We start from the raw sequence: 72,089 nt of genomic DNA on the forward strand, positions 1-72,089 counted from the left end.
ATGGTCTCCCAAGGATGACGGAAACCTCAAAATCGACCTCACAATCAAGTATCACAAAATCCACCTGAAAGATAAAAGACTCCACTTTCACTAGTACATCATGGAGCACACCAATGGGCTTCTTTATAAATCTATCAGCCATGAGCAATCACATAGCAGTCGGTTTTGGATCTCCTGAACCCAACTCCTTGTAAATAGTCAATGGCATCAGATTAATGCTATCACCTAGATCACATAGAACCTTAGCAAAATGTAGCAACCCGATGGTACACAGAATAGTGAAGGCACCATGATCCTTTTTCTACTGCACAAGGGACCTTGTAGCAATAGCACTACAATGTTGAAACCTATCATCATTTTCGAAACTCAACTTCGTCACCAAATCTTTCATAAACTTAGCATACCTAGGCATTTGCTCCAAAGCTTCTATCAACAGAACATTGATGGAAAGCTGCTTCAATATACTAATATACCTGCGATATTTGCCTTCTTCAGTCTTCTTCACTAACCTCTGTGGGAATGGAGGTGGAGGTCTAGTCATAGGAACAACTTTCTAGGTTATCTCCACTTCCTTCTCTATAGCATTCTCGGACTCTCCAGTAACCTCAATCTCATCATCATCTTTACTAACCTCAACTTCAACCTCAGACGGCATAGGTGGATCAATGGTCTGTTTACCCTCTCTAGTAATGACTTCCATACAATGCCCATCATTTTTTGGATTTTGGATAATGTTGTTAGGAAGTGCGCCAGGCTGACATGGTTTGACTGTAGTGGACAACTGATTCATCTGCTTCTCAAGTTGTTTGATCGACACTGCATGGGCATCAACTTTTTGACCGATTCCAGACGAGTCGTTTCGCATCTCCTTCATATTCTCATCAGTCGAATCAAACATCTTCATCATCTTCTGTATCATATCCTCAATATGTGACATACTACCCCCAGTTTCCCTATTACTAGATTTCCTATTTTTAGGAGAAACAAATGGCCCAACCCTATCGTTTCTGTTGCCATAGTTGTTCCAGTTGTACTTGTTGTCGCGATTGTAGTTCCCATCCCGGACATGATGACCATCTCGATTGTAGTTTCCATAGTTCCGACCTTGGTTTCCTTGACCTTGGCGCCAATTATCCGAATTGGAACCTTGGGTGTTGTCTTGGAAACCCCCCATCTGATTATTCACTGCATAAGTATCCTCTTCATAGTAACACTCCTCAATCGGTGATGGGTTCCTAGTTAGATAATTCACAGCATTTACCATTTCAGCACCTCCTCTTACATTCTTCAATACCAACCCCAATTCGGTCCTCATCTGAGCCATCTCCTCACAAATGTTATCGACAAATTAGTGAGGTGTAGCTTGAACTGCAAACGTGCTTCTCCCATTATCTGACTTTCTAGTGCTCCAAGCTTTGTTATTCCGAGAGATTTTCTCTAATTTCTCAGCGATATGCTCAAAGGTGTACTCACCATATGAACCTTCAGCGATAGTATCAAGCACAACCTTACTATTGTCATCCTAACCTCTGTAGAAATATTCCTTCAGCGACTCATCATCAATGCGGTGATTCGGAACACCTTTTAAGAATGCAGTGAACCTATCTTCTACGAACTACTCACAGACTCTCCAGGTAGTGCCACAAAGTTGTTGAGTTTATCTTTGTGGTTCAGCTTCTTTGACACTGGGAAGTACTTTGCCAAGAACACTTTCTGCAATTGATCCCATGTGTGAATCAAGTTATATGGGAGCTCAGTAAACCACACAACAACATCACCGGTCAATGATAGAGGGAATACTCTCAACCCAATGACATCCATGTCCAATTTCGGTCGACCCACACAACTCTTGCAAACACTTCTCAACTTGGCCATGTGTCTATGTGGATCCTCTGATGCCAAACCAGAGAACAAACCCCTTGATGTAAGCATCTGCATCAGACTGCTAATCACCATGAATGTATGCCCCAGAGGTAGAACAATAGGTCCTTCAGATTCAATGGTATTGAAGTCGACTTTATAATTATCACGCAACCTTGGTTCTGGTAGTGGATTCTACACCCTCAATGCATCTCCAAATAGATTTTCACCCTGGAACCTGGACAGTCTCATTATCAACCCTAGGATGCTGTAACTCAACTCCATCACCTAAATTTCCTCCGATAGGGTTGACTGGGACCCCTTGGTTATTCATCCTTCGAAAAGTTCTGTTCAATTCGGGATCGTAAGGAGTCAGTATTTCACCTCAACTCCGTGTACTTAGCATACACTAGAGTAGGAACATGAGAGTAACAAAAACAATAAAAAAATTAAATTAGGAAATAATTGACTAAAGTTAAATAATGTAGTTAAACTTAATCCAAAAGCCTTATTCCCCAGCAGCGGTAGAAAAATTTGATACACTCAAATTACACCTCCCTAAAGAAGTATAAGCGGTCGTTATCAAGTAAAGAACCCAACTTGTAGGTTGGGGTCGATCCCACTAGGAATATGGTTTAGACTTAACTTTAACTTACAATTATATTCGTTTAGTCAACGTATTTATGAGACAAGTAAGTAAAGGGGGGGGGGGGTTGTGTAACAAATAACTAATTGTTGTTTAGAGAGCAAGTGAGCAAGATTTGAACTTTAGTTGTTATCAATAAGAGAAAGTAACTAGGGTGTATGTGTTACCCATAAGCTCATAACGCGGTAATCCTAGTAATAACAACCCTTTCCTAGTGTATTACATGCAAAGTGATAAGTTATATATCCCTAAATCTTTGGTCCGAAAAATAGAGAATTTCACCCCGCACCTTGGTCCGACTACATGTGTATAATTTACTAACTCTTACCTTTACCTCATATTGGACATCACATCAATGTATGACTTATTTTTCACCCTCGCACCAATTGACATTAGACTATTAGATAGTATCACACTAAATCTATCTTGATAATTCTTTTCTTATTAACTACCTCATTGGTCCTACAAGTAGCAACAAGGTGAGTTCTAACGTTTGCAACCGTTAAAAAAACTTCTAAATGAAAGAATTATGAATGCATGCAATAACACTATTCAAGGATTACTTAGTTACTATTTATACTTTGTTAATCGCTCATAGTTCCCACAACTCTAGTTGTGGATTTAGTTACCCATAGTAGCAAGAACACAATTCATGTTTGTAGAAGAAGAATTCATGCACTTATGTAATGAGAAGAAGTAATCAAAAAACCCAACTTGGATTTCAAAGTTAAAATCTTCAAAACGAGCTTCGGAAATCAAGAATTGCTAGAATTGCAAGTTAATCTCCAAAGCCAAAAACTAGAACTAGAATAGTAGTGTCAACCCTCTCCCCCCCAAATGAGGTTTACATGCCCTATATGTAGAAAATCATGTCCCGAATAAAAAGTAAACAAAATAATGAAATAAAGTTTCTGGACGCGATTTCGATCTATGACACTGACCTATGGAGAGTGGACTAACCTACGGTCTATAGGTCCCTTTAGTGGTTTGGAACTTAGGCAATTTTCTACAACTCAAAATCTCCACCTCTCAGTAACAATCGACGGATCAGTAGGATGGACCGTGGTTCAATCCACGGTCCGTGGATCCTTCTCCGTAGTTCCATACTTAGACTTTCGAAATCAGGTACTGGAACCCCCTTCTCTGAATCATTTGATGGAGCTGCATGACGACCTGTAGGTCGATCTATGGTTCGTCATTCGTAGTCGTGGTTCCACACTTAGTCAAGAATTCCCTGATTTTCCTTCAAGCATTGACTTTCCATCTACGCTCACCACCTACGGAACGTGACTGGACCTACGGTCCGTAGGTCACGTCCGTAGATCTCTTTTTCTACACAATTCTTCATTTGTGTCTCTCTACTTCCTCGTCCGAACTTATTTCCTACAAACATGATAAAAACACATTAAAACCAATACAAAATGGCTCTAGACACACACAACTCTTAAGTGAAATGTATTAAAAATACCGTAAACTCACGGTATATCAACTAGCCCATACATCATGTCCAAAACTGTAAATAAGAAAAAAGCTAAGAACAATAAAAGTCCTTCCTCGAAACATGAGGACACACCAAGCTCAAAAATCTCGCAATCAACCACTAGCCACAGAACTAAGGACCCTGACTGTCGGACCCTACATTTAGGGAAATGTAGGCAAGAGTATGCGTCAGTACAAAACAATGTACCAAGTATGATAGATATGTATAAAATAGGAAATTTCATGACATGCAATTGACCAAGCTAAAACATGATATAAGAAGAGTTAGAAAACATAAGTCATAAAACATGTTCAATACAAGCTAACATCTTTGAAACCTTTGAACACATGTGAGATACTTCTTGAAGTAACCTTAGTTCATTATTATTGTGCGAAGTAGCCTTAACCGGCATAGAGACCATGTGAGGTATAACATGATCCCCCGATGTCTCCCACACCGAAAAGGGTTGTACTACTTGCCAAGGTAGAACCATGAACTTCTAGCTTAAGTAGATCCACTATCTAATGTCTATCTAGATAATCATCCTATAGGGGCACATAGTTAAGGGATAATCAGACTGCTTCTACAAACCCGGCCTCTACTAACAGGAGAGCTTTCATCTCAATATTCTCTCGGGTCTAAAATAAATCCCACAGAATAGTCATTTCTTACTTGTTTTTATTATCGATGGAAAGGCACGCCATCTTGTCAATCCAAGCTAGGTCATAAGTCATTCATGGAAAGGTATCATTCAATAACCAATCCAAGCTAGGTTTCATTAGGATAGCTCTTTATCTTTGATTCATTTAGGTGAGAAGACCTTTCAACCTTAGAACCCTTTACTATGTGAGAAAACCTTTCACATTCATGCTTTCATGTGTATATGAGAAAATTCTTTCAACAACAACATCATCAATGATACTTCACTCTCAAAGCATCCTTAAATAATTTCATAGATTTCGTAAGAACATGCATAATTTCATAATTCACCTTTCAATGTTCAAAACCTACTTTCAACCATCAACATTTAGAAAATATGGGTTAGACATGAGTTTCATCATAAATTCATGCTTATTCATAAAACTCTTGTTTCATAAAGCAAGACCCACATTATATGCTCATAACTTGGAAAAACATGGAGATTTCACGGGTTCATACGGGAAACATCATAAAATCATATCATTTCATCAATTAATGCTTAAGAGATCATAATTCAATTATTTAAATCTATAATCAAGAGAACCCATGGCAATTGAAGAATATCCTAACTCAATTAGGGATTTCTAACTTTGAAAATAGGAGAATTTGGGAACTCCATGAATGGAAGGGATATATGGATGAAAACTATCATACCTCAAAGCCAATTGTTTATCTGGAATGGAGGAATGGAGACTTGACTTGAAACCCTAGGTTGAATCCTTCTTCTACAAGCTTTCTAGAGAGAGAAATATTTTGGAGAGGAGACTTGTTCTTCTTTTAGGAATTTGAGAGAATGATTTCAATTGGGGAAATTTGGGGGTTAAAATACTTATATAGGGGTCTTAGTGAAGTGTAAAACGACATAGTATTAGGCTAGACTAATTAGGAAAAAGACTCAACTGCCCCTAAAAATAACTACCAACCTACTAACTATGCCTTGGACCGGCTGATCGTGGTCTGACTGACGGCCCGTCGTGTTGGTCCATCGTCCAGTGTTAGAAAGTGGGTTTAGGGGTCATGATCCACAAACCCCCAACCAGGGACCATGGAACCAAAGGCGGTCCGCTGGTCCAGCTATGGTTCATGGTCCCTTGACCCTCCTTTGGGTGGCCAATCGACGGTCCGTGGCTCAGTCCATGTGTTGTGGCTGGCCTTCATCAGATGGCACCAAAAGCTTCTACAAACTACCTACTTTTCCCTTCTCAAATACGAGGTGTTACATTATCTCCCCCTTGGGATCATGCATCCTCGAATGAGATTCAAGCTAGTACGAAAACAGTAACGAGGAAATTCGACTCCTAGCTAAAACATACCCAAGACAACATAAGAGGGGTGGAAACTAAATCTAACATCCCATCATGCATGCAATAAGCATATCCGGGGAAGAAACATAAAATCCAAGCTCAACACATCACAAAAGATCACATCATGAAGTCTACATGCGACTCGTACTCAATGCACATAAACATCTAGATATCAATCAAATAAACTCATTTTCTCAAGACTTAAACTTTTTCATGAACATGCCTAATTGAAGAAATAGTGGGATTATCTAAGACACATGACTCCAAAACAAAGAGTGAACCTTAAGGAACTCATTACCTCAAGCTAGAGTAAGGGTAGAAGGAGAGAAGAGGATATCGGGGCATCATATCAGTCTCGGCCTCCCAAGTAGCAACCTCAACTAACTGATTCCTCCACCACACTTTCACGGAAGCAATTTCTTTATTTCTCAACTTCTTGACTTGCTGGTCTAAAATCTCAACCGAAACTTCTTCATAAGAAAAATTCTCCTTAACTCCCAAACCTTCTAAGGGAACTATGGATGTTGGATCACCAACACATTTCTTCAACATAGAGACATGGGAAATTGGATGCACTGATGCCAACTCATTAGGCAATTCTAGTTCATAAGCAACCTTATCGACAAGCCTCAAAATCTAATATGGGCCTACACATCGGGGACTAAGCTTCCCTTTCTTACCAAACCTCATTACACCCTTCATCGTTGAAATTTTCAAGTAAACCCAATCATGAACATCAAACTGAAGATCCTTTCTTCTTATATCGGTGTAAGAATTTTACCGACTTTGAGCCATTTTCAACCTTTCTCTAATAAGTCGAACCTTCTATATAGCCTCATGTACCAACTAGAGACCTATTAGGGCCACTTCACCCACCTCAAACCATCCTATAGGAGATCTACACCTCCTACCATACAATGCCTCGAATGGATCCATATCAATACTCGAGTGATAGCTATTGTTATAAGCAAACTCAACCAATAGCAAATGATCATCTCAATTACCCTTAAAATTAATCACACAAGCTCTCAACATGTCTTCCAAAGTTTGGATAGTACGCTCTGCTTGTCCATCAGTTTGGGGATGATCGTACTAAGCTTAACACGAGTAACAAGACCCTTTTGGAAACACTTCCAAAATTGAGAAGTGAATTGGGTACCATGATCGAAAATAATGGACAAAGGCACTCCATGCAACTTTACCATTTCTCTCAATTAGAACTTAGCATAATCCTCCGCCGAATAGGAAACCTTGACAGGAATAAAATGAGCTGATTTCGTCATCCAATCTACTATAACCCAAATCGAGTCATGTTGTCGCCGGGTTCGAGGCAAACCAACAATAAAGTCTATGTTCAAATCTTCCCACTTCCAAGTAGGAATGCCAATGTCTTGGGAGAAACCTCCATGTTTTTGATGCTCAAATTTCACTTGTTGACAATTAGGACACTTAGTCACAAATTCCGCAATATCATTCTTCATTCCATTCCACTAATAGACCTCTTGTAAATCACGGTACATCTTGGTGGCTCCCGGGTGAATAGAGTACCAAGAACTATGGGCTTCTAACAAGATTTGTTCCCTCAAGTAATCAACATTAGGAACAACAAAAACCTTGATATCTAAGTACACTATCTCCCCTTAGGAGAAAGCCTCAACGAATTTCTTAAGCACCACTTCCTTTAAGTCAACAAAAATTGGATCAAGACCTTGCTTGGCTTTCACATCCGCCACAAAAGATGATTTCGAGCCGTTGTGAACATAACACCACCCTTGGTGGAGTCCACTAATTGAACACCCAATTGGGCCAATCTATGAAAATCTCGAATCAACTCATTTTTATCTTCTTCAATATGAGTAAGACTACCCATAGATAACCGACTAAGAGCATCCGCCACCATATTAGCTTTATCGGGGTGATAGAGAACACTCATACCATAATCTTTTAGTAACTCAAGCCACCTTCTTTGGTGAAGATTTAGATCCTTCTGATTAAACACATATTGCAAACTCTTGTGGTGTGTAAACACATCTACATGCACACCATACAAATAGTGCCTCCAAATCTTTAAGGCAAAAACAACAGCTACTAGTTCAAGGTCATGGGTAGGGTAATTCATTTGATGAATCTTAAGTTTCCTTTAATCATAGACAATGACTTTCCCATTTTGCATAAGTACACATCCTAACCCAATCTTAGAGGCATCACAAAAAACCACAAAACCAGTAGTCCCGTTCGGTAAAGTAAACATCAGTGCAGAAGTAAGTCTATCCTTCAATTCTTGGAAGCTTTTCTCACCAGCTTCTGACCATAGGAACTTAGCCTTCTTTTGAGTCAAAGTCGTCAAAGGAGAGGCAATCTAAGAGAACCTCTCAACAAACCTTCTGTAATAACTAGCTAAACCCAAGAAACATCTAATATCCGAAAGGGGATAGAGGTCTAGGCCAACTCTTGACCGCATTTGTCTTCTTAGGATCTAGCTCAATGCCCGTACTTGAAACAATGTAGCCAAGAAAAACTACGGACCTTAGCCAAAACTCACATTTACTAAACTTTGCAAAGAGTTGTTAGTCCTTAAGAATTTGAAACATGATCCTCAGATGATTAATATGCTCATTCTCACTTCTCGAATAGATCAATATATCATCAATGAACACAATCACAAACATGTCAAGGTATTGTCTAAACACTATATTCATCAAATCCATAAACACCACTGGAGCATTAGTCAACCCAAACAACATTACCAAAAATTCAGAATGACTATACCGATTTCGAAAAGTCATATTCGAAATATCATCTCCTTTCACCCTCAATTGGTGATAACCCAATCAAAGGTCAATCTTAGAGAAGTAACTATCTCCTTGAAGTTGGTCAAACAAATCATCTATCCTTGGAAGAGGATACTTATTATTAATGGTCACCTTGTTCAACTGATGATAGTCAATACACATACGAAGAGAAGCATCTTTATTTATAACAAACAAAACTGGAGCACCCTATAGAGATATACTCGGTCGAATGAAACCCTTATCCAACAAATCTTTCAATTGTTCTTTCAACTCCTTTAGTTCTGTCGGAGCCATTCCATAAGGATGAATATAAACAGGTTGCGTATCTGGGAGAAGGTCAATACTGAAGTCTATTTCCCTTTTTGGAGGAATACCGAGTAAATCATCAGGGAATACTTTTGGAAACTTATTAACAACGGGGATCGACTCAAGAGTAGGGGTTTTGGAATCCACATCCCTCACCCTAACTAAATGGTAACTGCAACCCTTAGAAATCATCTTTCTAGCTTTAAGTCAAGAGACAAACTGACCCTTAGGCATAGAATTTTTCCTTTTCCACTCTAAGACAGGCTCATTCGGGAACTGAAACTTGACTACACGAGTTCTACAATCAATAGAAGCATAACATGAGTGCAACTAATTCATCCCAAGGATAACATCAAAATCTAGAATATCAAGCTCTACCAAGTCAACAGGAGTAACTCTATGGTACAAGGAGATGGGATACTTTCTATAGACCCTCTTAGCCACAATAGAATCACCAGCAGTACTAGAAACAAAATAAGGATCTAACAAGACTTCTGGAAGAACATCAAACCTCATTGCCACATATGGCGTCACAAAAGTCAAGGTAGCACCGGGATCAAGTAAAGCATAAACATCAAGTTGGAAGACTTTCAACATACCGGTAACCACATCAGGAGAACCCTCTTGTTCACCATGAGTCTGGAGTGCATAAATCCATTTTGCTTGGGTGCATTGGAACCTGAATCACTAGGATGATTTTGCTTTCCCTCTTTTCCTTTAGTGGTAAGCATCGGGCAATCCCTCATCTTACGACCACTTTTACCACAATCGAAGAAACCATCTGTGCTGGCTAGGCACTTACCCTCGTACTTCTTCCCACACCTAGCACAAATAGACATAGGCAATGAAGATCCACTACCATTTCCTCCTTGAGGCCTAGGGTTAGACACCTTATCTTTGTTGAACTTAGGAGGATAATTGGAGGAACCTTGATCGGAAAACCTTTGTCGAAATCTATAACGACCATGTCCATCGGACCTTGCATGAGAGAAATTACCATCACTGATTTTAGACCTTTTTGTCTCCCTAGACTTTTTCTTAAGTTTCTCATCTTCCGTCTGTTGAGAATGAACCATGAGATGAGAGATATACATGTCATTAATAAGCATGGCGGTATGACATTCTTTAACCACCATTTCGGACACACCCAAAATGAACTTACTCATCCTTGCCCTAGGATCGACAACCATTGTAGGGGCATAATTAGAAAATTGAGTGAACTTCAAAGCATATTCCTTCACACTCATACTTCCTTGACGAAGGTTGATGAACTCAAGCACCTTTGTTTCCCTCATCTCAAGGGGAAAGAACCTATCAAAAAAAGTGGCCCTAAACTTCTCCCAATCAAGAGGACCCGCATCTTCCAGCCTCTCTTCTTTCCATTGATTGTACTATATTTGAGACACACCCTTCAGTTTATTAGAGGCCAACTCTGCCTTTTCCACCGGTGTCACTCCCATGATCATCAACACCGTGTAAACCTCATTAATGAACACTTGAGGATCTTCCCCAACATTAGAACTATGAAACTCCGGAGGATTCATTCTAGTGAAGTCCCTTTCTCTAGATTTCGTCGTTCCCACATTTGGGTTCACGATAACAGCAACCTCCTTATTGGCTTGGGCCTTCATGGCTTGAGACAATACCTCGAAAGCAGCCCTAAACTCCATATAAGTCACTTGCTTGGCCAAAGGATCGATCGGAGCTTGAGGAGCTTGGGAAGAAGCTTCTTGTTCCGCATTCTCCCTCACATTCCTTGTAGCATAAGATCTTCGAGTAGCCATATCCTGTAGAGAATCAAATAAGGATTAGGAGAGAGACCTTATAGAGTTAAATTATATCACACGACTTTAGAGTAATGAAAGAATTGGAGTTTCCTAAATATCTTGTAGCCTCTCATTCATAAATGTGGTGTGCTTCACACTCATGAACAAGGCTCTACTCGACGTAGCTTATGAGACATCCTAGGGCCATTCTAAACCTTGTGATCTGATTATCAAGTTTTTTATTACCCAGGAGTATACCCTAGATGTACCATGGCGTATAGGACCCCGAAAGGCCCCATATAATCCACTTAGCATTCATAACATAAGAAATAGAATAAAAGAAGTAAAGACAACATTTCAAGTCCAAAAGTTTTATAAAAGTACAACGGAAGTCTATAAAACTTGTCTCATTAGCCATCTAGACAATAGAATGAAATTGGACAACCCTATACATCATGTCCAAAACTAAAAAAAAACCAAGAACAATAAAAGTTTGTCCTCGAAGCATGAGGACTCGCCGAGCTCAGAAATCTCGCAATCAACCACTAGCGATGGAACTGAGGACCCTGACTATCGGACCCTACATCTGGAAAAACGTAGATAAGAGTATGTGTTAGTACAAAACAATGTACCAAGTATGATAGTCATGCATAAAACATTTAAATCGTGCTAAAATAGGACATTTCATAACATGCAGTTGACCAATCTAAAACATGATATCAGAAGAGTTAGAAAACATTAGTCATAAAACATAGTCAATGCAAGCTAACATCTTTAAAACCTTTGAACACATGTGAGATACTTCTTGAAGTAACCTTAGTTCATTATAAATGTGGAAAGTAGCTTTAACCAACATAGATACCATGTGATTTATAACATGATCCCCCGGTGTCTCCCACACCGAAAAAGGTTGTCCTACTTGCCAAGGTAGAACCATGAACTTCTAGCTTAAGTGGATCCACTATCTAATGTCTATCTAGACAATCATCCTATGGGGGAACATAGGTAAGGGATAAGGAGATTATTTCTAGAAACCCGACCTCTACTAATGGCAGAGCTTCCATCTCAATATCCTCTCGGTGCTGAGCATAAATCCTATGGAATAGTCATTTATTACTTGTTCTTATTATCCAAGGAAGGGCACATCATCTTGCCAATCCAATCTAGGTCATAAATCATCCATGGAAAGGTATCATTCTATAACCAATCCAAACTAGGTTTCATTAGGGTAGCTCTTTATCTTTGATTCATTTAGGTGAGAATACCTGTCAACCTTAGAGCCCTTTACTATGTGAGAAAACCTTTCACATTCATGCTTTCATGTTTATATGAGAAAATTATTTCTACAACACAACAACAATATCATCATTGATACATCACTCTCAAAGCATCCTAAAACAATTTCATAGATTTCGTAAGAACATGCATAATTCCATAATTCACCTTTCAATGTTCAAAACCCATTTTCAATCATCAACATCTAGAAAACATGGCTTAGACATGGGTTTCATCATAAATTCATGTAATTCTATCAATGCATGCTTGATTTCATAAACTCTTCTTTCATGATGCAAGACCCACATTATATGCTCATAACTTGGAAAAACATGGGGATTTCATGGGTTCATAGGGGAAATATCATAAAATTATAGTATTTCATCAATTCATGCATAAGATATCATAATTTAATCATTTAAATCAATAATAAATAGAACCCATGGCAATTGAATAAAACCCTAACTCAATTGGGGATTTCTAACTTTAAAAATAGGAGAATTTGGGAACTCCATGAATAGAAGAGATCCATGGATGAAAACTATCATACCTCAAAGCCAATTTCTTATCTGCAATGGAGGAATGGATATTTGACTTGAAACCCTAGGTTGAATCCTTCTTCTTCAAGCTTTCTAGAGAGAGAAATATTTTGGAGAGTAGACTTGTTCTTCTTTTAAAAATTTGAGAGAAGGATTTCAATTGGGGAAATTTAGGGGTTAAAATACTTATATAGGGGTCTTAGTGAAGGGTAAAACGACATAGTATTAGCGTAGAGTAATTAGGAAAAGACCCAACTACCCCTAAAAATAACTACCAACCTACTAACGACGCATTGGATCAACGGACCGTGGTTTGACCGACGCCCCATCCTGTTGGTCTGTCGTTCAGTGTTTGAAAGTGGGTTTAGGGGTCCTGATCCACGGAAACCACGGACCATGGACCCAACGATGGTCCGTTTGTCTGGCCGTGGTTCGTGGTCCCCTGACCCTCTTTTAGGTGGCCAATCCACGGACCAGACCCACGGTATGTGGCTTAGTCCACGTATTGTGGCTGATCTCCGTTAGATGGTACCAAAAGCTTCTAAAAAAAGGCTATTTTTCCCTTCTCGAATCTGGGTGTTACAGTGATGCATGGGTACATACCTGGAGTGTAATTAGTGTTGTCAAATGAATGTGTCGAACTAAATTTGAATGGGACGAAATGAGTTAAATTAATATGATCCGCTCAATAACTATATGCTCTGACAAGAGTTAGGCTGAAATAAATTAACAAATGGGTTATAACACAACCTGCCTAATTCTTATGAAATTTTATATTTTTTTCCTTTGTTTTTTTATAGTTATTAATGTATCTAAACAATTTTTTTCTTTATTATGAATATGTGTTATAAACCTTTCTAGAAATATTTTAACAAAATATTTGGAGAGAGTTTGAACTACATATCAGCCTAAGTTTTAGATGAATTGAATTGAACGAGTCAAAATAGATTTGCTTGTTTTTGTTAGGAAGGAAAATATTCTTCTAAAAATGTTTATTTGGAAAACAAATGAGTTTTTTCACTTCTAGTGTTTGGTAAGTAAGTAAAAAATATATCATACCAAATATTTATGTGTAATCTAGCAAGACATTATCGTAACTCATAGTGGGAGGGGGTCGGGAGTTGGGCCTCAAGGGTGGCGGGGGGTAGGGGGAAATGGGTGGGTAGGGAGGAGACAATGAACTTAGAATGTCACGTATGGAACTTGTTTTCCTTACTTTCATCAAGGAAGTCATTTCCCTCATAATCAAGGAACTTGTTTTCCAAGAGAAAATATTTTTCAAAATTTTTATCCAACCAAACATGAACAATTGATGTTCTAAAAATACATTTTCCTCCATACCTAACTTAAGCGAGTTGGACAGATCATATTTTCATGGGCTATTCTAACATCCCAATTTGTAACCAAATTCAAAGTTTGTTCAAAAGAAGAAGAAACAAAACTTGGAATTTATTGTCTGATTGATCAACACATGATTCAATTTTTTGACTAGAAATTCCCTTACCACCACGTGAGAAATGTGAAGTTTCAAAGTTTGGAGGATGAATCAAGCCATATGCAAATTATATATAGAGTTTTAGTAGCTATTTGGATAATATTTGAGTAGAAGATAGAAAAAACAAATGTATTGAAATTACTATTGAAATAAAAAATTATCTATAGGTTTGCATGTTCATCCTCGCTTCGAGAATAGATAAGGATGTCATCTATGAAAACAATAAAGAAGTTTTCCAAATACTTATAAACACTTTGTTCATTAGGTCCAAAAAAGATGAAAGGGCATTTGTTAGTCCAAAAGACATAACAACAAATTCCTATTGACCATACTGAATCTTGAAGGTTGTCATCAGAATGTCATGCTCTCTGATTATGAGTTGATGATAACCTGATTTGAGTTCTATCTTTGAGAAGAAGTTGCATCCTGAAGCTGGTCGAACAAGTCATCATTCCTGGGAATGGAATACTTATTATTTATTGTGACTTTGTTCAGCTGATGGTTATCAATGCACATTCCAAGAGAACCATCTTTCTTAAGCACAACAAGAAAAGGAGCACCCCATGGAGAGATCTTGGGTCTAATGAAGCCTTTATCTTGGAGGTCCCTTAACTGATACTTTAACTCCTTAAGCTCAGTTGGAGCCATTCTGTAAGGAGGAATAAAGATTGGTTGGATATTTGAAATAAGGTATATTCTAAAATCAATTTCTCATTTGGGAGGAACTCCAAGAAGATCTTCAGGGAAAAGTACTGGAAACTCATTCACTACTGAGATACTAAAGGGTTGGGTCTAAAAACTAGAATCCTTAACCTAGACTAGATGGTATATTCAACCCTTAGATATGGTTTTTCTGGCCTTGAGTTAAAAGAAAAATCGATCTATAGGAATTGAAGTGCTACCCTTCCATTCTATGACTAGTTCATTAGGAAACTGGAATTTGACTCTAGTTGTACAATCGACTGAGGCTTAACGAAAATGTAACCAGTCCATTTCAAGAATAATATTAAAATCAAGCATGTCCAACTCTACCAGATCAACTGTAGTGATTTAATAAAAGACTAAAATTTGGTAATTTCTCTTTACCCTAAGAAGGGTTTTGATAGGATTTCGGGTCTAACAATGAAATTCAATGAAATATAAGGAGTAATGAAAGAAAGCTTTGCCCTTAGATCTATTAATGCATAAACGTCAAACGTAAAGACATGTAACCTATTAGTGACTACATCAGGGTAATCTTTCTAACCCTGGCGAGTCTGCAAAGCATAAAACTTGTTTGTCCACCTTCTGCACTAGAGGAGGCGCCCAGCTGATTCGTACGACCTGATGGATCTGCGATAGGGTTGGTTTGAGAATGATGACGAACATATTTTCCCCTACCTAAGTCTAATGGGTACTCCCTCAATCTGTAACTTGACTTTTCGCATCTAAAATATATGCCCCTACCACCTATTCATTCGCCAAGGTGGTTCTTACCACACTTCTCACAAATAAAAAAAGTACAACCACTAGTGACACTACCCTGTGACTTAGAGCATAGTACTGTATCCTTGTTCTCCTGTATAAATTTAGATATTGGGCCCTAGGAAAAGATGTGTTCATTGCTTAGCTAGGCAACAGAAAAGACTTTATTTTCATAGTCATCCTCCTTCAAGAAAGTTTGAGCCACTGGAGATAGTACACTCTAATTTGTGTGGTCCTTTTAAAGTGAAGTCAGAAAGTGGTGCGCTTTATTTTGCAACTTTCATTGATGATCATTCTCGCAAGATTTGGGTATATCCTTTAAAATCCAAAGATCAAGTACTTGATGTGCTTAAGGAGTTTCAAGCCTTATCTGACAGACAAACGGGAAAGAAATTAAAATGTAGTTGCACTGATAATGGGGGTGAGTAAATTTGTCCCATTGATTAGTACTGCAAATCAAAAAGAATTCATTATCAGAATACTCCTCCAAATACTCCTCAATTAAATGGGTTGGCAGAAAGGACGAATAGAACTTTAGTTGAGAGAGTTATATGCGTGCTTTCAGAGGCTAAACTTCCAAATTCATTTTGGGTTGAAGCAATTAACATTGTTGCTTATGTTATCAATTTGTCTCCTACGGTTGTTTTGTTTGGTGATGTTCCAAGCAAAGTTTGCTTTGCTAAGGATGTTTCTTATGATCACTTGAATATGTTTGAGTGTAAAGTTTGTGTGCATGTTTCAAAAGATGAGAGGTCGTAATTGGATGTTAAAACTAAGAATTACATCTTCATTGGTTATGGTTGATAAGTCCACAAATTGGACTCATTTAGGGCTATATTTTAATAGAAATTATGTCCTCAAATGTTTATTTTATCTCAATATCTAATGAAAACCCTTAAGTTTCAGGTATTTGAAGTTTTAAGAAAAGCATGGACACTACGTCGTAAAAAGGAACGAAAAGGATGAAAAGAACGAAGAAATGAAGGCCCGAGGATCGCCGACTCCACTTGGCGAGTCGCCGAAGGGTCTTACTTCACCTTTTGTTCTAGTGTGCTGAGCTCTGAAGGAAAGGATCAAGTCGGCGGAAAAAGAGAGCAGTCGGTGCATCGTCAAGAAGTTTTGCAAAGCAGTACCATGTCGCCCAATGACCCAGAGCACGACGATGTTGAGGGATGGTGAAAGACGGCGATGAACTACACCAAAGGGCGAATCACTGAGTTGATCGGCGATTCCGATTAACGGCGCCGAATGATCTGTTGCAGCACAAATTTGTGAAAACTATAAATACTAGTCAGAGTTGTAGTTTTAAGTGTGGAACAATTATTATAATTTTCACTTAGAGTCGAACAATTGTGATAGTTTTCATATAGAATAGTACTTTTTTTAGTATTTTTGCTCTAAGCTTGAGAGGGTTTTGAAGACTTGAAGAAAAATGGGGTTTCATCTCCAAGGATTTGGACTTGGGTCTCTTGGATTCTTCATTCTTGGCCTGTAACAAGACTTAAATCTTCATACCTATTTGAGTGCAAGCTCATTTAGGTATAAATTTCTATCTCTTGATGTGTGGCTAAAAACCCCAATTCTTGGGGTGTGATTTAGCGAATATAGGTTAAGTCTATTAATGTGTTTTCAGCTTGCTCGACATAGAGGTCGTAAAACTAAGACCACTAGATGGATGGACAGTGTAAGTGGGTCGACATGAGGTTCAGCTCGAGAGAGTGAACCCCAGTCCCATGTCCACACACTCAGCTCGAGAGAGTGAATGGGTTAAGGCATAGGCTGGTCTTCATGCAGCAAGTGGGTGTCCGAGAGGAACTCATTTGAAACGGGGTAAGTTGCTCGAGAGAGAGCTTATTCCCCTTAAAGTCTAGCCTAGTCACAATTACTCTATGAATTTTCTATCGAAAGAATGTACCCAATAATCTAGCTTAACCCATATTCTCGTCACACCCCAAGGATCCCCTTTCATTACTTATAAACCCTTGTTATTTTGTTGTTTTTGTCGAACTTGTGACAACCCCCCCCCCCTATTGTTAATTGACACTCTTGTGTCCCCCTTTAATATTCAATGTTTTTACTTGTTAATGTCTTTAACTACGACTAGTTAGAACTAAATTTTATTTTTCTATAAATTCTCAAAACCACTCTCTTGGTACGATCCCAACCCTTGGTTGGGTTACAAAACTATTGTACGATCGTAGACACTTGCATCGAAAGTTGTGTCTTGATTACGCAAACATAAAAATGGCGCCGTTGTCGAGGAGTGGTATTATTTGAGAATTTTTAGATTAGTCGACTCTTTGTTCTTCTTAGTTGTAGTTTACTCACCTAATTTTTAGTTTTGTTTTGTCTGCTAGTGTGAAAATTTCAGAAGCATGAGTGTTAACAGTAGCAACGGTAGCCAGGTGGGCCACCAGGACGACATCGGTAATCTCAACGATGTCCCGGAGCCCAACATCAATGACCCCCATCTCATGGGAGGTGTTGGAGCCATCCGTTTACCCCCAGCCAAGGGAAATGCAGTGTTCCACATAACGAGCACCATGTTGCAACTCTTGCAACTAAAGGGACTTTTCAGTGGATTGGCTCATGAAGATCCTCACGAGCATCTTCGAAACTTCGTAGATGTATGCGGACTATTCTCGTTCAAAAACATCTCTGAGGAGTCATTTCGATTAAGGTTATTCCCTTTCTCAGTGATGGGAGAAGCATGCAAATGGCTAGCTGAGTTGCCGCGAGAATCCATCACTTTTTGGGAGGAACTGATAACCGCATTTCAAGTGTGATTTTTCACTCCCTCGAAGATAATGTCACTTAGGGATAGCATCCAGAGCTTTAAGCGTCTGGAAGGAGAGCCTCTGCATGAGACTTGGCTACGGTTCAAAAAGTTCGTACTACAATGCCCAACCCATGGCTTGCCTGATAACGTGCTACTTCAGTACTTCTATCGAAGTTTGGACTTGATAAGCAAAGGTTTCACCAACCAACTCTCGCCGGGAGGCTTAATGCAGCAGTTGTATGTAGTAGCAGCCTAGCTTTTAGATGGCATGACAACTATCAATAGAGCATGGTACACTCGTGAGGACCAAGTCTCCCCCCTCACCTTCAAGCTATCCAAGGAGCAGATTGAAAAAGACAATGAGAGAGACCACAACATGGCCAAAATCATGATGCAACTTGATATTTTATCCAAAAATGTCATGGGGGCTGGTGCCCGTGGTGTCAACGTTGTGGGGGTCGGGTGTTCTAATCCTGAGGAGATGAAGTTTGAAACCTTGTATAACGAGGAGGTAAATTTTCTAGCCAACCAAGGTGGTGGCTACCGTTCAAATTACCTAAGCCAGGGTGGTAACCAAGGTTGGGCAAGAGATGAAGGCTGGAAGGATAGAGATCGTGAATAGAGAGACCAAAATCCAAACTAGAAAGATGGAGAGAAGGATAGATATGTGTCTCCCATGAGCGCCAGAAACTCAAGGATTCGGAAGGTGGTAGATATGAGGATATGCTCTCATGTATCCTCAACAAAGTTGAAGGGTCAGACAAAATGCTAAAAGGAATGAAAGAAGATGTATCTACCCTTAGCTAGATTGTCACCTCCCATTCAGTTTCAATCAAGCAGTTAAAAACCCAGATGGGTCTTATCTCATCTCACCTAAATCTAATACAGCAAGCGGGTATGCCAAGTGATACTATGGCTAACCCCAAGAATGAGGTTTGAACATGGACTTGTGTCGTGCCACGATGTTAACTAAGGCGTTGTTTAGGAGGCAACCCAAAACCATTTATTACTTTATGTTGGTTTAATAAAATAATGGTGTGTTGATTGTGCAGATGGAAGTGTGGAGAGTAAACGAAAAGTACAAATTGGCGAGCAATAGGTCTGATCAGCGAATCACTGAATGGTTTGGCGACTCAGAACTAGACCATCGTTAGATTAAAAATCATCTTGCATTGGAATCTGTAAAATCCGGCGAGCACAGGAAATTATTGGTGAATCGCCGATAGTATCAGTGATCCCATTAGAGACCGCCGTTTGGACTCCCACACAACATGGAGGTTCTGTAAACTTCGGAGGGACAAATGACTATTTGGCGTTACGCCGAATAGATCAGCGATCGGGATTAATATCCCCGAATGGAGAAAAAACTAGACGGTCTTTCAGCTAAAAGTTTTAAAAAAATTAACTTCATTTCCTTCCCTCACTTTTTCACCTTCTCAAACTCACAACTGCACTCTAGTTTTATATTACTTGCATTCTGGGAGTATTTTGGTTGTTGGGTTTGTGCTTGGAGTCCCGATTACAGTGCTTCCTAGCATCTCAATATCAATTTGATCTGCACAAAAGGTTAGTGTCCCGAACCCCATAACTATTTTGTCAAAATTGTACTTATTTGCAAATGTATGATCTTGTCAAAATCTGTTGAACCTCCCTGATTGGGTTTAATTGTTTATATGTCGATTTTTCTTCTAAAACCTCGCCTTTATTGCCTAAGCTGTGAAATCTTGTTCCCCAATGCATCGAGTAGAGTTATTGTGTGATGAGTGTTATTCATATATTATGGGTCCTGGTCGAATACATGATTTTTGTGCTTAAATTGCATTTTTGGGGATTCCGTGGCTGATTTTGAGAAGTTGGGTCAAAAGTAGGCACGTTGGGTCATTCTGTGAGCTGTGACGAGTTCGCCGAACTACTCCGCGGTTCACCTAATTGCCCTACCTTGCCTTTGATATCATGTTTTATGTGTTGTGGCTACTGTACCTTTCGGCAAGAAGCATGAGGTCTCCAAAAACAATTGGCAACTCACTGAAAGTCTTCTTGTTCGCCCTTTAGTATGCACCCTTGACCCCTTTTGCACTGTAACTTTCTGTGGGCATCCCTTTATTCGCCGAATGGACTGCTTAGTCTGCGTGCATTTCTAACTTTATCTCAAGGCTTTACAGACATGGCCAGACCAAAAGTTGCAGGAAGAAATATGCCACCCGACATATAAGGGCACAAAACTCCAGAAAAGATGCAGGGACGACAGATCACCCCAAAGCAAGGAGTGAGAACAAGAAAGCCAGTTCCAGTAGGAGTATTCCCATTGACCCTAATGTCCCTTTTTGGGCTCGAGGGTTCATTAAAGTGATATATGCCTTTGGAGCATCTCACGATTTGGACAATATAGTTAAAGCTAATTTCGATGCAGCAATTGAGGCAAACGCAAATAATGAAAACCAGAGTCAGAATGACAACACTCCGGGCACTGATGCCCTGACACATGGAGCGACTGCTTAGAAAGGATCCCCTATTTGCATCCCTCTTTATCTTTCCTTATTTTACCTTTCGGATTTTGTGTTAATTGCATTTAAGGACAAATTGTTTTTATTGGTGGGGTGAGGCATACCTTTGTGTGCTATTTGAACGTTCATGTTTTGTGTATATATTTGGGCCGTTCAATTTTTAAAATTGTGTTAAATACTACTTTCTATGGATGTTTGAGCTTTCGGCTCCTTTTATTTTAAATTGCAAAATGATTTTGACCCTTCCGAAAATGATTTTAACCCTTCCAAAATTTTTTGAATTTCTAACACATTTTCGCCACCCTTTATATGCTCTTGAATGTGGCAGTTCTTTTGCAAAAAATGGAGTCTCGGTTCCAATCAATACTGATGACTTAAATAGTGCTCTCAATCGAACAAACATGAATGCGCGGCTATGAATAGGCCAAATGAAGTTGCATAGACAATATGTGAACTCTTTGCATCTCGTTATGACTCGCCTAGTATCAAATTGAGTCTCTTGTGATGACCATTGCACACTAGCAAAAGTGTGGAGTCTTGTTTAACTTATAATGTCAATGCCTAGTGTGATGAGCTTACCTGTGAACTATACATGTAAGATCCTAGAATTTGCCCGTTGGTCCGGTCAACTGAGTGATGCTATCTCTTGATATGATCTTAGGCAACTTCTACGAGTGTAAACCAATTTGACGTATACCTCTTTTGTGACCTACCTTGTGAGCGTGTGATTCTCTCTTGAACACCCTTTGAGCCTTACCCTTCTTTGGAAGAACCTTGATAAAAGAATTGACCTTTCTTTATCCATCACCCATAATCCTCATGAAGGTTTGATTAGTTGAATAGCCAACTTAGGCCAAAAGCCTAAGTTGGGGGTGTGGTGATAAGATAGGGGCAAGTTAAGAAGTGCAAGGAAAGTCTCATCTTACCCATGGTTTTGAAAAAATAAAAATAAAATGGAACCCCTCCATATAAAAAAAAAAGACAAAAAAAGAAAAAGAATGAAAAAGAAAGTTGTGGAATAAAGTACAAAAGAGATAGGGTTCCCAAACAATCCATGGAAAGTGAATAATAGGATGGCTTATGAGCACCAAAGATAATGATGAAGGAAAAGGAAAGGAAGTGTTGTGAGCACCACATTTCATGAGGATGAAAGTCACTGAGCCTAAATGACCATACCATTGCACTCAGCCGCATTACAAGCCTTTAAAAGACCTTTTTGATCTTGAGTGAACTGAAATAAATGTTGATTGGAAATTACGGTCAAACCTATGGGCCGAATTATGCATTATGTTCTTCTTTACGAGTGTGAGCGTTGCATTTGATTCCAAAGCTTTAAACTGTGAAACCATTGTGTGAATATGGAAACATTCTTTGTGTGAGGGCATTTAAATACTACAGTTGAGCTTGAACTTGCATTTGAAGCAAGTATTGTGAGCATGAGATTCATTGATATTGGTCAGTCACAACTTGAATCATTGAGTGCATATTTGATCCTTGCATAAGTAAATTGGGTCTTGTTGTGTGCATTCATGATTGAGTCTTGTATTGCGTTGTTCGAGACACCCTTTTTAAACGGCTGAACTTGAGTTTGCTTGAGGACAAGCAAAAGTTTAAGTTGGGGGTGCTGATGAGTCCACAAATTGGACTCATTTAGGGCTATATTTTAATAGAAAATTGTGTCCTCAAATGTTTATTTTATCTCAATATCTGATGAAAACCCTTAAGTTTCAGGTATTTGAAGTTTTCAGGAAATCATGGACACTACGTCGCAAAAAGGAACGAAATTGCTGAAAAGAACAAAGAAATGAAGCCCTGAGGATCGCCATGTCCACTTGGCGAGTCACCGAAAGGTATTACTTGATCTTTCGTTCTAGTGTGCTGAGCCCTGAAGGAAAGGATCAAGTCGGCGAAAAGAGGAAACAGTCGGCTCATCGCCGAGAAGTTCCGCGAAGTAGTACCATGTCGCCCAATGACCCAGAGCACGACGATGTTTAGGATTTGTTCAAGACAGAGATGAACTACACCAAAGGGCAAATCGCCGAGTTGACCGGCGATTCCGACTAATGGCGTCGAATGATCCGCTGCAGCACAAATCTATAAAAACTATAAATACTAGTTAGAGTTGTAGTTTTAAGTGTGGAACAATTATTATAATTTTCACTTAGAGTCGAACAATTGTGATATTTTTCATTTAGAATAGTACATTCTTAGTATTTTTGCTCTAAGCTTGAGAGGGTTTTGAAGACTTGAAGATAAAGAGGGTCTCATCTCCAAGGATTTGGACTTGAGTCTCCTGGATTCTTCATTCTTGGTCTGTCACAAGACTTAAATCTTCATACTCATTTGAATGCACGCTCATTTAGGTATAAATTATTATCTCCTAATGTGTGGCTAAAACCCCCAATTTTTGGGGTGTGATTTAGCGAATATGGGTTAAGATAATTGTTGGGTCTTGCTAGCAGATAGTTTAATCGTTGTTTAACTGTGAGTTCGTTTAGTGATTGTGGATGAATTTAAAGAAGTTTTAGTTGCAAATACAAGTTTATTTATGTGTTTTCGGCTTTCTCGAAAGAGAGGTCGTAAAACTAAGACCACTAGATAGATGGCCAGTACGAGAGGGTCGACATGAGATTCAGTTCGAGAGAGTGAACCCTAGTCCCATGTCCACACACTCAGCTCAATAGAATGAGTGGGTTAAGGCGTAGGCTGGCCTTCATGCGGCAAGTAGTGTCCGAGAGGAATACATTTGAAACGGGGTAAGTTGTTTGAGAGAGAGCTTATTCCCCTTAAAGTCTAGCCTAGTCACAATTACTCTATGAATTTTCTATCGAAAGCATGTACCCAATAATCTAGCTTAACCCGTATTCTCGTCACATCCCAACGATCCCTTCTCATTACTTAGAAACCTTTGTTATTTTTCTATTTTTGTCTTACTTGTGACAACCCCCCCCCCCCCATTGTTAATTGACACTCTTGTGTCCCCCTTTAATTTGCAATGCTTTTACTCGTTAATGTCTTTACCTACGACTAGTTAAAACTAAATTTTATTTCTCTATAAATTCTTAAAACCACTCTCTTGGGACGATCCCAACCCTTGGTTGGGTTACTAAACTATTGTACGATCGTAGACACTTGCATCAGAAGTTATGTCTTGATTACGCAAACATCAAAATGGCGCCGCTGCCAGGAAGTGGTGTTATTTGAGAATTTTTGTTTTTCTTAGTTGTAGTTTAATCACCTGATTTTTAGTTTTGTTTTGTCTGCTTGTGTGAAAATTTCAGAAAGCACGAGTGTTTATGGTAGCAACGGTAGCCAGATGGGCCACCTGGACGACAACGGTAATCTCAACGATGTCCAAGAGCCCAACATCAATGACCCCCATCTCATGGGAGGTATTGGAGCCATCCATTTACCCCAGTCGAAGGGAATGCAGTGTTCGACATAACGAGCACCATGTTGCAACTCTTGCAACTAAAGGGACTTTTTAGTGGATTGGCTCATGAGGATCCTCACGAGCATCTTCAAAACTTCTTAGAAGTATGCGGACCATTCTCATTCAAAAACATCTCTCATGATTTAATCCGATTAAGGTTATTTTCTTTCTCATTGATGGGAGAAGCGTGTGAATGGCTAGCCTAGTTGCCACAAGAATCCATCACTTCTTGGGAGGAACTCGTAACCGCATTTCAAGTGCAATTTTTCCCTTCCACGAAGATCATGTCACTTAGGGATAACATCCATAGCTTTAAGCGTCTGGAAGGAGAGCCTCTGCATGAGACTTGGCTACGGTTCAAAAGTTGGTGCTACAATGCCCAACCCATGGCTTGCCTGATAACGTGCTACTTCAGTACTTCTACCGAGTTTGGACTCGGTAAACAAAGGTGTCGCCAACCAACTCTCACCAGGAGGCTTAATGCAACAGTCGTATCTAGTAGCAGCCCAGCTTTTAGATGGCATAACAACCATCAACAGAGTATGGTACACTCGTGAGGACCAAGTCTCCCCCCTCACCTACAGCTATCCAAGAAGCAGATTGAAAAAGACAATGAGAGAGACCAGAACATTGCCAAAATCATGACGCAGCTTGATATTTTATCCAAAAATGTCATGGGGGCGGGTGCCCGTGGTGTCAACGTTGTGGGGGTCGGGTGAGCTAATCCTGAGGAGATGAAGTTTGAAGTCTTGTATAACGAGGAGGTAAAGTTTTTACCCAACCAAGGCAGTGGCTACCTCTCAAATAACCCAACGAAGGGTGGTAACCAAGGTTGGGCTAGAGATGAAGGTTGGAAGGATAGAGATCGTGAATGGAGAGACCGAAATCCAAACTGGAAAGATGGGGAGAAGGATAGACATGTGCCTCCCCATGAGCGCCAAAAACCCAAGGATTCGGAAGGTGGTAAATCTGAGGATATACTCTCACGTATAATCAACAAAGTTGAAGGGTCAGACAAAATGCTAAAAGGAATGAAAGAAGATGTATTTACCTTTAGCCAGACTATCACCTCCCATTCAGTTTCAATAAAGCAGTTAGAAACTCAGATGGGTCATATCTCGTTCACCTAAATTCGAGACAGCAAAAGGTTGCCAAGTGATACTATGGCTAACCCCAAGAATGAGGTTTGAAGCTGGACTTGCGTTGTGCCACGACATTAACTAAGGCGTTGTTTGGGAGGCAACCCAAAACACTTTATTAATTTATAATGGTTAGATAAAATAATGGTGTGTTGATTATGCAGATGGAATTGTGGAGAGTGAACGAAAAGTGCAAATTGGCGAGGAACGGGTCTAATCAGTGAATCGCTAAATGGTTCGGCGACTCCGAACTAGACCACCGTTAGACTCAAGATCATCTTGCATTGGAGTCTGTAAAACCCAACGAGCACAGGAAAATATTGGTGAATCGCCGATCGTATCAGCAATCCCATTTGAGACCGTCGTTTGGACTCTAACACAACATGGAGGTTCTGTAAACTTCAGTGGGACAAATGACTATTTGGGGTTACGTCAAATAGATCAACGATCGAGACTAATATCGCCGAATGTAGAAAAAACTGGACAGTCTTACAGCCAAAAGTTTAAAAAAAATCAACTTCATTTCCTTCCCTCACTTTTTCACCTTCCCAAACTCACACATGCACTCTAGTTTTATATTACTTGCATTCTGGGAGTATTTTGGTTGATTGATTTGTGCTTGGAATCGAATTACAGTGCTTCCTAGCATCTCAATATCAATTTGATCAGCACAAAAGGTTAGTGTCCAGAACCTCATAACTATCTTGTCAAAATTGTACTCATTTGCAAATATGTGATCTTGTCAAAATCTGTTAAACCTCCCTGATTGGGTTTAATTGTTTATGTGTCAATTTTTCTTCTAAAACCTCACCTTTATTACCTAAGGTGTGAAATCTTGTTCCCCAATGCATCGAGTGGAGTTATTGTGTGATGAGTGTTATTCATATATTATGGTTCCTGGTCGAATTTATGTTTTTTGTGCTTAAATTTCATTATTGGGGATTGCGTGGATGATTTTGAGAAGTTGGGTCAAAAGTAGGCACGTTGGGTCATTCAGCGAGCTGTGACGAGTTCGCCGAACTACTCCACGGTTCACCTAATTGCTCTACCTTGCCTTTGAAATCATGCTTTATGTGTTGTGGCTACTGTATCTTTCGGCGCGAAGCATGAGCTCGCCAAAAACACTTGGCGACTCGCCGAAAGTTTTCTTGTTCGCCCTTTTGTCTGCACCCTGACCCCTTTTGCAGTGTAACTTTCGGCAGCAATCCTTTTATTTGCCGAAAGTATTTGGCGATTCACCTAATGGACTGCTAAGTCTGCCTGCATTTCTAACTTTATCTCAAGGATTTACAGACATGGCCAGACCAAAAGTTGCAGGAAGAAATATACCACCCTGACATATAGGGGCACAAAACTCCAGAAGAGATGCAGGGATGACAGATCACCCCAAAGCAAAGAGCAAGAACAAGAAAACCAGTTCCAGTAGGAGGATTCCCACTGACCCTAATGTCCCTTTGTGGGATCGAGGGTTTATTAACGTGATACATGCCTTTGGAGCAGCACACGATATGAACAATATGGCTAAAGCTAGTATCGATGCAACAACTGAGGCAAACGTAGACAATGAAAACCAGAGTCAGAATGGCAACACTCCGACCACTGATGCCCAAATACATGGAGCGACTGCTTAGAAAGGATCCCCTTTTTGCCTCCATTTCTGTCTTTCCTTTGTTGACCTTTCAGATTCTGTGTTAATTGAATTTGAGGACAAATTGCTTTTATTGGTGGGGTGAGGCCCACCTTTGTGTGCTATTTTATGTTCGTGTTTTGTGTATATATTTGGGTCGTTCTGCTTTTAAAATTGTGTTACATACTGATTATATGGATGTTTGAGCTTACGGCTCCTTTTATTTTAAATTGCAAAATGATTTTGACCCTTCCAAAATTTTTTGAATTTTTTGCACATATTCGCCACCCTTTATATGCTCTTGAATGTGGCTGTTCTTTTGCAAAAATTTGAGTATCGGTTCCAATCAATACCGATGACTTGAATAGTCCTCTCAATCGAACGAACATAAATGCACGGCTACGATGAGGCAAAAAAAAGTTGCATAGACAATATGTGAACTCTTTGCATCTCGTTATGACTAGCCTAGTATCAAATTGATTCTCTTATGATGACCATTGCACATTATAGAAAGTGTGGATTCTTGTTTAACTTATAGTGTCAATGCCTAGTGTGATGAGCTTACCTGTGAACTATGCATGACAGATCCTAGAATTTGCCCCATTGGTCCGATCAACTGAGTGATGCTATCTCTTGATATGATTTTATGCAACTTCTATGAGTGTAAACCAATTTAACGTATACCTCTTTTCTGACCTACCTTGTGAGCGTGTGATTCCCTCTTGAACACCCTTTGAGCCTTACCCTTCTTTGGAAGAAACTTGATGAAAGCAATGACCTTTCTTTATCCATCACTCATAATCCTCATGAAGGTTTGATTAGTTGAATAGCTAACTTAGGCCAAAATCCTAAGTTGGGGGTGTGGTGAAATAAAGGGGCAGGTCAAGAAGTGCAAGGAAAGTCTCCTCTTACCCATGGTTTTGAAAAAATAAAAGAAAATGGAAACCCTCCATATAAAAAAAAAAGACAAAATACGAAAAAGAATGAAAAAGAAAGTTGTGGATAAACTACAAAATAGATGGGGTTCCCAAACAATCCATGGAAAGTGAATAATAGGATGGCTTATGAGCACTAAAGAGAATGATGAAGGAAAAGGAAAGGAAGTGTTGTGATCACCACATTTCATGAGGATAAAAGTCACTGAGCCTATATGATCATACCATTGCACTCAGCCGCATTACAAGCCTTGAAAAGACCTTTTTGCTCTTGAGTGAGCTAAAATAAATGTTGATTGAAAAATACGGGTAAACCTATGGGAGAAATTATGCATTATGTTCTTCTTTGAGAGTGTGAGCATTGCATCTAATTCCAAAGCTTTAAACTGTGAAACCATTGTGTGAATATGGAATCATTTTTTGTGTGAGGGCATTCGATTACTACAGTTGAGTTTGAATTTGCATTTGAAGCATATATTGTGAGCATGAGATTCATTGATATTGGTGAGTCACAACTTGAATCTTTAAGTGTACATTTTATCTTTGCATAAGTAAATTGAGTCTTGTTGTGTGCATTCATGATTGAGTCTTGTATAGCACTATTCGAGACACCTTTTTTGAATGGCTGAACTTGAGTTTGCTTGAGGACAAGCAAAAGTTTAAGTTGGGGTGTTTATGAGTCCACAAATTGGACTCATTTAGGGCTGTATTTTAATAGAAATTGGCTCCTCAAATGTTTATTTTTTCTCAATATCTGATGAAAACCCTTAAGTTTCAGGTATTTGAAGTTTTAAGGAAAGCATGGACACTACATCGCAAAAAGGAATGAAAAGGCTGAAAAGAACGAAGAAATGAAGGCCTAAGGATCACCGAGTCCTCTTGGCGAGTCGCTGAAGGGTCTTACTTTGCCTTTCGTTCTAGTGTGCTAAACCCTGAAGGAAAGGATCAAGTCGGCGAAAAAAGGGAGCAGTCGGCCCACCACCGAGAAGTTCCGCGAAGCAGTACCATGTTGCCCAATGACCCAGAGCACGACGATGTTGAGGGCTGGTACAAGACAGCGATGAACTACACCAAAGGACGAATCATCGAGTTGATCGGCAATTTCGACTAACGGCGTCGAATGATCTGCTGCAGCGCAAATATGTGAAAACTATAAATACTAGTTAGACTTGTAGTTTTAAATGTGGAAAAATTATTATAATTTTCACTTAGAGTCGAACAATTGTTATAGTTTTCATATAGAATAGTACGTTTTTAGTATTTTTGCTCTAAGCTTGAGAGGGTTTTGAAGACTTGAAGAAAAAAAGGGTTTCATCTCCAAGGATTTGGACTTGGGTCTCTTGGATTCTTCATTCATGGCCTGTAACAAGACTTAAATCTTCATACCCATTTGAATGCAAGCTCATTTAGGTATAAATTTCTATCTCTTGATATGTGGCTAAAACTCCCAATTCTTGGGGTGTGATTTATCGAATATGGGTTAAGATAATTGTTGGGTCTTGCTTGCTGATAGTTTAATCGTAGTTTAATTGTGATTTCATTTAGTGGTTGTGAATGAATTTAATGAATTTGTAGTTGCAAATACAAGTTTATTTATGTGTTTTCGGCTTGTGAGAGAGAGAGGTGGTAAAATTAAGACCACTAGATTGATGGCCAGTGTAAGTGGAACGACATGAGGTTCAGCTCAAGAGAGTGAACCCTATTCCCATTTCCACACACTTAGCTCGAGAAAGTGAGTGGGTTAAGGCATAGGCTGGTAATCATGTGGCAAGTGGGTGTCCGAGAGGAACGCATTTGAAACGGGGTAAGTTCCTCGAGAGAGAGCTTATTCCCTTAAAGTCTAGCCTAGTCACAATTACTCTATGAATTTTCTATCGAAAGCATGTACCCAATAATCTAGCTTAACCCGTATTCTCGTCACATCCCACGGATCCCCTCTCGTTACTTAGAAACCCTTGTTATTTTGCTGGTTTTGTCTTACTTGTGACAAACCCCCCTCCCCGCCCCATTGTTAATTGACACTCTTGTGTCCCCCTTTAATTTGCAATGTTTTTACTCGTTAATGTCTTTAGCTACGACTAGTTAGAACTAAATTTTATTTCTCTATAAATTTTCAAAACCACTCTCTTGGAACTATTCCAATCCTTTGTTGGGTTACTAAACCATTGTACAATCGTAGTCACTTGCATCGGAAGTTGTGTCTTGATTATGCAAACATCAATGGTCAAGATGAGTTTGGATATCGCTTTTATGATCCAATTGATAAGAAGCTGATTAGAAGTCGTGATGTTGTGTTCTTTGAAGATAAAACTATTAAAGATATTGACAAGGCTGAGAAACCAGATTCTCGAATTGATGAGAGCTAAGTTGATGTTGATCCAGTTCCTTTTATTGATACATCTTTTGCACATAAAGAAACCCAAGATAATGATGCAGATAATGATCAAGTTGTAGAACCTATAGATGCTCCTATTGATGATGTTGTGGTTGATCATCAACCAACTAATGCTAAGATGACTATTTTGAATGCTTCAGAAACCTCTTGTAGAAGATCCATTTGGGAGAAGCGAAGCTCAACACATTATTCTCCTAATGAGTGTATCCTTTTGACTGACATAGGAGAACCTGAAGGTTATGATGAAGTCATATTAGATACTCATAGAGATAAGTGGAAATAAGCCATTGTAGAAAAACATGAGTTTTGTGGAAGTGTGGTAGGCATGAAGCCTGTCAAGAGTTTCCTCCACTTGAAGTCCATTTGGCCCCTTGGCTAGAGAGGGAGTTTTTTGGGCTATGGGCCATGTTCCGTCCAAAGTCTATGGCCTTAACTTACTTGAAAAAGGATTGAAATTATTCTCTTTATTTGGTTTCCAATTCTATTAGGAAAAGGATTGAAATAGTAGTTCTATTTGGAGTTCGTTTTGGCCTTGTAAAGAAAGCACAACTCTATAAATAGAGGAGGGTCTTGAGATAATTATTCAATTTCTCATTTGTATTGTCTTTGAAAGACATTATGACATAAGAGAGGTTTTTAAGAGAGCTTTCAACAGAAAAAAACGAGAAGAATGCAGTCTTTTTATCCAACTAGCAACGTTCAGATCGCATTTCCCGATTAACTAACCATTGAATCGGTCTGATATTTGGACCGAGTATTCCCTGCATATTAGTGATTGATTTGAATGGAGAAGATCGAATTAGGAGTTCAAAAAGATTCTATTTTAGGTCCCAAATAGCAGCTGAGTTTGAGTGGTGTTTCTTTCTATTTATCTTTTGTTGGTGTAGCTATTGTTTGTTATCTTTTGGCACTTGTTGTGTTGCCATAGAAAAATATTTGTAACCCTCTTATTGTTATAGTGAAGCAATTTGGATCTTGTGGATCCCGTGGTGGTTACCTTCGGTTTGAAGGATCTTTCCATGTTAAACTTGTTATTTTTTATTTTTAGATTTTCGTTTTAATCTTTTCGTCACAACAAGTGGTATGAAACCAGATTCATTGATGGAGTCAGGTAAGAGATGGGTGTTCATCTTGACGGATGTAGTTCTAGCCGCAACCTGTTTGACAATAATGAAGATTTTGTTGGAGAAATTTTTTGAGAGAGGTTTTTTGTGACTAGACATAGATTTGATGGAGCAGATTATGGACAAGAGGTGCAAGCTACTAAAGATTATGCGAAGATGGTGAACAATTTTATTTCGTCAAAAATTTAGGCCAAAGGAGAGATTTGTTGGGTATTATTTGCCCTAATTACAATAGATAGATTTTCCTTTTGGGATAAAGTTTAGGAGTGGCTGGTTTAGGACTCTATAAATAGAGGCTTGTTCCTACTAATTTAATAAGCATTCACAATATAGTCCTAAGGGCTTTGAGAGTTTTGGTTAGGGGGAGAATTTGTGGGACACATGTGATACATTATCACTTGTGTGAACCTCCTTGTATTCCGAGTGAATTGGTTGAGGTTATTTCTCTCTATATTCTGTATTGTCATATTTATATAGTGGATTGCTCATCTCTTTTGTGGATGTAAGTTGATTGATCGAACCACGTTAAATCTTCGTGTCTTTTGGTATATTTATCATTTGTCTTCTTACTCATGGTCTTTCGAGGTTTGCTTTACTAGCTTCCGCATGACACCTGTTTATTTCGGTACTAACAGCTAGAAGCTTCAAATGGAAATTTCACAGACACTCTACTGACTTGCAAGTAGACACTAAAGGTTGTTTAGAAAGGAGCTGGCAACAACAATCTATGAATCACAGATATACCACAAATGAATTCTAGGAGATTCACATATTGATATAGCACAAATACAAACTGAGATAAAAGTTAGAATAGAACAATTCAAGTGTACAAAAAGAGCTCATAGTCATAAATAGGGGTATTTATGAGTTGGTTATCGGTTGGGTTGTTATCAATTAGGTTCAATTGCTTAGTTATTAATCATAGATGAAAATAAAATCAAAACACAAGATACTGAATAGAAAAGCAAATTAATTAGCAAACAAGCACCTGCCAACTTCACCTGTGATAATGTACCTTTTCCTTTCAAGTTGAATTTTCACAAACATAGGAGAAAATGAAATGAAAACCAGAAGAGCCAACAACTGAATCATGCTCGAAATTGATTCAATTAAATCCAACAATATAATTCTTCTATCCCTTTAATTATTATTTGCACCGCCTTTTTTTAACCATACAACTTATTAGTGATATTGTTTGCTTTGGGTCAAGACTTGCAAGGCTTTAAAACGTGTCACTAGAGTAGTGTCATGAGGTCTGCTAACTTTTATACCTAATAACTCTCATTTGTTTTGTCGATGTGGAGTTCTTATACTAAGTTGGGAAGTGACATAAACCACCTCTTATAATATATATATATTCTACGTTGCCTTTTCCAACAAAACAATGGTTCGTCCTCCTAGTGATATTTTTCGTTTTGCCTTAGACCCACCAAACTATAAAACGCGCCACTTAAGTTTAATATCTGCTTAGCTAATATGTGTTTTTGTGGATGTGGACTTCTTATCCTAAGGATATGTGTCACAAACACCCTCTCTTATGGACTCAACGTCCTTGCTGAGGTTTGCCCCACCATTGTGAGTTCCCCCACCACTTGAGATTTGTCAAGACCTAGCAAAGATGTTTGCCTCACCTTATCGGAATTCGGCTAAGCTCAGGTTAAATTTAGCTCACATCGACACAATTAACACAAAAGTTACTCTAATACCATTTGTAATTGCCTAACCTACTAGTGATATTGTTATAACTGGGCATACACCTGCACAACTTTTAAAGGCATCATTAAAGTACAAGCTCAACTTACTTATATACACTTAACATCTCTCATGCGTTTTGCTTATATGTTACTTCTTATCCTAAGTTAGGGTGTAACACATACAACCTCTATCCTGATTTTCCAAAGCAAATTAAATCATTTTTTTACTTTTAAAACCTAGTGTTAGATGAATTCTTTAATACTTTGATCTAATAATTGATGTAGTAAAAAATAATTTGAACAAGTGATTCAAAATAAAAGAAATATTGGCCTGATAGTTGGTCATACGAACCTAGACTCTATATAAAATAGAATATGTTGTCTGCAAACTAGAAGATTTGCACATTTTGGTCTAGACTTACATTGGACAGTAGGCATCCACCACTAAAGCCCATCCAATTAAGACTCAATAACTAATTCAAACATAAATACCCTGCATATTGTTTTTTCACCAACTTAACAACTACAATTGAAATCAAATAAAAGACCCTGCATATTGTTTTTTAACCAACAATAGACTGCATATAAAGTAAATAAGACTTTAAATTACTATTTTGTTTCCAAGGAAACAAAACTTGAACTTTTTCACATTCATTGAAGTTTCTGATCATGGAATTTCCTCCCCTTCTTCTCCTTCATCATCATCATCTTCATCATCTTCTTCTTCTTCTTCCTCCTCGTCCGCCTCTATTTCATCATGATATCCTCCATAATGATGCTGCCAGTAAAGCAAATTTAATTGCCTACTAAACTGATAATTCTCACATGTCATTCCCAAATGCAAGCATTAATAGTTGACACAGAAAAGTTTCCAACACTCAGGACATGCCCTAATCGGATATTCCCTTAGATCATCAACCAGTGTACCCATACAATTCATAAAAGGGCAATCAATAACTATTGGTGAAACCAGAATTTCTGTTAGTCGAATGGCATCTCTTACTCGCATAAGGAAATCAACCGACATTATTGAATCGATATCTAAAATTCATTTGCAATCAGAAGTAGGGCACTTCATATAAATCATCTCATGGATATCCTTATTAATTTTTTTGCCTATATAATTTTGTATGCATTCTTCACAATAACGATGATTGCAATTGAAGCCCTGCATCATTATGTTTGGCAGCGGAAACGCATTTTTACAAATTTCACAAAAAGTACATGAAGATTCCCCCTTTTTAGAAGTACTTTTCTGTAGGTTAAGTGAATTTGGAATAATAGAATACTCAATTTCTAGAGATTTTTTACCAACACCGTGATTAGAGGTTGATTCCAAGTTCTTACCTGAATGAAACTGAGTTAAGTAGAAGAGAATTTATTGCAGCTCGATATCATTATCTCCACTCTCGTAACCATTTTTATTTTCGGTGATAGCGATGACAATAGAATTCAGCAAGGTGGGATCAACTTTGATTTCACCGGAGTTCAAGATTTGCAAATCTTTTGATTCCATTTCAACTTGATTTTGCCGTCAATGGGACCCTATATTTCTTTTCCAATATATGCATATATGTTGTATATATATACACCTTTTTTCAGGTTATTATATTTATTTTACTTTTTAGGGTTTAGAATTACTTTGGATTATACCCAATTTGAAATAAATTAATGCAATATGCGCAATTTGGTATGACGTGTCGAAAGACATGTTGGCCAAGTGAAATAGCCAATAAGACCATGCCATGCGTTGAAAGTGATACAATGTGTCTAATCAAATCAAACACGTACAAAAACACGCCTCGTATACAGCTGATGTGTTTGAACCATTAAAAACATAAACTAAAATTTGATTGGTCAAAACAAATCATCCTAATCACAATACTTCCCACTCAATAGAACTAACATGTTCAAACCAATCAAATATCATCATCCAAACTTCAGCCTAATCGATCAAAAAATGGTCCTCGTCACATTTGTTTCTTCCCAGGACAAGTGACATGTTTCATCCAATCAAAATACGCTTATAAAAATTTATCCTGATCATATATGTTCAACCCCAGCAGAGTTGGCATATTCTAGTTAATCAAATATCGTCATGAGAGTTTCAATTTGATTGGTCAAGAAGAGTTTGTCATCTCTTCCATCTTGACACAAGTGACATGCTTGAGCCAATTAATATCATCATGTCGACTTCAATATGGTTAAAAAGAGTTTGTCCTTGTCACAATTCTTCCAACCTACAACTATAATAAGGATTTTCATAATTTAACAAGGCAAAGGATTCTCATGGATTAAATGTTATAAGCTCTCTATGAGATCAAGAACGAAGGCAAACTAAATATCTAGGCATTCAAACCAAATCTAATGGAGGCATATCAAATACCAGAGTGTTAAAAAATCATATTCATTTATTTTTGTCCATCAAAGTATTTTTGATGAATCAGGTTCAAATCCAACACAAATTCAAAATTAAAAATAAATATCCTTAAATTTATATTCAAAGAGAAGGATAAGAGGTCTATTAGAGACTATAAAACCAATTATTCTTAAATACAATACCATAAATATTTCTCATTCTTATTATTTACTTGGCATGAACTTTATTGTCTACCGCGCGTTCCTTTTTTGCCAAGTATGAAGAATGTTAAGTTCTCATACTTTATCTTAAGTAACTCCGTTGACTTGAGAAAGGAACATTCCCAATATAAAAAAGGAAAGGTAAAACAAAACCACAACTGTCATATGCCTTGTTAGAAAAATAGATGAAAAATGTCACGACCCGAGCCTACACCCTGGACGTGGCCGGCACTCAAGAACCATTTCCGATCCCCAAGCGAACACTCATCCTGGCTGACTACAAGCAGAAGACTACCTCAAGCATACAAAGCTTAAAAAAATTGAAATGATTAACTCTGGCTAAAATAGTATATTTAACTTCGCAGAAATAGGCAACTCAAATCTGTAAAATATTTAACAAAATAAATTAAATAAACTTCTCAAACTCTACTGTCTACCTATGAAGCCTCTAAAATGACAGAGATGGAATTCAAGACAATACCCACGACATCCTAACAAAGCTGAAAAAAATAATGACATCCTCCAGAAGCAAGGAGGCTCACCATAGCTAACTCGAACTGCATATGGTATCAACGAAGCGCCTGTTGATGATTTTGAATACCGTTATCTGCATCATGAAACGATCCAGGCCAAATGGTTCAGTGTAACGATCGGGTTCCGTCGTTATAGAAAAGTCAACTCGGAAAAATTTTGGGTCGGAAAAATTTTTCATAGTAACTGTTATGCCGTAATTTTCCTATCTATAGAAAAATCACTTTTGAAATGTTCTAAGTATAAAACAATTTGAGAAAATACTTAGAAAAGAGTCGCCACTTAATTTTTTAAAGAAATTAAGAAAACTTATAATTTTCAAATATTTAAACAGAAAAAATCATTTGAAAATATCAAAGAGGGTTCGGGGTTCAATTTACACTTCGAGAAGGGTTTAAGCATTCGAAGTGTCCGCTAACATGCGGTTGATTAGAATATTAATCACAATATTTGATTATCTTTGAGAGAATGATTAAATAAATGACGCATTTTTACTTTTATTTTATATTTTTTTAGAGAAAGGGACCCAAAAATGAAACATTTGAATTAAATTGTAAATGATTAGAATATTAATAAAACTAGATGAATTAGAACTTACTTGATTCATTTTTATTTTTTAAAAAAGAAATAATAATTTAAACCAAATTGGTTAGTTTAAGCATGAACATCATTTTAAATTAATTGGAAAATAAAAACAAAGTTTTGACTAACTTTTTGAGAAAAAGTGACAAAGTAAAAGAAAGCCATTTTTTAAAGTTTATTGAAGAAAAACACTTAACTTAAAATAATTTTAGAATGAGCAAAAATGTGTGGAGAAGCGTTAAATAACACATTTTTTCAAGAACAAACGATTTAACTTAATTGAGGATGTAAAATTTGACCAATGTTTAATTAATAAAATAAATGACCTTAACAAAAAAATATTCAAAGCAAACCAACACAAAGAAAGTAACTCATCTTTTCGGGAATCTAATTAAGTTAATTAAAAATTATAAAGTTAGAGTTAAACAACAAACAATAAATAATCACAATTAAATAATTAAAGAGTAAGGGAGAAATTGAATTTGGGCCCCCTTTTTTGGGGCCAAACTCTTTGCTGATTTGGGCTTTTGGCTCAATCCCTTTTTGGTATACAGTTGTTGTATACGAGAGTATATCTGATGTATACAGACTGTATTTTAGCCGATTTTCTGTATCTTAGGTTGTATACCGAATGTATGCAGCCCACTTCAATTTCCAACACCTGTATTTTTATTTTTGGGCCTGTATATCAATACTCCTCATGTATACCAGTGTATACTGCTGTATATGACAGGTATACAGCCCATTTTTGGACTTTCAAGGGCTTGTTTCAGCTTTTCTTTCACCGTCAATATGAGGATGACTCGGAACGACTCAAGGATATGCAAGATATGAGTCCAAAGTGAACTCGGATTGACAATTCATGCAATGAAAAACAAAGAATAAGGATTAGCATATGTATAATGCGGGATAAAGATGAGAAAAACGCAAGTTGTTGCAACTCATAAAACCAACTTAGTTGGAAGTAATTACATTGTTATTATCACTCATTCCATATATCACAAATAGCTTTCTCAATTCTGGATATAAACCCATAACATTAACATGAAATTCAATAGATCTCTTAATGCTAAACTAAGACCAAATGGGATAAAATAAGAAAGATAAAATTTTAAACTCATGTAGATAAACCCTCAAAATAAATGGCAGACAATTAGCACTATTGGAATAATGTTAATCTGTAGCTAATCAAATAAAGACTTGAAGAAGATGATATTATTCTCCAAAGAAGATATCAGGGGGAAGGAAGTGCTGAATAGATATTCCGTATTTAGAGTTAGCCGGCTCATGTAGACAAATTCACAATGAAGAAAACTGATTATGCCAAACATTTCCGAAATAAGGAAAATCAAGTAGACATTTTTAGAGCTTTCTGGACAAATCCACAGTGGTGTAAATGATCACATAAGCATGAAAGCAACCCGAGTTAATTTAGAAAAGAATAAAACATGAAACTATATTAGAAGATCGGCTCAAATCGATAAAGTTTCACTTACGCAAACAAACTAATGATAAACGAGAAGATTGATAATCTTGACAATGAGCAGGCAAAACATCAAAGTTAGACATGGTCAAGACTTTAAACCAACTTGAACAAGGAAACAAATCGGTGAACAAATATGAACTTAGATCATGGAAAAACTCTCGGTAACAAATCCTAACAAAAACAATCTAAAATACTTCTCGAATAGATGATTGATATATTAGCAATATGAACGCTCTTAAACTATTTTAAAATGAAAGCTAAAGAACAATTGGATATATGGATTCATATTGATCAATATCGAAAGAACCAAGAAGAGTCAGTATATGTATATTTCACATTCTTAAAGCTAATAGCTAAATATCATGAAAGATCAGCAACAAACCATATATCAAAGTCGAGGATTGCAGACAAGCTTAACATACAACAAAGGTGAAAACTCGAAATTGAGTGAGAGTCGAGCAAGGAGAAACAAACCAACAACACGACTTCTAAAACGGAAAATAGAGGGAGGGTATTACCTTTTTCCGGGCAGCGTACTGAGACTACGAGCTTGACTGTAAAGCTTTTAAACCACACTTGAGCAAGAAGAGAATCGATAAAAATAGCTCTCAATATAAAAATAAATTTCTATTTTTTGAATGTAAAAATCTTTTGTCCCCAACCTCTCAACTCTTAAACTTATAAGACTTGTATCTCCTAAAATAGAACTTTATGTGTTTTTTTTCCCCCTTAAACACATAGAGAGAACGATCTTAAATAGATGAAGAATAGGGTTGATTTTTTAGAGGGAAAACGGATGGATTGGAAGAATTTGAATTCAAAATTCAAGTTCTCTTTTGGATAAGGATGCTGGATTTCTGCGATTTGGTAGGATTCACTACGCTGGACTGCTGTTCGTTTCTGGGTTCTCCGTGATTTAGGCTGCTGTCCGCGATTTTTAGGTTTGCAGCGTCCTGAATTTTGGTTCTCGCGTTGAGGAAAAAGGAGAAAAGGGTCGGGTCAGATATGGTATTGTTGTATGTATGATTGGATCGCTGGTTGTAATATTATGTTGGGAAAAGGAAGTGGGCCTCTGAGTTTATTTGGGGAATTAATCTGGTGGGTATGGGAATAAGAACTGGAATTTGGAGTGGGCTACCTCATTTGGCCCAATATTTGATCTCAAAATGAATTATGGACAATGTGATAAAGTGGCTAGCATTGCAATTCCACAATAGCCAAATGAATTTCAATTGTAACCAAATTGAATTTAATTGGTGAATTTGGTCGACATTTAAACAAGACGATTTTCATAAATTAATTAAGGAGCTTCTTTGTCTTAACGAAATAAAATAATTAACTTAATTATAAACTAATTAACTCAAAATATAAGCTATTAACTAAATAACCAAATATTTAAATAAAAATAAAATCTTTTTGAGCCAATTTTCGGACATTCATAAAATATACTAATTACACACAGAATTATATAAAATATCATATTTATTAATATAAAATATATAAGAGTGATAAAACTACTTAAAATGACTTGAAAATATTTCAAATTTTATAAAGTCAATTATTTCAAAAATTGGGTGTCAACATTAACTTGGAATTACCCAACCTAGTCCAGATTTGGATGAAATCGGAGTTATTAAATTATAGGGAAATCCGATAGCAATTGGGTGATCTAATTATGAATTTGATCACATGAGTAGATAGATAAGACGTTAAGGAATCCGTACAACTTTACAAAATTGAATTCGGGTGAGTAGAACTCCCGAAACTAATCTTGGCGTAAACAGGTACTTTCTGAGTGTCATTGGTTGAAGGTGTGTTGTGAAATGGGGTCTTGGAATTATTAAAATAGCTCACTATTTCATGCAAGCCGCTTTAGTGGGGATTTTTGTCGCCAGGGCAAGGCCGCATAGCGGGTGAGTGCCGCCATGGTGGGGCAGACGCGACTTAAAATCATAAATAAACCTCAAAAATGTTTTATTATGTAATTTCCAAACTTAAGAGATAAGGAACGAACCCAGGAGACTTCTTGACCGTTTTCCACCATTCTTGAGGCTAAAGGTAAGGTTTTAACTCCTCGAATCCATTTTTCGATCCGTACAACGTAATCTAATGGGTCATTATTGATGGGGAAGGGTTTTGATCTGGAAATTATGGTAGAAACAGCCCTAATTGGGATATTGGGATCAAGGGTTTGATCTAAGGGTTGATGGGATTGTTAGTAATTCGAGTAATTAGTTATCGTTTATTGATTCTCATATTATATTAATTGTTTGTAGACCAAGAACAAGCGGAACGAATTAGGAAAGGGAAGAATCAAGTTTCTTAGTATTTCAAGCTTGTTTCGAGGTAGGTGATGGTTATGATTCTATGATTGTGTGATGTATGTTTGTTCTTGCTTCATTATGATACATGTATGTATTCGAATGTTGCGTTATTGATCACATTAATTGTAAATGAGGATATATGAATAATGAATGCCATGAATCACGACTTGATTGTATGATTATGAGAATGTACTTTGTGATTGTGATTATGGCTTGTTGAATGGATCGAGTGTTGCGTTCTGACACACTAACTTGGATCAGTTGCCACGTTCCGACATAAAGATGGGATCGGTTGCCACATTTCGGCATAAACATTGGATTGGGTACCACATTCCGGTATGTTAACTGTTTGGGTTTGGGTTCAATGAGAGGACCAATGAGTTGACATAATTGTGTATCTTGAGAAATGTGAAATTATACGTTGTTCTTGAATGATGATGTTATTGTATATGTTCGATGTATGCATGTTGTTATATTGTTGTATGACTTAAATATGTTGCACTTAGTGAGATAGCTGTGTGATCCTACCAGTACATTGTGGTTGTGTACTGATAGTGGACTTGCTCTTTCTTTATTGAGTACTGGCATCTTCATACGGCTATTGACAGACCTCGCTTAGAAGATCAATAATCGTTCGAATTCAAGGGTGAGCCAGTTCTTCCTGGCTTCCATGAGTTTTCCTTTCATCTATGTCCACATTTTGGACTTAGACTTTCCAGTTAGTTGTTAGTACATTAGTTTGGGATTGTAACACTTCTTGTTTAGACTTTTGATTCATTGTTAGATGTTTTGGTACATTGACTTTCAGGTTCTAGGCGTATTTTTCCACATTGTTTAGTTGTTAGATCATTTGGAAGTTTATGGGAACTTCAAGTTTTAGCTATTTAACTTGCTTCCGTAACTTAAATTCCTTAGTATTTTGGTTGAGTTGTTAGTTTGGGTTGCAGTAATGGTTCTCCTACTGGAGGGTTAGTGTGGGTGTCAATCACGATGGTCTCGGTCGTGACAAAGTTGGTATAATAGTCTAGGTACATTGATCTCGATGTACAAAAACGAGTCTAGTAGAGTCTTGCAGAACGGTACGGAGAGATCTGTGCTTTTCTTCGAGAGGCTATAGGACTTAAGGAAATCTCTCTGCTTTCTCTTGTCTCTTTTCGTGCTATAACTTGATTCCAATTGGTATCTGGCGATTTAAATTGGTATCTAACCTCATTCACTCTTCAGTCCACAGATGGTTAACACTAGATTTAACAGCGTCATGCCCGTAGCTCTCGTTAATGCTCCAGCTGAGGAATCTACAGCGAGAGATCGCGTTCGAGGCAAGGGTTGTGAAAGAGCTAGGGGTAGAGGTCGAGGAAGGGCAGCACCTGTTAGGGATGGAGCACCGGTTGGAGAAGCTCCCAAAAATGAGGCCCATCATGCGCATCATGATGAGATAAAGGAGAACATAGAGGTCGAAGATGAGGAGAATGTTGGGAAAGAGGAAGAGGTGCATGATGAGACTAATGGTATTCCTCCTTTGGACTCAGTGCTAGCTCAGCAGATGATGTCATTCTTGAAAGGATTGGTTGGTCCTGGAGTGCTTCCCTTTGTTCAAGCAACTTAAGCTTCTGCCAATCCCCCTATTGCTATCACTGCCCCCAAGGTGGATTGAAATGGAGGTACCGATGCTTTCTTCCGTCCTTTGTTGGGTTCTGTTATATCTGGTAATGATCATGAAATGTTGACTAAGTTTTTGAAGCTAAAACCTCATGTATTTCTTGGTTCTGAGAGTGAGGATGCTTATGAGTTTATTTTAGACTGCTATGAGAGGCTTCATAAGTTGGGAATTATCCATCAGCATGGGGTTGAGTTCATGAATTTTCAACTTCAAGGTGAGGCTAAGCATTGGTAGAGAGCTTATGTGGAATGCAGATCTTCAACTTTACCTCCACTTACTTGGACCCAGTTTCATGCTCTGTTTTTAGAGAAATATGTGCTTGGGACTTTGAAAGATCGCAAGAAGGATGAGTTCATGGCTTTGGAGCAAGATGGTATGCCTGTGGCTGCTTATGAGGCCAAGTTCCATGCCTTGTCTAGATAAGCTACTCAATTGGTGACTACTGAAGAGGAAAGGATTCATTTATTTATTAGGGGACTAAATTTTGAGTTGCAGGTATTATCTGTTCATATGACCTCTGTAGGGGGGAGCTTTAATGAGGTAACAGACTTTGTGAAGAAAGTGGAGGGGGTGTGGCGAGACGGTCAGGCTAAGGCATTGGCTAAAAGAGATAAGAACTCGGGTAACTTTCAAGGTTCCAACCCCAGGGGGTCCGGAAGGCCAACGCTTGTAGCCAAGCCAATTTAGTCTGCTATGTCCGCCTCTACAGGTAATTACTCGGGAACTCCACCTCATAATTTGATTCAGGATAGCCAGGGAGTCGCACCTTCAGCGGGCAGCAGGCTATCTTTTGATTGTACATGTTACAATTGTGGAGAACCTCGGCATATGAGGAGAGATTGTCCCCACCCGCGCATGATGGATTCCGTGTAGTAGCAGACTAGACCAGTGGTACCCGTGGGAAATGGTAGTAATGGTCGAGGGCGTCCACAAGGTGGATGAGGAGGTAATTAGTGAGGCCATAGGGGTAGAGGAAATGGTAATGTAGGCAGAGGTGCAGGACAACCAGGCAGGGAAGTCACCAGTCAAGATGATAAGGCTCAGTGTTTTGCCTTTCCGGGGAAGAATGAGGCCAAGGCATTTGACACGATGATCACATGTACTATTTCTTCTGTGACCGAATGGCTAATGTGTTATTTGATCCGGGTTCTACTTATTCTTATGTATCCGTGCAATTTGCCTCAGAGTTTGATATGATGTGTGATATAATTGATGCCCAACTATGTTTCTACCCCAGTTGGAGAGTCTGTCATAGTCACCCATGTCTATCGTACTTGTCCTATATTTTTTATAGGTTTTCAGACTAGGGTTGATTTGGTGATTCTGGATATGACTAATTTTGACATAATCTTAGGCATGACTTGGTTGTCCCCCTATTATGTTGTGCTTAATTATAATACTAAGTTTGTAACTCTAGAAATTCCGGGAAAGGAAAAATTAGAGTGGGAAGAGGTGTACAAGCTTAAGCAAGCTAAGATCATATCCTCCATTCAGGCTAGAAAACTGGAAGGGAAGGGTTGTTTGGCGTATTTGGCTCATATTCGGGATGTTGAGGTTGAGTCTCCATCGATCTATTGAGTTTATTCCGGTGGTGTCTGAATTTAGAGAAGTGTTTCCCAATGATTTGTCTGGTATGCCTCTGGATAGAGACATAGATTTCTGCATTTATTTGGAACCTGGTAGTCATCCCATTTCCATCTCTCCATATCGCATGGCTCCGGCAGAATCAAGAGAGCTTAAGGCTCAAATCCAAGAGCTTCTTGATAAGGGATTTATTCATCCTAGCGTTTCCCTATGGGGTGCTCCAATTTTGTTTGTTAAGAAAAAGGATGGTAGTATGAGATTGTGTATAGAATACCGACAATTGAATAGGGTCGCTATTCGAAACAAGTACCTTTTGCCTCGAATAGATGATCTTTTTCACCAATTTCAAGGTGCATTAGTTTTCTCTAAAATTGATCTAAGGTCTGGCTACCATCAGTTGAAAATTAGGCCTGAGGATGTGCCCAAGACGGCGTTTAGAACCAGCTATGGGCACTTTGAGTTTCTAGTTATGTCTTTTTGTTTGACTAATGTGCCTGCAGCTTTCATGAGTTTGATGAATGGGGTGTTCAAGCCATTTCTTGATTCATTTGTTAGTCTTTATTGATGATATTTTGGTCTACTCGACATGTGAGGAAGAGCATGCTGACCATCTTCGTAGTGTTCTGGGTGTTCTTGGGAAACAAAGGTTGTATGCGAAATTTTCTAAGTTTGAATTTTGGTTGACTTCGGTTGCCTTTTTGGGGCATGTAGTTTCAATAGAAGGGGTAATGGTACATCATCAAGACTCTCTTGACCACCACACCTATTCTAGCATTACCGGTGGAAGGTAAAGATTTTATTGTTTATTGTGATGCTTCACATTCTGGTTTAGATGTTGTTTTGATGCAGGATAAGAATGTTATAGCTTATGCATCGCGTCAATTGAAAGTGCATGAGAGGAATTACCAAACACATGAATTGGAGTTGGCAGCGGTAGTATTTGCTCTTAAGATCTAGTGACATTACCTTTATGGTGTTAAGTGTGAGGTGTTTACTGATCATCGTAGTTTGTAGCATGTTTTCACTCAAAAGGATCTGAATTTGAGACAGCGAAGGTGGATGGAGTTACTCAAGGATTATGATATGACCATTCAATACCATCTAGGTAAGGCTAATGTGGTGGTAGACACTTTGAGTCGAAAAGCGGTGAGTATGGGTAGTTTAGCTTGCTTGAGTGTGTCCAAGCGACCCTTGGCTAAGGAAATTTAGACCTTGGAGTCTAAGTTCATGCAGTTGGGCATCTCAGAAAGAAGTGGGGTGCTAGGTAGCATTGAATTTATGGCCATGTTTATTGAAGAGATCAAGGCTAAACAATTTGAGGATGAAAATTTAATGAACTTAAGAAGAAGACTGTGATTAGTAAGGCACAAGAGACCACTCTTGATGCGGAAGGTGTGCTCAATTTTAAAGGAAGGATTTATGTTCCTCGAGTAGATGACTTGATTCAGAAATTATTGACAGAATCTCATGGTTCGCGATATTCCATTCATCCGGGTGTGACCTAGATGTACCAAGATTTAAAGTGAATTTATTTGTGGTCGGACATGAAGAAAGATATAGCGGAGTTTTTGACTAAGTGTCAAAATTGTCAACAAATGAAGTATGAACATCAAAGGCCTGCAGGTTTACTTCAAAGAATGCCAATTACGAAATGGAAGTAGGAGAGGATAGCCATGGATTTTGTGGTTAGTCTTCCCAAGATTTTGGGAAAGTTTGATTCTATTTGGGTAGTGGTTGACAGATTGACTAAATCAGCCCATTTTATTCCGGTAAGAATAGATTATAATGCTGAACAATTGTCAAAGTTTATGTGAAAGAGACAGTGAGGTTGCATGGGGTGCCCCTTTCAATCATCTTAGACCGTGGTACCCAATTCACATCTAAGTTTTGTGGGAAGTTACATGATAAATTGGGCACATAACTCACTTTTAGTACAACCTTCCATCCACAGACAGACGAGCAGTCAGAGAAGACTATTCAAGTGTTAGAAGACATGTTGAGGGCTTGTGTGATTGATTTTGGAGGTCATTGGGATAAATTCATACCTTTGTGTGAGTTCTCCTATAATAATAGTTATCACTCCAGCATTGATATGGCACCATTTGAGGCACTCTATGGGAGGGGATGTAGATCACCTATAGGATGGTTCGAGGCTGGAGATATGAAACCTTTGGGGTTGATTTGGTGAAGGATGCTCAAGATAAGGTGAGAAGTATTCAAGCTAAGCTTCTACCAGCCCAGAGTAGACAGAAGAAGTATGCGGATCATAAGGTAAGATATATAGCATTTCAAACTAGTGAGAATGTTCTTCTTAAGGTATCACCCATGAAAGGGATGATGAGATTTTGCAAGAAGAGCAAGTTAAGTCTGCGATACATTGGTCCCTTTGAGGTTCTTGTGTAGGGCCAGTGGCTTATAGATTGGCTTTACCTCCTAATCTATCTGGAGTTCATCCGGTATTCCATGTATCCATGTTGAAGAGATATCATGGTGACGGGGATTACATCATTAAATGGGACTCAATTGTATTAGACAAAGACCTTCAATTTGAGGAGGAACCGATTGCATTGCAATTCTTGATCGTAATGTGCGTAAGCTGAGGACCAAGGAGATCAAGTCCGTGAAATTTCAATCAAATCATCGTCCATTTGAGGAAGCTACTTTGAAAACCGAGAGGGACATGCGAGACAAGTATCCTCAATTGTTCATTGATTCACGTACTACTCCCATCCTTCTTTAGCTTATTTTTCCTAAATTTGTCCCTCAAGGACGAGTGATGGGTAAATTGGTATCTATTGAAACGATCGGGTTCCGTCGTTATAGAAAAGCCAACGGAAAAAAAATTGGGTCGAAAAACTTTTTCGTAGTAACTTGGAATTTCCCAACCTAGTCCAGATTTGGATGAAATTGGAGTCATTAAAGTCTACAAAAATCTGGTAGCAGTTAGGTGATCTAATTATGAATTTGATCACATGAGTAGATACATAAGACGTTAAGAAATCCGTATGACTTTACGAAATTAAATTCGGGTAAGTAGAACTCCCCAAACTGATCATGGCGTGAACATGCAATATCTGAGTATCGTTAGTTGAAGGTGTGTTGTGAAATGGGGTCTTGGAATTATTAAAATAGCTCACTGTTTCATGCAAGCCTCTTTGGTGGGGATTTTTGTCGCTAGGGTGGGGCCGCTGTAGTGGGCGAGTGCTGCCATGGCTTGGCAGATGCGACTTAAAAATGGAAATAAACCCAAAAAACATTTTATTCTGCAATTTTTGAACTTGAGAGGTAAGGAACGAACCCAGGAGACTTTTTGACCGTTTTCCACCATTCTTAAGGCTAAAGGTAAGGTTTTAACTCCCCAAATCTATTTTTCGATCTGTACAACATAATCTAATAGGTAATTATCGATAGGGGATAGTTTTGATTTGTAAATTAAGGTGGAAACATCCCTAATTGTGATATTGGGATCAAGGGTTTGATCTAGGGTTGATGAGATTGTTAGTAATTCAAGTAATTAGTAATCGGTTATTGATTCCCGTATTATATTAATTGTTTGTAGAACAAAAACAAGCGGAACGAATTCGGAAAGGGAAGAATCAAGCTTCTTAGAGTTTCAAGCTTGTTTCGAGGTAGGTGATAGTTGTGATTTTATGATTGTGTGATGTATGTTTGTTCTTGCTTCATTATGATACATGTATGTATGTGAATATTGTGTTATTGATCACATTAATTGTAAATGAGGATATATGAATGATGAATGCCATGAATCATCACTTGATTGTATGATTATGAGAATGTACTTTGTGATTGTGACTGTGGCTTGTTGAATGGATCGGATGTTGCATTTCGACACACTAACTTGGATCGGTTGCCACGTTCCGGCATAAAGATGGGATTAGTTGCCACATTCCGGCACAAACATTGGATCGGGTACCAAGTTCCGGTATGCTAATTGTTTGGGTTTGGATTCCATGAGAGGACAAATGAGTTGACATAATTGTGTATCTTGAAAAATGTGAAATTATACGTTGTTCTTAAATTATGATGATATTGTATATGTTCGATGTACGCATGTTGTTATATTGTTGTATGACTTATATATGTTGCACTTAGTGGGATAGCTGTGTGATCCTACCAGTACATTGTGATTGTGTACTCATATTGTACTTGCTCTTTCTTTGTTGTGTACAGGGCATCTTCAGACGGCTATTGACAAACCTCGCTTAGAAGATCAGTGATTGTTCGAATTCAAGGGTGAGCCAGTTCTTCTAGGCTACCATGAGTTCTCCTTTCATCTATGTCCACATTTCTAACTTAGACTTTCCAGTTAGTTGTTAATACATTAGTTTGGGATTGTAAACCTTCTTGTTTAGACTTTTGGTTCATTGTTAGATGTTTTGGTACATTGACTTTCGGGTTCTAGGCGTATTTTTCCGCATTGTTTAGTTGTTAGATCATTTGGAATTTTATGGGAACTTCAGTTTTTAGCTATTTAACTTGCTTCCGTAACTTAAATGTCTTAGTATTTTGGTTGAGTTGTTAGTTTGGGTTGTAGTAATGGTTCTTCCACCGGAGGGTTAGTTTGGGTGTCAATCACGATGGTCTGGGTTGTGACACTCAATACATGGAATGTACAAGAATGTAAGGGAAATTCTAAAGCATAACATAAACTTGAACTTGATAAAAAGGAAACATATTTACCTCCTCTCAACTCACTCAACTAAACTCAACTCAAGAATAAGATACTCAACTCAAACATATGATACTCAACTCAAAGATATGATACTCAACTCAAAGGTATAATACTCAACTCAAAGGTACTCAACTCAAGATACTCAACTCAAGATAAAGCAACAATAAAAGATGCAATATATGAAAAGCTTTTAAAACAGTAAATAGCAACTCAATGTATTGAAGAATACAATAACAACTCAATTTGTATATAATAAAATATAATATAACTCTGTCGGAGATTCTCTAACTGACAACCATCAATATGAGTTATATGATGATACAGTGTCTCGCCCACGCTGCCAGAACTGTCCTATACTTTGTCAGGGTATAGAATCTCTCAACTAAGTAGATCCACTAAGCTATGCTTAAAAGCATTAAGGAATCATCTAAAAAGTATGACCCTTTCTACCCACGTTGGCTACATGGTTTATGGAGACTTGAGTTATCTGAACTCGTCCCCATATCGGTGCTCAATACTACTTCCAAAAGTATACTCAGCTCATATGTTTAAAAACATAACTCTTTCTGTGGTTTGAGATTATTACACAAAAACATTCTCTAAAAAGAAATGTTACTCAAACTGCTCAAAACTCTTTTGGAAATCTCAGTTTCCTCCTCTTTTAAATGTGAAAACATTTCCTCTTGGGACTACTTAGTTCCTATATATCATTTTAAATAAAATGAACTCGACTCTACTCTTTCTCAACTCAAGTTCTCAAGTCATAAAACAAGTTTAGAAAAAATTGTAAAAGACTTCTCAGAATAAAGTTCATGCCGAATTATGGACGTGAACGACTCAATTCAAGGTTTTCAATAACAATACTCGAAACTCAAAAACTCTAGAATTCAAGGCTAGGACTCAATGATACTACTCATCTCAAGAATGCTCAACTCATAAGGTTCATGCGGAATTATGGGCATGAAAAACTCAACTCGAGGACTTCATGAGTAAAATGCAATAGTCCCATGATTAGGAATATAACCTAAAAAGGGTTAGGAACTCAATACTCAAGACTTAGAACTTGAAGATACCACTCTTTCAAAGATGCTCAATTTATGAAGTTCATGCGGAATTTATGGGCATGAACGACTCGACTCAAGGGGTCTACGTAACACTATGGAACTCGTGTATACGAATCTTCTCATTCTCATACTTACTTCCTCAAAATTTATCTCGAATCAATAGTTGATCTCAAATGATTCACAATTGAACTCAAAGGCTTTCTTGAACTCTACTCTAACTCTCTCTTGAATTTGAATTTTGAATTCAAGAGTTATGGTTCATGATATGAAGGATATCGTGATGATAATGTAGACTCATGAATACATTCTCCTCATTCTCATACTTACTTGCTTGAGTCTTGAAACAAGTTACTAGAAATTGTAGAAGACTCCTCAAAAGACTCAAAGGGACTTTCTCAAAATGTTCGGAAGAACTCTCAAGACTTAACTCTTAACTGTACGTTGAATTTAAATTATGAATTCAAGATTATGATTCATGTTATGAATGATTTATAGGTGCTTAGAAGTAGTTTAGAGTGTTTCGAATTGATAGAGCTTGAAGGTACCCTTTTAAAGGACTCAGACGGGCAACAAGACAGAGAAAGGATGGGGGCAGCAAACCCTGGCGCACAGAGTGGCGTAGGGAGCCAGCCCTCTACCTACAAAGGTGTGGTTAGGGCGCACTGGCTGGCATAGGGCACCAGACCCCAACCCAGAAAACCCCGAAGACCTTCTTTGCTCGTTTTCTCACCCTAGTTCACCTAGATTCGAACGGTTTCTTCCCCAATCACTTGTATTCGATTACTCAACATAACTACACACTAATCTACTCAATACAACCCTCAAAACACTAACTTTCATCTCAAGAAATCATCAAAACCCCAATAAAACAAGATTTAGAATGAACTTCAAGAACACATATCAAGAACTTAAATCTTTCAATCTTTATGGAGAAATTCAACTATGAAAATCATGTTTGGTGTGTGGGTGAACGAAACCAACACTATGGAAACTTACATACCTCTTACGGATCAAACCCTTGGCGAAAATCCACAACAAAACTCAAGAATCTCGACGAACGCCTTGATCCTCTCCTCTTTTCTCCTCTTTTCTCTTCTTTTCTCTTCTTGAACTCTCAACTAAAACCCTAGGCGTATATTAGGATTATAAAACTGAACCTAATCATATTAGACCCCTAAAACCTTACTAAAATGAATTAAATCTGATTGGGTAAGGAAAAGACCAAAATACCCCTCACTATTTTCGGGTAACTTTCCTTAATTGGACAGCCTGACTTCAAAAAGGCATATTTCACTCATCCGACCTCGAAACTTAGCAAACTTGGCGGTGTTGGAAAGATAATTCAAATATATTTCATTTTATATCTTATAGGCCACCTAAATCATCCTGTGCTAAAAGTTATGATTGTTTGAAATTGATCCAAAAACATAGAAGAACTTAGGAATGACTTGAATGAACTCTCTTTAGTTCTTTTTGGAACTCGCTACATCTAGTGACCTTAACACTCAAGAAATTTTAAATTCCTCGGTAAAATCCTCATCACAACGAAGGATGGTTCGAGTCTTGGTACAAAAATCTCTAGGGTGTTACAAAAAAATTTATCGAGAAAAAAAAAGGAAATAATGAAGTGAACAAAAAAAAGAGTTATGCTACATATTTATAAGCAAAGAAAAGTTAATAATGATCACTCGAATAATCATTTTTATTTAAGAGAAAAAATATATAAACTTCCAAGAAATAAATAAACTTTAAAAGGAATAATAATATTCTGAACTAATTGCAATATGTGAAGCCTTGAAATCGATCATCAAAAGCACAAGGTGCATACATGAAAAAAAAAACTTGAGCGACCATAATGGGGTTTTAGTTCAGTTGAAGGACAAATAGGTTGAGAGTTGTGGTCCATTCCACAGCGGAAGCTAAAATCATGTCCACACCTGCCATAGGTTCAAAATTTTCTCAACTGGATATTCAATAAATACTATGTATATTGTTAGTTCAATGTGTATATTGTTTCTTGCCTTATTTCCCAAAACCATTAGCACAACTCTATTGGAATATCAATTCTTTGTTACTATATTCATTATATTGTAACACAAAAAGAACAATTTGACATTCCAAGTATAGTTATTACTTTACTTTCAAGTTATCATGTGGAAACATGTTATGAATCAACTACTCCCTACGTTCAGTTTTTTCTTGTCCTCTGTGTAAAATGATAAATATATACACTTTTTAACATACATTAAGAGAAAAACATATACATTTTTCATTGTTTACCGCATCAATTATCCAATCAGTTTCGTCTCTATGTAATAAGAATTTGAGAAGATTCAAGCTATTTTCCATATGTTTCCACTTTTTGTTGTTTTAGTTTATGTCCTTTTGTTGGTCTGAATTGTAGGCCTTGTAGTGTTGAGAAGAAGTTGGGCCTATTTGGCCAATGTACTCCATAAGAAATTCATTACATATCTATAAATATTAACGGTTAATAAACACTAAAACTTCAAATCTTCGATCCTAATTTTATTATTGCAACAACTTAAAACAACTTATTACTAACGACGATTCAATAAGAGAGATTAACGAATGAGAAAAATACCAGCAAGTTAGTTGCAAGCAGCCATCACTCTTTTCAACGTAACACTTGCACTTTGGACATCTCCTCCATTTCTTGTTCTTAGCAATTCCCATCCGCATCACATCTCCCTTCCCTCTATTGTTTGATCTTCCCAAATGCTAAAAATCCTTACACTCCAATCCCTCATGCCACGAGACATTACACTAAGCACAAAACAATTGACAACAATTACGACACTCAAAGTCAATCACTTTGTCACTCACTCCCATCATCAACCAACATAGTTGAACAGTCCTGATAAGGAAAATACAAAATCATCAAACCTGAAAACAGAGCATTATTTTCCAATTGATCCAACACTTCCTTAGGAACAGTTTATCTCTAGAACTTTGGTTTAATTGTGGCCTTACAAGCTCATCTTACAAAGCTAGATTTTTCAGACATGGAAAACCTTGTAGCTCTTTCAAGAAGCATTGGTATGTTGAAAGGTTTGGTGATGTTAGACGTATTGTGGTGCTCAAAACATGGAAGCTTGCCAGAAGAGATAGGTGATTTAGAGAATTTGGTGAAACTTGATGCACAAGCCGGTGAACATCTTTGGCTAATTCTTTCTTCTCTTCCTCAACATGTGCTACAATACCCATGGATAGTCTGTTGAGGGTGTCAGCCACTATATTGGCCTTACCCGGATGATAGAGCACATTCATGTCATAGTCTTTGAGGAATTCAAGTCATCTCCTCTGATGAAGATTCAACTTTTTCTAGGTGAACACATACTGGAGGCTCTATTGATCTTTGAACACATAAACATGAACTGTCATGCCCTGAGGCTACCACCTTGACGTAAACATGGGACCTAGGATCACAAGTGACCCCAAGCTAACCCTGAGCTAGCATATCATAAGCATACTAATTTTTTTCTAAAATAAGAGGATATTATGCAGAAGCTAAAAACATAAGATAAACTGAAATAATGTGGAATACCCAATATAATTCTAAACATATGAAATGTACTACGAGTTCACTAATAACTGAAAGATCAAACTCAAAGCTAAAGTTGAATATAAAACTATGTCTGAAACATAACCTCTAACTGACTAGATATGTTGGGACATGTCCCCAGCTAACTCTAGCAAAACTGAAATTGAAATAAAAGGCTTAACATAAAAAAAACGTATTTATCGCCCTCGGATAATGATGACTCACCACTAATAATGTTGAATACGAATTGGGAACCGATCTACACGTGATCTGAATGCTGAGGACCTGAACCTATAACACGAAAAAATGTACCGTAGAGTATGCGTCAGTACTTAAAAGGTACTGAGCATACAAGATAGGATAAAGCTGAACAGATATGCATAACTGAACTAAATGTAGGAAGCAATGATATAATCTGAACATGATGAAATACTGAAACATACTGAACATGAACTAAACTGAATGTAATGACCAACTACATAACATGCTAAAACTGAATACTGAAATATAACTTACAACCTAGTCAAATGAACTAGAATTTGACTGTGGGAGCTACTAATAACCGACATAAAACCATGTGAGCTAAACGCTGAGTCTGATGTATACGCCCCATCAAGAGGACCCAATATACCTTGCCAGGGTATAAAGGCATGACTGGAGTGATCACTAATATGATTCCCACATAGCGGACTTATAAACCTATTAGGGCACGTAGTTCTGGGACTATGAGGATGATTGACACTAGTCCAACTCGGTATTAAGCCTACTCCCAACTAGAATGTGTACAATACAACACAACTGAAATAAATAAGATAGCTTAATATTCTGACATGCTAACTAAAAATGCAACATTAAGTACTGATAATGAAACATTTTAAAAACTGAGGCATGTATATTTGTTTTTCTGACCTAGCATGTGTAATTCATGAACTAAGACAATCTACACAACTAGGGTTTTGAGTTTCATGCAAAGAACTAAGCAACATGGTTATGAAAAACATAATAATTTGATTAGGAATACTCTAACAACTAAATCTCAACAATTATCTGAAGTTCTAGAAACCCTAGGTCTAAAAAAGATAAAAAGAATCAAGAATTTGACTAAGTTCTAGGGACCTAGTGGATGAAAGGAACCCACTAGTGAAATCCCACATACCTAATGACGAATTTCACGGAGAAATCTTTCGATTTAGGGGCTGGAACTGAAGGAAACTTGTTACGTTCTTGGAGAGGGTTTGGTCGACTGTCTCTTATCCTTTTACTCTAGTTTGATCAATTTTTGGAGAATGAACTGATTAGGGCAAGTTCTGATTTAGTTGCTCGGCTCAAACTAACCAAAGCGACGTAGTTTAGGGGTTAAATGATGTAGTTTAGGTTCCTAACGCATAGGGGAAAAGACAAAATGACCCCTAACTTAAAAATTATCGAGCCCATCGACGGTTGACCGAAGGTCCGTGGACTGACTGACGGCCCGTCCTGTCAGTCCATCGATTGGCTGTCAAAGAAGGGTGCCGAAGGACATGATCCACGGACCTTGGTTTGACCTACAGTCCGTAGGTCCTGCCGTGGGTCGAGACTTGGATGAAATTATTGGGGGGTTCTGGGGAAGAGTTGCAGGTACCCAACCACGGACCCCATCTACGGTCCGTAGGTGGCCTCCGTTGGTGGCACCTGCAACTTTTGAAAATCTACATTTTGTCTCTTTTAGAATCTGGGTGTTACATTATCTCCCCTTTGGGAACATTCATCCTCGAATGAAGACTAAACTAGCTGGGTATGGAGGGAAAGAGCTGCAAACCCTACCACTAAGTACTGGAAACTTAAATTTGACTGAACTAAGTCCCAAGAACATGCAATGACACTAAAATGCAAGTATAACTGAAGGAACATGATACTAAGACTGAATTTATGCAAGAGTAACTGAAAGACTGGAGAGGAACTATTACCTCAAGTTGGAATTGAATCGGGAGGAAAAAGATGAGGATATTTGGCCTTCATGGCTGCGTTGCTTCCCAGTAGCTCCCTCTACACACTTACTCCTCCACAACACCTCAACTGAAGTGACTTCTTTGTTTCTCAACCTTTGAACCTGATGATCAAGAATTTCAATTGGTACCTCATCATAAGTGAGACTATCCTTCACAGACACACTTTCTAATGGTACTATAGATGTTGGATCACCCACACACTTCTTCAACAGTGAGATGTGAAAGACCGGATGGAGTGTTGCTAGTTCTGATGAAAACTCTAACTTATAAGCCGCTTTACCAACCCTTTTCAAGATTCTATAAGGACCTACATATCTGGGACTGAGCTTCCCTTTCTTGCCAAACCTCATTACCCTCTTCATAGTTGACACTTTCAGAAAAATGCAATCATCATTTTGGAACTCCAAGTCCCTTTTCCTTACATATGTATAGCACTTTTAATGACTCTCGGCTGTCTTAAGTCTATCTCTGATGAGCTGAACTTTTTCCATAGCATCATGAACCGAATTTAGCCCAATCAATGCTGCTTCACCTACTTCAAACCAACCAACTAGAGATCTACATCTACGCCCATACATTGCGTCATAATGGGCCATCTGAATACTGGAATGGTAGCAATTATTGTAGGTAAACTCTATGAGAGGTAGGTCATCATCCCAGCTACCCTTGAAGTCAATCATGCAATCTCTCGACATGTCCTCTAGGGTTTGAATGTTACGCTCAACCTGACCATTCGTATGTGGATGAAATGTTGTGCTAACATTTACCTGAGTACCAAGACCTTTCTTAAATGACTTCCAGAAATGAGAGGTAAACAGAGGGCCTCTATCTGAGATGATAGACAAAGGAAATCCATGCAACCTGACTATCTCATTAATGTAAACCTTGGCGTAGTCCTCCACCGAATTTGTAGTCTTAACAGCTAAAAAGTGAGCGGACTTAGTAACTTTGTCTACTATCACCCAAATGGAGTCATGTTGTCTGCGAGTACGAGGTAAACCTGCGATGAAATCCATGTTTATCACTTCCCACTTCCATGTAGGAATGTTAATCTCTTGATGCATACCTCCTGGTTTCTGATGCTCTACCGTTACCTGTTGATAATTAGGGCACTTAGCCACAAAATCTGCTATATCTCTTTTCATCCCATTCCACCAAAAGACTTCCACAAATCACGATACATCTTAATGGCACTTGGATAAATAGAATACTTGAAGTTATGTGCTTTTGTAAGGATCTGTTGTCTCAACTCACCCACCGTAGGAACACATAAAAGACCTTAGTAGCGAAGCACACCATCTCCCCCTTGGGAGAAATCCTCAACTTTCTGTTGATGATCTACACCCTTTAATTAAAGCAATATAGGATCACTGTCTTGTTTTCCCTTAATATCTACTACCAATGAAAATTCTGACCCATTATGAACTGTCACACCACCATCTGATATGTTCGTAAGACAAACTCCTAAGTGAGCAAGCCGGTGCCGGTGAACATCTTTTGCTAATTCCTTCCTTTTTTCGTCAACATGTGCTACACTACCCATAGATAGTCTGCTAAGAGCATCGGCTAATACATTGGCCTTACCAGGATGGTAAAGCACATTCATATCATACTCCTTGAGGAATTTAAGCCATCTCCTTTGGAGATGATTCAACTCTTTCTGGGTGAAAACATACTGCAGGATCTTATGGTCTGTGAACGCATCAACGTGAACACCATACAAGTAATGTCTCAAAATATTTAGGGCAAATACTACTGTTGTAAGCTCGAGGTCATGAGTTGGGTAGTTCTTCTTATGAACCTTAAGCTATCTAAAAGCATAAGTTATAACCTTACCCCGCTGCATCAACACACAACCTAGGCTGACTTTGGATGCATCACAATAGATTACATAACCGTCTGAACCCTCTGGTAGAGTCAAAATAGGAGGTGTAGTCAACCTAGTTTTTAGTCCTGAGAAGCTCTTCTCACACTCATCTGACCATTGAAACTTAACCTTTTTCTGAGTCAACTTAGTAGATGGAGAAGCTATGGATGAAAATCCTTCCACGAACCTTCTGTAATAACCAGCTAAACCCAAAAAACTTCTGATATTTGTTAGAGAGGTGGGTATGGGCCATTGTTTCACTGTCTCTATTTTCTGAGAATCCATTCGGATCCCTTCGCTAAACATTATATACCAAAGGAAAGTAACTGATTGTAGCCAAAACTCACATGTGCTAAACTTAGAAATTAAGTGGCGGTCTTTGAGAGTCTGCAGAACAGCACTCAGATGAGTCGCATGTTGTTCCTCATTCCTAGAGTAAATGAGGATATCATTAATAAAGACGATAACGAACATGTCCAAATACTGCTTGAACACCCTGTTCATTAAATGTATGAAAGTTGTAGGAGCATTGGTTAGTCCAAATGACATAACTACAAATTCATAATGACCATACCGAGTTCTAAAGGCTATTTTTGGGATGTCACTATCTCTGACTCAGAGCTGATGATAACCGGATTTGAGGTATATCTTTAAAAAATGACTAGCACCCTGAAGTTGGTCGAACAAGTCATTAATCCTGGGGATAGGGTACTTATTCTTGATTGTGACTTTGTTCAACTAACGATAGTCAATGCACATCCTGAGAGAACCATCTTTATTTTTCACGAACAACACTGGTGCACCCCATGGGGAAATACTGGGTCTGATAAACCCTTATCTAGAAGGTCTTTCAACTGTTCTTTCAATTCCGTACGCTCAGTCGGAGCCATCCTCTAAGGAGGAATCGAAATAGACTAGGTATCTAGAAGGAGATCTATTTCGAAGTCGATTTCCCTTTCAGGAGGAACTCTGGGAAGATCTTCTTGAAACACTTCCGAAAATGCATTTACTATCGGAACTGACTCAAGAGTTGGGATTTCGGAGATTGAATCCTTACCATGAACTAGATGATAGATGAACCCTTTAGAAATCATCTTTCTGGCCTTAAGGTAGGAAATGAATTGACCCATAGGCACTGAGCTACTACCCTTCCATTCTAAGACTGGCTCGTTTGGAAACTGAAAATGAATGATCCTAGTTCTACAATCGACTGAGGCATAACAAGAATGTAACCAATCCATGCCTAGAATGACATCAAAGTCTACCATTTCTAACTATACAAGATCTGCTGAGGTGACTTTCTAAAAGACTGTGACAGGGCAATTTATGTATACCCATTTAGCTATAACTAGAGTAGAGACTGAGAATGGTTCTGAGAGAGTTTCTGGACTGACACCAAAGTTCACTGCTATATATGGAGTTACAAAGGAAAGAGTAGCCCCTAGATCTAACAAAGCATAAACATCTAAGTGAAATACTCGTAACATATCAGTGACTACATCAGGAGAATCTTCCTGGTCCTGGAGAGCATACAACATATTATGACTGTACCAGATAAAGCACCCTACTGAGTCGGGCGACCTGCTGGTGTTGTTGGAGCTATACACTAAGCCCTACTATTGTTACCTTTTTGCCCCTTTTTAGAAGAAGGGCAATCCCTCAACTTGTGACCAAACTTACCATACCCAAAACATCATTCCTTGTCTGCAAGACACTCGCCCAGATGGTTCTTACCACACTTTGGACAAGTTGGGTAGGTTCTGGTACCTAAACACTCCCCTGAGATTTTGAGCCTGATGCCCTACCTTTCTAATCCTGTTGAAACCTTGAGGATGGAGCACTAGTTGATAAAGGTGTTAGGGCTGAAGATTTCTGTTGATACTATGTGCGATTTCTACCACCCGATTTATGTTGATAGTACTCATAGTTTCCTGTGCTAGCCTTTTTTTTGTCCTTAGCTAGTTCTTTACGCTTATCTCCCTCAACCTTTTGAGCATGAGTCATGACCCTAGAGATATTCATATCCTCCAACAACATAGCATTTCTGCACTCTGTCTTCACCAAGTCAGATACCCTAAATAGGAACTTACTCATTTATGACCTGAGGTCAGCAACCATATGTGGAGCATACCTGGAGCTAGGTGAACTTAAGTCCGTACTCTTGGAATGACATAGAACCTTGCCTCAAATTCATGAACTCCTGAGCCTTAGCCTCCCTCAACTCTCTTAGGAAGAACATGTCCAAAAAAGCTTCGGTAAAACACTCCCAAGTCACAGGAGTTGTATTCTCACCCCTGTTTTTCTTCCACTATGTAAACCATAGTTGAGCCACATCCTTAAGCTGGTAGGACGTCAACTCTACCCGATCACTTCCAGTCACTTGCATGACTCCAAAGATGTTCTTGACTCATCTACGAAGTTCTGGGGCTCTTCACCAACTTTCGACCCAAGAAACTCAAGCGGATTCATCCTAACAAAATCACAGACCCTAGCTGCCACTGATCCCCCACTAGCATTTGCAGGAACTAGAACATGTTGATTGTTCTGGTTTGCTACACTCTGATCCAAAAGTTGAATAACATTCTAAAACTCTGCATTCGAAACCTCATGGTGTGGGACTAAAGGAACGGTGTTAGTTGTAACACTCCGTATCCGAAACAAACCAAAAAGCAGACTTTGAGAAGTTACAGGTGCAACCCACGGTTGCCATCCACGGACCGTAGGTCAGACCACGGCATGTGCTGGTGCTCCGTGGTTCACCACTGCAACCCCTTCCCAAACCCAACTCAGAAAATTAGCTAAGTCTTAACCCACGGTCCATAGGTTAGACCACGGTCCGTGGATTGAGGGCCCCTTTACCCAGCCTCTGACGCAAATGATGGCTGACCAGCATGGACCATCGTTCGATCCACGGTCCGTAGGTCTGATCGTTGGTGAAGGCCAGCAGCCAATTAGGGGGATATTGCTAATTGGGTCAACTTCAAATGGTCATCACTCCCAGCACAAAAGGAATTATGTGTCCCATGACCTATGAATTGATAGATAATTGAATCCTCTTTCCAACGCCACCGAGTTTACTAAAATCCGACCGCCGAGTAAAATGTTATGCTTGTTTTAGTGAAGCCTTGTTGGGCAGACTTGACCTACAACCCCAATCTACGGACCATAGATTGACCTACGGCCCGTAGATCCCGTCCGTCGATCACTCCGACAGCAGTTAAGTCAGGGGTCTTTTGGTCTTTTCCTATTTCGTTGGACCCCTAAGCTACGTCGTGGAGACCCTAAATTATGAGGTTTTAGTCAGTTTAAGCCTAGAAACATAACTACAACTTACCTAAATCAAATCATTAATCAAAACTTAGGAAAATTAGACCGTAAGAGGAAAAGAGAATTCTAGAACCCTAGTTCAAAAATGCAACGAGGTTCCATCAGTTCCAGCCCCCGAATCTAAAGATTTCACCGTGGAATTCGTCACCATGTATGTGGGATTTCACTAGTGGGTTCCTTTCACCCATTAGGTCCCTAGTTTTCAGTCAGTTTCTTGATTCCCTTATTATAACTAGACCTAGGGTTTCTTGAATGTTAGAATTATTGGGTTCTTAGCTGTTAGAATGATCCAAATCAGATTAGTATGTTAATATTCAGTTTATTGATGAATTCCAAAACCCTTGCTATGTATTTCTTTAGTTCTTGAATTACACATGCTAGGTCAGATATTTCAATTATACATGTCTCAGTTATTAATGCATCAATATCAGTTAATTGTTGCATACTCAGTTTCCATGTCCAGTTTGAGCTATCCAGTAACTTACAGAAATTCAGTAATAATGTGTTAATCACTTAATCCATTGGGAGTAGCATAATACCGAGTTGGACTAGGGTTTAGCGTACCCAAATAGTCCCAGAACTACTAGCCACATAGGTTGTAAGTCCCTTCTGTGGGCATCATTTCAGTGATCACGTCAGTATGCCTCTATACCTCTGGCAGGGTATATTGGGTCCTCTGGATAAGGCGTATACAACAAACTCCACATTTAGCTCATGTGGTTTTATTATCGGCTATTAGTAGCTCCCACAGTTCAGTCAGATTCTATTGCATTGACCATGTATCAGTATATTCAGTATTCAGTCTCAACATGTTATAAATTGCTCATTACATTCTATTAGCTCAGTATTTAATATCTATATCATGTTCAGATTATATCATTGCTTAGTTGCTTTGTTCAGTTATGTTATTTCAGCTTTATTCTATCATGCATGCTCAGTACTTTTCAAGTACTGACGCATACTCTGCACTACATCTTCTCGTGAGGTAGGTTCAGGTTATGAGCATCCAAATCACGCTTAGATCGATTCCCGATCTCCAGTTCAGCAAAATCAGTGGTGAGTCCTCATTCTCCGAGAACAATAGTCATGAGTTTCTTTTTAACATTTTTAGTCCTTTAGTTTTAGTTTTGCTAGACATAGTTGGGGCCTGTCCTAACATTTCTAGTCAGGTAGAGGCTATTTTCACACATAGTTAGATTCAGCTTGGTATTGAGTTAATATCTTCTTTGTATTAAACTCATCAGTTTTCATTCATCTCAGTTATAGTATGTGGGTATTCCCCATCTATTCATTTTATTCATAATGATAGCTTCCGCAGAATTTTTATTATTCAGTTTATCTTTAGTATGCTCATGATCATGCCAACAGGGTTAGCTTGGGATCACTTGTGGTCCTAAGTCCTGTGTCCGCGTCTCAGGGGTAGTTCGGGGAGTGACAAACTTGGTATCAGAGCATTAGGTTTAAGAGTCCTAGGATGTCTGCAAAGTCACACTAAGTAGAGTCCTTTTCATGGGTGTGAAGTGCACCACATCTAATGAGAGGGAGGCTACAAAGTATTTAGGAAAACTTCACTTTCTTGATATTCTTATCATGTGTAAGGTATGATCTCTTTCTAATCCATCGTTATACGCTTAAGATCATGCCTACTCCTAGAGCTTACTCAAGGAATGCTAATGCACGCAATGCTAATGTAGTTCCTCTAGTCCCACATCAAGAAGTTTCGAATGCAAAATTTCATAACGCCAATTCAGCTTTTGGCTCAGAGTGTAACCAACCAGAACAATCAGCAGGTTCTAGTTCCTACTAATAGAAATGGTGGATCAATGGTAGCTAGGGTTTGGGATTTTGTTAGGATGAATCCGCCTGAGTTTTTAGGTTTCCAAGTTGGTGAGGACCCACAGAACTTCATTGATAATGTTAAGAAAATCTTTGGAGTGATACAGGTGACTGATAATGGTAGGGTTGAGTTGGCATCCTACCAGCTTAGGGATGTGGCTCACATATAGTTCACTCAGTGGAAAGACAACAGGGGCTACTTTGTCTTTTGTAAGCCCCTTTATAGCAGTAATCTTAGGTGTCAGTCCAGAAACTCTATCAGAACCTTTCTCAGTCTCTACTCCAGTCAGTAACCCAGTTATAACTAAACTGAATGCAATGGCCATGTACATAACATGTTGAAACTGAATACTGAAATATAACTGATAACCTAGTCAAATGCACTAGAATCTGACTGTGGGAGCTACTAATAATCGACATAAAACCACATGAGCTAAACGTGGAGTCTGATGTATACGCCCCATCGAGAGGACCCAATATACCTTGCCAGGGTATAAAGGCATGACTGGCATGATCGCTAATATGATGCCCATAGAAGGGACTTATAAGCCTACGGGGGCACGTAGTTCTGGGACTATGAGGGTGACTGACCCTAATTCAACTCGGTATAAAGTCTACTCCCAACTATAATGTGTACAATACTACACAACTAAAATAAACTAGATAGCTCAATATTCTGACATGCTAACTGAAAATGCAACATTAAGTACTTATAATGAAACATTTTAAAACTGAGGCATGTATATCTATTTTTCTGACCTAGCATGTGTAATTCATGAACTAAGAGAAGCTACACAACTAGGGTTCTGAGTTTCATGCACAGAACTAACCAACATGGTTACAAAAAACATTATAATTTGATTAGGATTACTCTAACAGCTAAATCGCAACAATTATCAGAAGTTCTAGAAACCTTAGGTCTAAACAAAATATAGAGAATCAATAATTTGACCGAGTTTTTTAGACCTAGTGGATTAAAGGAACCCACTAGTGAAATCCCACATACCTGGTGACGAATTTCAAGGAGGAATCTTTCAATTTAGGGGTTGGAACTGAAGGAAACTTATTGCGTTCTTGGAGAGGGTTTGGTCGACTATTTCTTCTCCTTTTGCTCTGGTTTGATGATTTTGGAGAATGAAATGATTAGGGTAAGTTACGATTTAGTTACTAGGCTTAAACTGACCAAAACGGTGTAGTTTAGGGCTTAAATGACGTAGTTTAGGTGCCCAATACATAGGGAAAAATACCAAACAACCCCTGACTTAAAAACTGTCAAGGCTATTGACGGGCCTGACCGACTGTTCATGGACTGACCGATGGCCCGTCCTGTTAGTCCGTCGATTGGCTATCCGAGAAGGGTGCCGAAGGCCATAATCCATGGACCTTGACCATGGACCGTGGTCTGACCTACGGTCCGTAGGTCCTGCCGTGGGTCTAGACTTGGCTGAAATTCTGGGGGGGTTCTAGGGAAGAGTTGCAGCTGGACAACCATGAACCCCACCTACGGTCTGTAGGTGGCCTCCGTTGGTGGCACCGACAACTTCTAAAAAATCTACATTTTGTCTATTTTAGAATTTAGGGTGTTACATGAACATTGTAACATCCCACCTTAGAAAGAGCTAAATTTAGAAAGAACAAATTTGGAAAGATTCTAGTCTGAAAATTTTCAAGTTATGCTTAAGTTATAAGTTTTGGGTCAACTTCCAACGACCATAACTTTTAGTACATGATGAGTTAGGTGGCCATAAGATATCAAATGAAAATTCTTGGAATCCTCTTTCCAACGCCACTAAGTTTGCTAACTTTAGAGTTCAGATGAGGGAGATATGATCATTTTAAAATATGTCTGTCCAAGTTAAGGAAAGTTACCCAAATTTAAGAGGCGTATTTTGGTCTTTTCCTTACCCCATCAGCTTAAAACGAATTTTGGTAATATTTAGGGGTGTAAACTAATTTGGTTCAATTTTGGAAATCCTAATTTACGCTAGGGTTTTGAGAGAAGTTCAAGAAGAGGAGAAAAGGAGAAAAAGTCAAGGCGTTCTTCAAGTTTTCTTGCAAATCAAAGGTTGTTTCGCTAAGGGTTTGATTCCTAATAGGTATCTGAGTTCTCATAGTGTTGGGTTCGTTCACCCACACGTCAATCATGTTATTTTCAGTGTAATTTCGTTCTCAAAAGTTGAAGGATCCCTAATAGGTATGTGAGTTCTCATAGTGTTGGGTTCGTTCACCCACATGCCAATCATGTTTTTTTCAGTGTAATTTTGTTCTCAAAAGTTGAAGGATTTGAGTTCTTGATAAGTGTTCTTGAAGTAGTGTTTCCGTTCTTGAATTAGGATGGGTTTGATGAGTTCTTGAGGTAATTGATTCGAGTTTAAGATTTGTACTTGTATTGGGTAATTGAATCTAAGGAAAACTTGAGGAAATCAATCGATTAAAAGTGATTTAGGATCAGAAAACGAGTAAAAAAATTTGTCGGATCGTTCTGGGGACGGGTTGCGCGGCGCGCCAGCAATGCGCCCAATGAGACCCCCAGTAAATGAAGGTTTGGCGCAGCGCTCCAGCAGTGCACCCAATTAGACCCCAGTAAATGAAAGTCTGGCGCAGCGCGCCAGCAGTGCGCCCAATCAGACCACAGTAAATAGAGGCTGGGGGACCGCCAGTAATGCCCCCAATCAGACCCCAGTTGTCACGCCCCGAGCTACCCCCGAGACGCGGACACGGGACCTAGGACCACAAGTGATCCCAAGCTAACCCTGCTGGCATGATCATGAGCATACTAAAGATAATAAACTGATGCGGAAGCTAATTCATAAATAAATCTGAAAAGATGGGGAATACCCATATACTATAACTGAATATATCAAATCTGAGAGTTTAATACAAAAGAAATATCAAACTCAAAATACTAAGCTGAATCTAACTATGTCTGAAATAAGCCTCTAAACTGACTAGAAATGTTGGGACATGCCCCAACTAGATCTAGCAAAACTGAAACTAAAGACTAAAAGCGATAAAGATAAACATGTCACTAGTCCTCGAAGAATGAGGACTCACCACTGATGCTGCTGAACTGAAGATCGGGAACCGATCTAAGCGTGATCTGGATACTGAGAACCTGAACCTACATCACGAGAAGATGTAGCGCACGTATGCGTCAGTACTTGAAAGGTACTGAGCATGCAGGATAGAGTAAAGCTGAAATAACATATAACTGAACAAAGCAATAAAGCAATGAAATAATCTGAACATGATATAGATACTGAAAATACTGAATACTGAGCTAACTGATGCAATGACCAAATTTATAACATGCTGAGACTGAATACTGACTGTACTGAAATATGGTCAATGCAATAGAGTCTGACTGAACTGTGGGAGCTACTAATAACCGACATAAAACCACATGAGCTAAATGTGGAGTCCGATGTATACGCCCCATCGAGAGGACCCAATATACCCTGCCAGAGGTATAGAGGCATGCTGGCGTGATCACTAAACTGATGTTGCCCACAGAGGGGACTTACACCTACGTGGCTCGTAGTTCTGGGACTATATGGGTACGCTGAAACCCTAGTCCAACTCGGTATTATGCTACTCCCAATGAATTAACTGGTTAACTGGTTATGACTGAGTTTCTGTAAATACTGGATAGCTCGAAACTGAACATGCAAACTGAGAATGCAACAATTAATCTGATAATGATGCATTCATAAACTGAGGCATGTAAAACTGAATACTGAAATATCTGACCTAGCATGTGTAATTCAAGAACTAAAGAAATACATAGCTAGGGTTCTGAAATTCATGTGATAAACTGAGCAATAACATGATAATCTGATTTGGAACATTTAAATAACTAATTCATGATGATCTGCTATAATTCTAGAAACCCTAGGTCTGTTCATAATCATGGAATCAAGAATCTGACTGAATTCTAGGGACCTAATGGGCGAAAGGAACCCACTAGTGAAATCCCACATACCTGGTGACGAATTCCACGGAGAAATCTTTCGATTTTGGTGCTGGAACTAAAGGAAACTTGCTGCGTTCTTGAACTAGGGTTCTTGACTTCTTTTCTCCTTTTAGCGTTCTAATTCTTCTAAGTTTGATTAATGATTTGACTTAGGTAAGTTCTAGTTATGTTTCTAGGCTTAAACTGATTAAAACCTCATGATTTAGGGTTTAAACGACGTATCTTAGGGGTTAAACGAAATAGGAAAAGACCAAAAGACCCCTGAATTAACTGCTGTCGGAGTGATCGACGGTTTGGACCTACGGTCCGTCAATCAATCCACGGACCGTCGATTGGGTCCGTAGGTCGAGTCTGCTCGACAGGCCTTCACTAAAACGGGCATAACTTTTTACTCGGAGGTCGGAATTTAGCAAACTCGGTGGCGTTGGAAAGATAATTCAATTATCTATCTAACCATAGGTCATGGGACACATAATTCATTTTGTGCTAAAAGTTATGACCATCTGAAGTTGACCCATCAGAATTTTCAGCTAACTGGCTGCTAACCTTCGATCTACGGTCAGACCTACGGACCGTGGATCGAATGACGGTCCGTGCTGGTCAACCGTAGTTCGGGACTGAAGCTGGGCTTTTGGGGCATCGATCCACGGACACGAACTACGGTCCGTGACCTGACCTACGGACCGTAAGTCCGGCCGTGGGTCAACACTTAGCCAAATTTCTGAGCTGGTTTGGGGAGGGGTTGCAGTGGTGAACCACGGACCACCAGCACGGGCCGTGGTCTGACCTACGGTCCGTGGATGGTGACCGTAAGTTGCACCTGCAACTTCTCAAAATCTGCATTTTTGGTCAGTTTCGGATACGGGGTGTTACATTATCTCCCCCTTGGGACCATTCGTCCTCGAATGAAGACTAAACTAGCTGAAATGGAGGGAGAGGGCTGCAATCCCTACCACTAAACACTGAGAACTGAATTTCTGACTGAACTGAGTTCCAAGAACATGCAAATACGCTGAAAATGCAAGTACAAACTGAAGGAACATGATTCTAAGACTGAATTTTCGCATGAATGACTGAAAAACTGAAGAGGAACTATTACCTCAAGCTGGAATGGAATCGGAAGGAAAGAGGTGAGGATACTTGGACTTCATGGCTGCTTCTGCTTCCCAAGTAGCTCCCTCTACTGACTGACTCCTCCACAAAACCTTGACTGAAGCGACTTCTTTATTTCTCAACCTTCTAACCTGACGATCGAGAATCTCAACTGGTACATCCTCATAAGAAAGGCTATCTTTCACGGCCACACTCTCTAATGGCACTATGGATGCTGGATCACCCACACACTTCTTCAAAAGAGAAATGTGAAAGACTGGATGCACTGCTGCTAAATCTGCTGGCAACTCTAACTCATAAGCCACTTTACCAATCCTTTTCAAGATCCGGTAAGGGCCTACATATCTGGGACTGAGCTTTCCTTTCTTGCCAAATCTCATCACTCCCTTCATGGGTGACACTTTCAGGAAAACCCAATCATCAACTTGGAACTCTAGTTCCCTTCTTCTCACATCTGCATAAGACTTCTGGCGACTCTGAGCAGTCTTAAGTCTATCTCTAATGAGTTGCACTTTCTCCATAGCATCAAGGACCGAATCTGGTCCTATCAAGGCTGCTTCACCTACTTCAAACCAACCAACTGGAGATCTACATCTACGCCCATACAATGCCTCATAAGGGGCCATCTGAATGCTGGAATGGTAGCTATTGTTGTAGGCGAACTCTATTAGAGGAAGGTGATCATCCCAACTACCCTTGAAGTCGATCACACAAGCTCTCAACATGTCCTCTAAGGTCTGAATGGTACGCTCTGCCTGACCATCCGTCTGTGGATGAAATGCTGTGCTAAGATTAACCTGAGTACCAAGACCTTTCTGAAATGACTTCCAGAAATGAGATGTAAACTGAGGACCTCTATCTGAGATGATAGACAAAGGAACTCCATGCAACCTCACAATCTCATTAATGTAAAGCTTGGCGTAATCCTCCGCCGAATCTGTAGTCTTGACCGCCAAAAAGCGAGAAGACTTAGTAACCCTATCAACAATCACCCAAATGGAGTCATGTTGTCTGCGAGTACGAGGTAAACCTGTGATGAAGTCCATGTTGATCACTTCCCACTTCCAAGTAGGAATGTCAATCTCTTGAGTCATACCTCCTGGTTTCTGATGTTCTACCTTTACTTGCTGGCAATTGGGGCACTTAGCCACAAAGTCTGCTATATCTCTTTTCATACCATTCCACCAATAGACTTCCCGCAGATCACGGTACATCTTAGTGGCGCCTGGATGAATAGAATATCTGGAATTGTGGGCTTCTGCGAGAATATGCTGTCTCAATTCACCCACATCAGGAACACACAATCTACCTTGATAGCGAAGTACACCATCTCCCCCTTGGGAGAAAACCTCCACTCTCTGATTGTGGACTGCACCCTTAAGTTCAAGCAAGATTGGATCACTGTCTTGCTTTTCCTTAACCTCTACTACCAAAGAAGATTCTGCCCCATTCTGAACCGTTACACCACTATCTGATATGCTCATAAGACGAACTCCTAGGCGAGCAAGTCTGTGAACATCCTTTGCTAGCTCTCTCCTTTCTTCCTCAACATGTGCTACACTACCCATGGATAGTCTGCTAAGGGCATCTGCTACTACATTCGCCTTACCCGGATGGTAATGCACGCTCATATCATAATCTTTGAGGAACTCAAGCCACCTTCTCTGGCGAAGATTCAACTCTTTCTGGGTGAACACATACTGAAGGCTCTTATGGTCTGTGAACACATCTACGTGAACACCATACAAGTAATGTCTCCAAATCTTAAGTGCAAACACCACTGCTGCTAGCTCGAGGTCATGAGTTGGATAATTCTTCTCATGTACCTTAAGCTGTCTAGAAGCATAAGCTATAACCTTACCTCGCTGCATCAACACACAACCTAGGCCGACTCTGGATGCATCACAATAGATCACATAACCATCTGAACCCTCTGGTAGAGTCAAGACAGGAGCTGTAGTCAACCTAGTTTTCAGTTCTGCAAAGCTTTTCTCACAATCATCTGACCATTGGAACTTAACCTTTTTCTGAGTTAACTTAGTCAATGGAGAGGCTATGGATGAAAATCCTTCCACAAACCGTCTGTAATAGCCCGCTAGACCCAAGAAACTTCTGATATCTGTAGCAGAGGTAGGTCTGGGCCATTGTTTCACTGCTTCTATCTTCTGGGAATCTACTCGAATTCCTTCACTAGACACAATATGCCCAAGGAAGGCAACTGATTGTAACCAAAACTCGCACTTGTTAAATTTTGCAAATAACTGGCGATCTTTGAGAGTTTGCAGAACAACTCTCAAATGACTTGCATGTTCTTCCTCATTCCTAGAGTAAATGAGGATATCATCAATAAAGACGATAACGAACAAGTCCAAGTACTGCTTGAACACTCTGTTCATCAAATCCATGAAAGCTGCAGGAGCATTGGTTAGTCCAAATGACATAACTACAAATTCATAATGACCATACCGAGTTCTGAAGGCTGTCTTCGGAATGTCACTATCTCTGACTCTAAGCTGATGATAACCTGATCTGAGGTCTATCTTTGAGAAATGACTAGCACCCTGAAGTTGGTCAAACAAGTCATCAATCCTGGGGATGGGATACTTATTCTTGATTGTGACCTTGTTCAACTGCCTATAGTCAATGCACATTCTGAGAGAACCATCTTTCTTCTTCACGAACAACACTGGTGCACCCCATGGCGAAATACTGGGTCTGATGAAGCCCTTATCTAGAAGGTCTTTCAACTGCTCTTTCAATTCCTTAAGCTCAGCTGGAGCCATTCTGTAAGGAGGGATAGAGATAGGCTGGGTATCTGGAAGGAGATCAATTCCAAAGTCTATTTCCCTTTCGGGAGGAACTCCAGGAAGATCTTCTGGGAACACTTCTGGAAACTCACTGACTACAGGAACTGACTCAAGAGTTGGGGATTCAGAACTAGAATCCTTAACCCGAACTAGATGATAAAGATAACCCTTAGAGATCATCTTTCTGGCCTTAAGGTAAGAAATGAATCGACCCATAGGCGCTAAGCTACTACCCTTCCATTCTAGGATTGGTTCGTCTGGAAACTGAAAACGAACAATCCTAGTTCTACAATCAACTGAGGCATAACATGAATGTAACCAATCCATACCTAGAATGACATCGAAGTCTACCATTTCTAACTCTACAAGATCTACTGAGGTGACTTTCTGAGAGACTGTGACAGGGCAATTTCTGTATACCCGTCTAGCTATAACTGGGTCACCGACTGGAGTAGAGACTGAGAAAGGTTCTGAGAGAGTTTCTAGACTAACACTCAATTGGACTGCTATGTAAGGAGTTACATGAGGCAAAGTAGCCTCTGAATCTTTCAACTGAGTGTGCCATATGTGAGTCACATCCTTAAGCTGGTAGGATGACAACTCAACCCTACCATTACTAGTCATTTGCATCACTCTAAAGATCTTCTTGACCTCATCAATGAGTTTTGTGGGTCTTCACCAACTTGTGATCTTAAAACTCAGGCGGATTAATCCTTATAAAAATCTCAAACTCTAGCTGCCACTGATCCACCATTTCAATTACTAGGAACTGGAACTTGCTGATTGTTCTCGTTGGTCATACCTGAGCCAAAAGCTGAATTAGCATTTCAAAACTCTGCATTCAAAACTTCCTGATCTGGGACTAGAGGAACTGCATTAGCATTGCGTGCATTAGCATTCCTTGCCTAAGCTCTATGAAGAGGCATGATCTTAAGCGCATAACGATGGATTAGAAAGGAGATCATACCAACGCACGATAAGAATATCAAGAAAGTGAAGTTTTCCTAAAACACTTCATAGCCTCCCTCTCATTAGATGTGGTGCACTTCACACCCATGAAAATGACTCTACTTAGTGCGGCTTTTCAGACATCCTAGGACACTTAAACCTAATGCTCTGATACCAAGTTTGTCACGCCCCGAGCTACCCCCAAGACGCGGACACGGGACCTAGGACCACAAGTGATCCCAAGCTAACCCTGCTGGCATGATCATGAGCATACTAAAGATAATAAACTGATGCGGAAGCTAATTCATAAATAAATCTGAAAAGATGGGGAATACCCATATACTATAACTGAATATATCAAATCTGAGAGTTTAATACAAAAGAAATATCAAACTCAAAATACTAAGCTGAATCTAACTATGTCTGAAATAAGCCTCTAAACTGACTAGAAATGCTGGGACAGGCCCCAGCTAAGTCTAGCAAAACTGAAACTAAAGACTAAAACACTGAAAAGAAACTCATGACTATTGTCCCCGAAGAATGAGGACTCACCAACTGATTCTGCTGAACTGAAGATCGGGAATCGATCTAAGCGTGATCTGGATGCTGAGAACCTGAACCTACATCACGAGAAGATGTAGCGCACGTATGCGTCAGTACTTGAAAGGTACTGAGCATGCAGGATAGAGTAAAGCTGAAATAACATATAACTGAACAAAGCAATAAAGCAATGAAATAATCTGAACATGATATAGATACTGAAAATACTGAATACTGAGCTAACTGATGCAATGACCAAATTTATAACATGCTGAGACTGAATACTGACTGTACTGAAATATGGTCAATGCAATAGAGTCTGACTGAACTGTGGGAGCTACTAATAACCGACATAAAACCACATGAGC

At 38.8% G+C, this 72,089-nt stretch overlaps 1 pseudogene; it reads right to left on the reverse strand.

Annotated features, from left to right (window-relative positions):
- Positions 1-33,923: 33,923 nt before the first annotated feature.
- Positions 33,924-34,790, reverse strand: LOC125873874 (uncharacterized; annotated as a pseudogene).
- Between the last annotated feature and the right edge of the window lie 37,299 nt (positions 34,791-72,089).

Source organism: Solanum stenotomum, chromosome 8, assembly GCF_019186545.1.
Source record: "Solanum stenotomum isolate F172 chromosome 8, ASM1918654v1, whole genome shotgun sequence".
Lineage (NCBI taxonomy): Eukaryota > Viridiplantae > Streptophyta > Magnoliopsida > Solanales > Solanaceae > Solanum > Solanum stenotomum.